Source organism: Acomys minous (assembly GCF_964271855.1).
Source record: "Acomys minous genome assembly, chromosome: 2".
Classification (NCBI taxonomy): domain Eukaryota; kingdom Metazoa; phylum Chordata; class Mammalia; order Rodentia; family Muridae; genus Acomys; species Acomys minous.
In genome coordinates, this window is record NC_140484.1 from 136,077,314 (window position 1) to 136,133,445 (window position 56,132).

The following is a 56,132-nucleotide window of genomic DNA, read 5'->3' on the forward strand; positions in this document are numbered from 1 at the left end:
TAGGGACCTCTGATACTGACTCAGCACTTCCTGAGTTAGAAGGCGAAAATCTGTAGGGCTGGGAATGGGCTTCAGTTGGCACCACTACGGCCTAGCCTTGTGCAGCCCTGGTGTGGATCCTCAGCACTGTACAACACCATGTGTGCTGGCACACACATGCCGTCTGTCTTCTATTGCTGTGATGAACACCATGACTAGGGAAACATGTAAGGGGAATATTTGATATGGGGCTTACAGTTTCAAAGGGTTAGAGTTCCTGACCACCACAGTGGGGAACATGGCACCGGGCAGGCAGGCATGGTGCTGGAGCAGGAAGTGAGAAGTCACAACTTAAGACACAAACCTGACACAAACCTAAGGCCGAGAGAGATGAAGGGGTAAGAGGGTAGGAGGTTTGGCCAGAATCTATTGCAACTTCAAATCTTGCACCCACACCACACCTTCCCCAACAATGTCACATCTCCCAATCCATCCCAAACAGTCCCACTACCTGGGAACCAACGATTCAGAGATATGGGAAACATATGGGGGCCATACTTATTGAAACCAGCACTGGAATCCACTGCTTTGTGTAGGGGACGGGCTATATGGCCAATGTTCTTCCATCTTGTCAGAGCTTAGGTTCCTATTTCTCCAGCAGTCTGTCATTTACCAGAAACCAGCTGACCCTGTCGTGGTTCAGCAGTTAGATACCTGTTGTGATTTATTGTGGGGGATGGTCATTCTAAGACACCCCCCCTCCCCAGCTTATAGTAAGAGCTACTCCTTTCTGGCTATAAACTAGCTTTTCCAGTAAGACTACTGGTAAAATCAGATTAAAGGCCAGCTGGCTGCGAGCAGCAGTTCTGGGAACTTTTTCCTGACTAACCATATCTTTCACAACTTCCCTTTCTCTCTGGAATTTCTCTCTTCTGCAATTACAGCAGCTGTAAAGGTAGACACCTGCTGGAGCATTCCAGAGTTAGGTATCCATAGCAACCCTTGCTTATGCAAATACCCATGCCTCTATGCCTATAAAAACTCTGTGAAATTTTTCAATAAACGGGGTTTGATCAGAATCAAGACTTGCCCCCTTCTTCATGTCTTGTGGTCTGTCCTTATACAGGAAAATTCTCCTCCCGAGTGTTAGTCGAACCCCGGCGGACCAGGGCAGCTTTGATGTTGGCTGCAGAAGGATGAGGAGCTCAAAGGCAATCCTCTGCAACTGGTGACTTTGATGTCAGGGCAGCCTGGGAAACACATGAGAGACAGAGAGAGAGGGGGGGGGGGAGAGAGAGAGAGAGAGAGAGAGAGAGAGAGAGAGAGAGAGAGAGAGAGAGAAAGGAAGGAAGGAAGGAAGGAAGGAAGGAAGGAAGGAAGGAAAGATTGTGTAAGGGCTACAATGGAAGGCAGGAGTCACCATTACCAGTCTCATCCCCCCCCCACCCACCCCCCGTGCTCCTATGTCATTTGTCCCTTACATTCTCTGATCCACTAAAATATGATATAGTGACTGACCACAGATTGAATTTGTTTCACATACGTGTTTCTTCCCTCTTCCTTCTCTTCTTCTGAGACAGCCTCTCACAGTGTACCCTAGCCTGACTTCTGAGATCTGGCTCCCTCAGCCTCCCCAGTGCTGGGGCCATGGGCTTTTGCTGTTGTTTTAGATTGGCCTTTGCCCTTCGGGGATTGAACCCTGTGAATGCTGGACTAGTGCTCCATCCCTGGGCTACTCCCCTAGCCCAGACTTCAGAACTTGACGAGGTCATGAGCCTCTACTGTTGTTCTCGCTGTGAACACAACTGCCGACACGCAACGCTATGATGCTCCTATCCTTCTGAATTGTTAACAATTATGTAAAACCCTTTACTCTGTTTCTTCCTAAGGCTTTCTAGGAGAATCAAACTATGAAATACTCAGAAGCCATCTAGCTCTGTGTAAGTCTTTTCCACAGACAGAATTCCACTTCCATCTCTGTGCAAAGATTAGACTTTGTCCTTCAGGTCGGCCACCAACCTCTGACCTCAGTGATAGGATGAAGGTGACACAGCACTGGCCACACGGTCATTGAGCAGGGGCACAAGTGTATGTGGGTCTAACTTTGCTTAATACATACTGACATTTATTATTTCGAAAAGAGGAAAGGATTTCTCATGACACAGAATCCGGGAAGAAACATTAAACAAAGTGAACTTTTGGAGAGATATGAAATTAGAACACATTTTTTTTCATTATTGTGTTTATTTACTTTACACCTACGTAACTGCTTCCCTTCTCTCCTCTCCTCCAAGTCCCTCCTGGTCCCATCCCTTCCCCCACCACCCAATCTGTTCTTCTCTGAGAAGGACAGGTCTCCCACGGATATCAATCCGCCTTGGCATATCAAATCGCAGTAGGACTAGGTACATCTTATTCTACCAAGGCTAAACAAGTTGGGGGAAAGGGATTGAAAAGCAGGCAACAGTCAGAGACAGCCCCTGTTCCTGCTGCTGGGGGTCCCACGTGACAAACAAGCTGCACTTCTGTGACATATGTGTAGGGTGCTTAGTATTGTCCCAAGCATGCTCATTGGTTGATGGTTGAGTCTCTGTGGGTTCAGCTTAGTTGATTCTGAGGGTTTTCTTGTGATGTCGTTGATCTTTCTGGCTCCTTCAATCCTTCCTCCCTATCTTCCACAAGATTTTCCAAACCCAGACTAATGTTTGGCTGTGGGTCTCGGCATCTGTCTCCATCAGCTGCTGGGAAAAAGGCTCCCAGAGAACAGTTATGCTAGGCTCCTGTCATGAGTTGCTTTCTGGGTCTGGGTTACCTCACTCAGGACAATGGACACATAAACATAGATTTATAATTTGATGAAAGTATAAACTCCTGTGATTTTTATTGTCCAGGTATTCCGAGCCTTCACACAAAGCATGAAGACACTTTGGCCAGCTCATGATGCTAGGCTCTGGGATCCACATGCTGCCTTGTCAGTCCTCAGCACTCTTTCTACTCCTCCCATGGACAGGTGCTCTAAGGGGACTGAGTCCACAGCAGCTGCCTTTCAGGAGCCACACTAACCTAAGTGAGTTTTCCTGAAAGGGGACCCTGTCCTGGGTCAAATGGCTTCCCTGCCTCCTGACTGGAAATAAGAGATTCTGGCTGCAGGTTCCTGCTAAGACTTACCCCGTGCTAAAGTGGAAGAAGAGTCTTGCTCTTTTGTCACATGGACGCTGATGCTCTCCAGAGATCTCTCCTTTCAGTCTTCTCTGCTGCTGGGGCTTGGACTCCCCTGGGAATCCCAGCCATGCTTTGTCCTCTCTGTCTCTGCCTGTTTATGGCAATATGACTCTTCAAATAAACTCCTTATTTCCCAGTTATCCCTCACAGTGTCCTTTTGAACCACCTAGCTCATCGAAAACCCAGCACATATCTCTTTAAAAGCAAATCAAAGCAAGGTCGTCCTCTGTTACTGAGCCTGGCCTCAGATGCATAGAAATCTTCCTGTTTCTGCCTTCTGAGGATTGGGACTGCATCAAAACGATTGTGGTACGTAGGATCTGTCTGTTAAGGTCAACAATACGCTACTATGACCACATTGAAAAGGAGACAAAACTTAAGACACCACACTGGATACCACATACATGCCAGAAACAATGTTCATTCCCAGAAATGGTCTATTGTTTCCATTTCACAATACAACAGAAGCTAAGTTTACTAGTATCATTGGTGTCATCATCACTCATTGTAAAATGGAAAATCATACAATTTAACTTACTTGATAATAAATGTAAATAGGCAACCAATACCTTATCAAAAATAAATACCAAAACAAAAAAATATTTATAATGTATTAGAGTAGCCTTGATGGTGTTTCTCAGGACCTAAGAGAAAGACTTGAAGAGAGCCAACTCTTAGTTCCCTGCACTTGCACAGTGCTGCATGGAACAGGACAGCACACCTCCTCCAGTAATCAGCACAACCATCACCTACTAAGCGGGTGGTAGATATGTTATGCATACTGAACTTTTTCTCTTATTTATAATTATACAATTTGTTTTGCACTGTGCACGTGTTTTGGCCTGTGTGTCCTGCGACACGTGTGTGGAGGCAGAGGGTGGTCTATAGGAGCTGGCTGCCCCCTTCTACCATGAGGGTCTGAGTGAATGAACTCACGTCATTGCTCTTGGAGGAAAGGGTTTTTTAACGTCAGAGCCTTCTAAAGATCCCAAATTAATTTTCTTACAAGGACCTGCAGTATAGGTGTACTATTTATATAAAAATTGTAGGAAGGAAAACCAAAAGAACAACAAAAAAAAATGAACAACAACAACAACAAAAACAAAACAAAACAAAACAAAAAACAAGCAAAGAGGTTTTGGAGGATGTTATTCAGGCTTTCATTGCTATGTGGAGAGGGAAGATTAGAAGCCACGTACTGTGAACACACAGTCTTAGTAGGAACCATTTGATGTTTGCTTATGTCTTTTGATGAAGCACAAGCATTGCGGTTAGACTGACCTGCTTCTAAGGGCTCACTCCTTAGCTAGAGACTCCTACATATAATTTTCAAAACTAATAGAGAAGCTGGAGAAAACTGTCATCTTTTCTTGGTGACAGAAGAATGGGATTGTGGAGACCTGGCAAAGCTAAGGCAAGTATCTCAGTGTTGGAGCACCTCCTCAGCGTGCATGAGATCCTGGCTTCATCTCTGGCCCCACAGAAAGGAAGGTGTGTCAACCTTCATCGACCTTGGCAAATCTGTCTGAAAGACCTGGGATTTGAAGACCTTAAAGAAGGAGGCAGGCTACAGTCTCATGCTGCACACAACTTTACTTGAGTTTTAGTGAACTTTTATACATAACTATAAAAACTGAAAGCAGCAATTCAAGGAAGGTTGTTTGAGTTCAGAAAAGCATGATCAGAAAAGCACGTAAATAAATGTCACTGGGTACACACTAAATACTAACAGAGTAGCCCTTCCCCAGAGCTTTCTCATGACAGACCAGTTTAAACACAATTGCCTGGTGTGTACTATAGATTATATCTAGGAGTGTATAAAAGCTAGGACAAGGCCATATCTAGATTCAGGGTTCATTGAAAACAATGCTCAGCATATTCTTTAACCGGAATGGGTTCTATAGCTACATTTTGACATCCAACAAGAGTAAATGGGTCTTATATATTGAATGCAAATGTTTGTTGCAGGAGGCAAAAAATTCTCATCTAAGAATGATCCAGAGAACAAAACGCACTTGAGGAAAAAAAGCTTTCTGCCTCTCTTCCTGGAGCCTACCTCACAGGTCCCCCCCAAAGTATTGTTCACAACTCAACATTCTTTTTACCTTGTCTCTCCAGAGGTGAAGTTAGCAGAGCTCCTATAATGGCCATTTTCTTTGGGGATCTGGGAAATGACAAATTACTATCGCCTTGTGAACAGACAAGCAACTGGATCATGGAAATGCATCCATACTGCTTTGTATTTAGAAGTGAAGGTCATTCAGATGGAAGGACAAAGACAGAAAACTTTAAAAGATGCCAGAGAGTTCGGGCATATGAGATACATCAGGCATGGGAACACTGCACAGATATAGGTGAGGCTTTAGGAGGGTGGCCAGTGTACTATCATTGGCTCTTCAGATCCCATAGGATTAAAATATGGATAAAGTTTATCAGGGAAGGAAAGGTCATAGAATCTATAGATGAGAGCTCTATGGTTGGAAACATCATAAAATGAGAGAGTGCATGCTTCACGGTCCAGGAAAACTCCAACACGAGTGGGAGGACTAGGCAGAGGGAGGGCCAAGACACTGGGTTTGTGGGTGACAGAACACTCATCAAAGGCATTATATACATCCTTATTTTTCATCCCTATAATCCAGTAGCCACATTTAGGCTGATAACCTAAGTCTTCTATGAGAGGAACACTCTGCATGACCTTGACGTCCATTCCATTGTAGGCCGTTCTATTGTAGGCCGTTCCATTGTAGCCTGTTCCATTGTAGGCCGTTCCATTGTAGGCCATTATATTGTAGCGTGTTCCATTGTAGCCTGTTCCATTGTAGCCGGTTCCATTGTAGGCCGTTCCATTGTAGCCTGTTCCATTGTAGCCTGTTCCATTGTAGGCCGTTCCATTGTAGCCTGTTCCATTGTAGGCCGTTCCATTGTAGCCTGTTCCATTGTAGGCCATTCCATTTGATGAATGAAGAGCTTTAGGATTAACACATTGTCCATCATTTAGTCCCAGGAGCCAGGCATTACTTCTAGACACATCTACTTCCCAGTAATGTTTCCCTGACTGGATAGCTGGATATCCCAGGACACCCACGAGTTTGCTTTTAGAATGTTCGGCACTTTGTATTTGTATTTGCTCTTTGTCAGTGAAAACGTTTTCTTTGTTTTTTCGATCTAGTGTCACAGGAACTGTAGAAAAACGAGACGTACCAGTTAAGAGTCACATGAAAGGCAAGGTACATCATTATTTGCGATGGAAGGAGCAGAAGGCTAAGGAAAAAGAGAGAAGAAATGTGGCAGAGCCTTGTTTAAAGTTAAGAGGAGGCAGATTGCTGTGTATATCAGAAGGAGCAACATAAAACATGAGGCTTAACAAAGGAAAAAACTCAGAAAGATTTTGAGGAAAAAAACCCAGAGCTTATGGTGCTTTGATTTCTCCTTACCCCAGTAGCGCTGGACATCCATGAGCCCTGAAATGACAAAAATTCATAATGGTAAATGCGAGCAAAGGAATCAAACCATTCAAGTTCACCTTTTCTCCAGATTAGGGGAAGGTTTGGAAACTGTGATATGAGACAAGGTGAATGAACGATGATTTCATATTAAATACAACAACATCCCTGGGATATATTATCTGTTCTTCTGAGTCCCTCTACCCACATCCAGAAGCCGTACTCTCTCCCCTACACAGCCCCAGCCACACCTAGAGCCCTACAGTTCATCACAGAACTTAGCTGCCCTCACCTTGAAACACTTGCAGCATGCCTTTCAGCTCTGGAGCTTGGAACACTCTTCTTCTTTTTGGTATCATTTGGGGCTCTTCCAGTATCAATGTCTGACTTCTAGGGATAAAAAAAAAATTGACCTCCAAATCTCAAACCTTTTGGCCTTTGACCACCAATGACTCCCTGTCATTGTAACCACAGACGTTCCTGAACTGTCCTGAGAGTTCTGATAAGGAAGAGAGAAGAGAGACTACTAACTCTGGAGATATGAGAGACATACTCCTGGCCCTGCCTGATGACTTGCTGTGTACTAAAAAAAAAAATAATAATAATAATAATAATAATATGTGAGCCAGGCATGGTGTCAAATGTACTTAAAAGGCAGTCAGAAGGATCTCTGAGTTTATGTCCAGCCTGCTCTACAGGGTTATTTCCAGGATAGCTAGGGCTACACAGAGGAACCTCATCTGGAAAAACAAAACAAAACAACAACAAAAAAAACAAAACCAAACAACAGAAGAGAGAGAAAGGAACGAATGAAGGAAGGAAAGAAAGAAGGAAGGATTGAAGGAAGGAGGGGGTGTTTTCAAGGACATGGTGTAATAGGGTCATGGAGCATGGCAAAGCCATCTGGAGAAAGCCAAAACTTCGTCAATATGGATACTGTCAGTCAGCACCCGATTCTTTAAGTTATTTTGTTAAGATGACAACATTTGCAAGGGAAGGTACTTCTTAACTAATGCTGACATATGTTAGGGCCACGCCTGATGCTGACATTTTGGAGGGCAACACTTTATACACAAAGTTAAGGCTTTCTACCATCTTCTGAAGGCTGTGGTCCATGTTCAGCAGTTGTTTCGCCTGTGATAAGATACTGTGTTCACAGGTCCAAGTCTCTTTTCTAAAACTCTAAGGACAACCATAAAGGGACTCTGAACCTCCTCTATCCCCATGAGAAATATATAGGCACACAGGGATGTCCCCTTTATATGCAATTCTGCGAACACTGCGGGCCAGGAGGACATACCCTGCCTACCATGACTCTATGAGTAAAGCACTGGTTAACTGCTGATCCAGAGCTAGACGCCAGTACACAGCATGGACAAAATGATGGAGCCACGAGGAGTCTGACAGCTCCTGCAGCTCCATTTGCCGCAGCTCACTTCTGAGCCCAGTTCCGTCACTCTCCATAACCCAGTCCACTCAAGGAGAATCTCATCTGTTCTCAACAGTTACAGAATGCTCAGACCCTGCCTTTCCCCTCCCGCTCGTCCCTCTTACAAGAACTTCAGAATAGCATGATGTCTACATTTCCCCGAGCCCCAGAGAGATTTATTCTAGTGGATAGAATAACTCTCACCCACACAATAGGGATACCCTTCCCTATCAGCCCAGACATACCTTGTTAGGACAGAAGTCACACCCTAGGGAGAAGGGGGAAAACACAGTTAATGACAATGCTCTTTGTTCTTGCAAATCCTGGTCACACTCTCACTGGCCCTAGAAACAAAGTCAGAAGAGAATCCAACTAGTCACCCGCAGTCCTCAACAACATAATAAAAAACGCATGGCTCTTTATTTGACTTATACGCAGATTAGTAGGCTATTTTCTGTCTTATACTACTAGGAATTAGAAATCACAGATGAAGAAACAACAGTTTGAAAGCTTACATAGGTATTGCTGTGCATGCAGTTCCAAGCATATGTTGGGCTTCAGGCTCCTACAAACAGCTGAGGTGCCTTTTCAACCAAATTGGACCTGAACCCCAAATTTTCCCAGCATCCTTCAATCACTACCTGTACAGGGTGTGGTTGGCATACCCTGCTCTCTACCCTGAATTTTCCCAGCCAGGGCCAGGGGCTTCCCTTCCCCCATCATTATATAATGTAGACATCTTGGCCCCCCGCCCCCTTCTCTCTCTCTCTCCCTGTACAGCAGGTAAAAGCTCCTCCCAATGAACCTGGATCTATATACTTTAACTTTTATTGAATTAGCTCATATTGCCATATCAATAAGGCTGGTGCATGTGACCAGGGAAGTTGAGCCCTGCCTAAGCCTGCAGGCCATGCTGAACAGGTGGGGCCCTTCCTTTATATCACCTTTTCTTGTACTGGTCCCATGGATTTTGGACTCTGTGAGTCCTTACCAGTTGCTGCCTCTTCTGGGTCCTACCCTACCAATTCTCAGCTGTGACGGGGCAAGCCAGTTCTTTCTAGAACATAGACCCCATCTTTATTTCTCTTCACAGGGGAACCCTGGAAACTTGGAGACACTCTTTCTAAGGTACCCGCTTTCCCCTTGACTCCATGCTAATGCACAGGACTCTGTACGGGCAAAGGTTGGATAAACAGATATAAACCTCATTTCCCAGATGCCCCATATATCTGCTGTGAAATTTATTCAATCTACACTTGTCCAGATTTTTAATGGAACCCTTGCTCTAGTCCCTCCCTCTCCTTCACTGCAGGACAGATTTAATGGTTGAGTACACATAGCTCTGCGTACCCCCTACCCTCCACCCTACCTTTCTCCAGCCCATGTAGCAACAGCGGTAGCAAGGGTGGAGTTGATGTCTGGTTCTTTTAAATGCCCGCCATGGTCGCTTATAACACATGGTTAGTCTGCCATCTCCATTTTGGGACGTAGAAGGTGGAGCCATAGCTTCACTGTCATCTTAACTAAGGGCTGAGGATGGTCCCTCAACCCCCATACAGGAGTTGGTGAAAATGGATTTTAAAGTCTTTAACTCCTAAGAGGGGCCTGCCAAGTCTTCCCAATAGGCTTGGCTACAGCAGAAAGCTATACTCCGGACCAAGCCTTAGCAGCTGCCCTGAGGCCACAGAGGAACAAGGGAAGTAAGTCCCCGCCTGGGTCAACTCTGCCATGGACCTGTTTCAAATTCAGGCAGGAAAGTCACTGGTCCTACAGCTGCCACAATCATCGGCAGCCTACCAAGCCATGTCCTGCCTGATGGAACCTTGACCACTGGAATTCAGAATGCCCCCCATGTGGGCTTTTCTTCTATGCCAAGCCATGGAGGCCCAGTCTCACAAGCACAGGAACTGCAGAACCTTTCAGCCTTCAAGATCCTTAGCCTGGTGGAGGACTAATGCCTGTCAGACTGAGCGAACTCCACCACTCATACCAAGCCCAGGGTAATGCTGCAGATCTGGTTCTGGTCCCATGGTACCATCACCAACTTCTGTCGTGGGAGAAGACGGAAACCTCTGCTCTTCCTCTAGGACCCTGCTTTATGTCTCAGGCCTCTGATGGGTTTGAAGATAGACTGGTGAAAGAAGTAACTTTTTATTTGTTACCTAAAAGGAACCCACTTTACTGTTCTCAGTAACCAACCACCTGTGTCTCCTGGTGAATAATTATTTAGGAAAAATGTAAAGTTTATGTAAGTTATGAAGATCTATGAAAGCACACGTTATGAGGAAAGAAGAAAATGTTTGAAAGCCTAAGAAGGTGCTTTAAGGTTGGAAATGCAAGTGATGAATGTTAGAAGAGTTATGAGGGTGTAAGAAAATGTTTGAGGGTCTAAGAAAGTAATTTAAGGTATATAAAAGAAGTGAAAAATGCTTCATATTTCTTCTTACTATGCTACTATGGTATTAAGATTGTTCAGAGCTTTAACATTAATCAGATTTTAAATTGTTTCCCCAGCCAATCTGTCTCTTTTTGTAAACATTACAAAGAATCTTGAAAGCTTCAGAGAATCCACTTCTCATAGAACAAATGGACTCCAGACAAGTACTGTCAACCAATAGCCTGTTTGGCAAAGGGTGGGATCTATTTCCAATTCCCTCATCCTGGGACCATCCCTCTCCACCTACCAAGACCAAGGACCTAAAAGTTTCAAACACACACCCAAGGAAACATTTTTGTCTCCCTGAACTCCCTAACTTTATCTTCTGCCCCTAACATATACCTGCTCCAGCATCCTGCGAGGTCCAGGTGTTTCCTCAAGCGCTGCACCCAGAACACAGGCGCTCCAGGCTAATCTCACAGACTGCTTCGACTGGGTTTGTACTTCCTTAGTCACAGATGACCTCACAGGCAGCAAGTAGGACAGCGTGTTCTTCTCGGACTTGGCCAACATTCCAGCTTTTGGATACCCTCCCTCTAATAACAGCACCCAGCATAAGCAGGAAGCAGTCATAGACAAATACTCCACCCTTTATTCATTTATTATTAACAAAGGCAGGATGTTGGCTTCTCCCTACCTGTTACAGGATATGGCTGGTGCACCCTGCCCTTGCCCCTGAACTTTCCAGTCCGTGGGCAGGGGTTTCCCGTCCCCCTTCACTATATAATCCAGACATCTTGGTTCCCTTCTCTCTCTTTCTGTGTCTTTCTTCTTTCTCTCCTCTCCCCACCTATCCCACCCTCCTTCTCCCTCCCCCCGCCCTCTTTCTCCCCCCCTCCCTTCTCTCTGTGCATGACTTTCTCTCAGCTCCTCCCCCTGCATAGCAGCTGAGCGCTGCTCCCAATAACACTGTGTTTATATACTTTAAATTGTCTTGAATTACTTCGTATCACCGAGTCAATAAAGCTCATCAACATAAGCCTATGACTCTTCTTGTGATACATGTTAGCTATCCATTACCTTACATGCAACTCACATATCTCAGAAGCTAATGCTAAAGCTATTCTAGACATTTAAACATGATCTAATATATTAGTAACGAGGAAGGCAAAAGGACCAGAAGCTTTGGAAGTCTGACACTTAAGATAGACTAACCAGATCTCTCATCTTATCCTCCTCCTTTCCCTCCTCTGACTTCTCCCCATGTCTCTCAATTTCACTAACAAACTGTAGAAACAATGACCCCAAAGAAGTGGGAATTTCTCCAGACTCTCACATTGGGAGAAGGAAATTGCTCTAGCCAAAGGAAGAGCTGTTCTCTTCAAAAATATTTCAAACAGGTGTAATTACTTGCCAGACGACCTTAAAGTATGACACACAGTAACCCAGATCCTGATGGACAATGATGGACAGGACCACACCTCGACCTGGACTATGCACATGCACATATCCTTGGGTCACTATTTAAACTTTGATCTCACTCAAGGTATCTGAGGATGGACAGAGGGTTTTATTGAACCCTTTTGTCCCACTTCCAAATGCGTCCACATTAAACACTTCTTTTTATGCTTTCCAATACTAATTTGGCTCTGTTATATGGGCTTATTGAGGACAGATATCAAGACCTTACCCACCAGGCTTACTTTGATAGTCTGATAGGTACCTGAGTTAACCATTTGTCCTGGAATAGAGGAATTCTTGGATGTTTGAGTTCCACTGGATATTGGTAGATATACATAAAGTTGGATTCTTTTTTTTTTTTTTTTTCTTTTTTTTGGTTTTTTGAGACAGGGTTTCTCTGTGTAGCCTTGTCTGTCCTGGACTCACTTTGTAGAGCAGGCTGGCCTTGAACTCACAGCGATCTGCCTGCCTCTGCCTCCCGAGTGCTGGGATTAAAGGCGTGCTCCACCACACCCAGCATAAAGTTGGATTCTTAAGGAACTGTGTGACCCCCCTTTCTCCCAGCAGCTAACAATTACCAGTAGCTCCTTGAGTGTGGGTGAGCTTCCTAACCAAGTCTACTTTCCATACTGGAATGTGGTGGTTTAGGCTTGCACAGGTCTTGGGTTCAGTGTGACAACCAATGGCAGTTTCTACATGCTGCTGCTAAGTTATGTCCAGAATTTCCTTGCAGTCTTCCACCACATCTGTCTCTTCCACTCTTTCTGCCTCTTCTTCTGCAGTGATCTCTGGACCTTTGAATTCAGGGTGCAGTATATATGCTCCATTTAGAGTTGGACATTCTGGAGTCTCACTCTCCCAACTTGGCCAGTTATGGGTCTCACTATATAATGCTGCAACTGACTACATAGATCAGGCTGGCCTGGATCCCACTTAGGCTTCATATTCTTCTGCATCCCAACTGATGGGAAGGACTGAGCCAGCATACCTGGATTAAGGTTAAGAAGTCTCTATTTTCTTTTGGTTGTTGTGTGCATCTCATATTTTTGTCTCTGTCTATGAGAATCTGTTAAGTCTAGGGCTCACAGGTACCACACGTGGCTTTATTTACTATAACATAAATCAACACAAGTAGATCCCATAGTAAAAAGAATTCTGTGAGACAACTAATTATTCTAGTTATAGATGAATTCTGATGCACAAATTTGTCCTTATAAAGAGCTCAGTATATGCCAGGTGGTGGTGGTGCACACCTTTAATCCCATCACTGAGGAGGCAGAGTCAAGCAGATCACTGTGAGTTTGAGGCCAGTCTGGTCTACAAAGGGAGTCTAAGACAGCCAAAGCTACACAGAGAAACTCTGTCTCGAAAATAAAAAAAAAAAAAAGAAAGAAAGAAAGAGAAAGAGAACTCAGTATGCTCATGTCTACTGAATCATTATAAAACTAATTGGACAGCTAATAAGCAGATGAATGGATAGAATGTTATGATAGGTATACATATTAATATATTAAAGGTTTAAAAGCAAGCATATTGTCATTTGTGGAAACTTTATAAGAGAATTTAGATTATACTAAACTAGCTGTGCAAAGGAAAAAACACTAACTGATATTATTTAACTATGTGTCATGAACACACATTTGGTCAACACAAGTAAAGGTTAGAACGGGAGGTCACCAGGGGCTGGAGGCAGAGGAATATGGGCAGATGCATTAGTCACGAAATAAAGTTTCAGGATTGTGACGTGTGGAGGCTGTAGTTAGTGTCTATGTGAACTAGATAATTTTGGGCAAAGTGCATAATTCTAATATGAGTGTTTTAATTATAATTTAAGTAACACAATGAGAGTGAAGAAATTAAAAGAGGAAAAAGAGTTCCTAGAGCCACCAAGGTCTATAAGGTTGACAAGTTGGATGAAAGAAACAAATTCCCAAAGAGATATTCATCGCCAGAATATGACTTTTGTATAAAATATTTAAAAATGCAAAAGAGATCCAAATACACTAAAACTTTATGCTTATATAGATAAAAAGACACCTTTCATCTCACCCACTGGGAAAGAGAGGCAGGGAGAGCTCTCTGAGTTCCTGGACCATACACCTAACAGAAGCCCTGTTCCTCTCCCTGCACGCCCCGCCCTCGCTGGAATCAGAGGAAGAAACAAGCTCTACTAATCGCAATTCTGGTGAAGTGACTAACTTGACAGTTGAAATGTGCTTCACACATGCTCAGCACTACAGTGGGGATAAGAGCTACCCCTACCCAATACATCTTCTCTCCTAGGTTCAGCGTCTGTACAGTACTTCATAAACTATTACGAGGCAAAGTCCATTCATGCATGCACTAGTTCCTCCTGCCTCTGAAACTGAGTCTGGAAGGAGGGCAGAAAAAGATGCCCCCTGCCCACCACCAGGAAGGTTACCACAGCAGCAGAGAGGGAAGGCGCTGGCTTCTATGTCTCCTGACTCTCAGACACTGGGACCTCACCTCCTGCAGTCTTACCTGCAGCATTTCCATGGCTGAGCCCTGCAACTGATGCTCCACCTCTGAGATGAGGTCTCTCACTGACTCCCTCTGCTTTGACAGCTTATTTTCAGACTCTTCCAGGCTTTTCATGATATCTTCCTTCTCTTTCTTCAGCTTCATCAGCTCCTCTTCCTCCTTGGAGTCCAGGAAGTCTCTCAGTTCTTTAAACTCCATCTGAACATTTTCTACATCACTCTGTATTTGGTTCTTCAGGGGGTAAGAAAAGGGAGAGGAATTCAGTCTGTCCAAACGGGACTGGGAGACAGAAAAACACTGTTCTGGCCGGGGTTGCATTCACAGGGAAAAGGAAGGGAGTCTTAGGGAAGCACGTGTCCCCGTTTAGCGTGTGTTCAGGACATTCCGAAACAAAGATCTTAAGTCACATTTACCAAGGCCACCTGACCCAAAGTGGCAATGCCTGGGTGTGGCTTAGTCTCCACCCAGCTGCCCAAGCCCACTGTTCCTCACTCCACCTCTGAACCACTGAGAGAAGCTAAACCTGAAGACTAGAACTGTGACCTGTTTCAGAGCATCTTCCCCAACGCCTACAGCTTCAAAAGGCAGCCCAGCAGTGACACTCAGGGGCCTTTCTCACCAAGCACACCCTCCAAGCTGTCAGCTCCTCACAGAGGCAGGATCAGTTGTGACGCACTCACTCTGCAGCTCCAGCTCCAGGGGAACCCAAGGGAGAACCAATCAAGGCCTCTTGGCCTCATCAACCACCAGGGAACAGAGAGTCAGCGAGCTTCATGCCCAGGTCCCTCCCGGGCATCAGGCTATAACTCCCTTAGCAAGAGCCCCACTTGCCTCCCAGGAAGCTCTCTCCTTTTGAAGGTCATTTTGCCACTCATCGCACATTTTTTCATTTTTCATCAGCTTCTGCAGATCTGCTTGCAGCTTCTCCTGTGAGAAAAGAATTGCAGCAGGGCCAAGCTGTGGGCTTAGTAGGACTGCTGCTCCAAAGCAAAGGCCAAGAAACCCTCTGGAAACACAGGAAACCTAAGGTTTGAAGCAACGTGTGTATCTATCTATCTATCTATCTATCTATCTATCTATCTATCTATGTATTAAATCTCAAATCAGTTCTTGTATTTATACATACACAACCCCATATAGACAAAGACAAAGAAATCTCTCTTAGTCACCCACCATGTTTAAGCCTGTTACTGGATCCAGCGTCAGAGAAAAGGGGCCGCGTTGTCAGTTTTCTGATCTTTCATATATTTGGGCTCAAAACCAAATAACATCAGAAAACAAAGTTCCCACACAGAACTTGCCCCTGTGTATCTCAGTATGGAGATCCTTTCCTCTGTGCCCAGATGCTCCCAACTGGCACACGCACATTCTTTCCACTGCTGTATGTCATTTCTTTACTAAGCCAATTGTCAAAAGTCACTAAATTGTATTTTAGGTCCTGTGATTGAATTTGACATTAACATTGAAAGGAGATAAATATACAATAAACTAGCAGCTGTTTTCTGCTCTTGACTTTTCTCGACATCACCTCAATGTCGAAGAAGCAGTTCCAAAATATGTGTTTTTTTCTGTCATAGTGTTTGTCGTCCACGCAGACTCTATTATGATTAAATGGAATACATCATGTCTCTTTAGGACTCAAAATGCACAAAAGGATGAAATGGCGTATTAAGCTCGAAGTCTATGACACCTAGGTAAGTAAGCTGTCACGCAAAGTGTGACTGTTACTGTTTCCTGCTCTGTTTCCCACACCCTCTCCCTCCTTACCGTGTACTCATGGGCCACCTCATCAAGGAGAGCTGTTTGGTGACCGCGGTGCTCCTGAGATCGTTCACAGAGCCAGCAGATAGCCACCATGTCTTCCTTACAGAAGAGCTGCAGCTTCTCTCCGTGTTGCGCACAGACAATCACCTTCTGCTCCTCTGAGTTGCACTGGAACCCACTGAGCCTCTCCACTATGTTGGCCACATGGCGATTAGGCCTCAGCTTCCCAAATTCGTAGCTAACTCTGCACACAGGGCAGCTGCTTTCCCCTTCTCTGTCTTTGCTGGACTCATAGTTGAGTGTGATGCAGGCTCGGCAGAAGCTGTGGTCACAGGCTGCACTCACGGGCTCTTTCAGGAGCTCCAGGCAGATAGGACAGGTTACCTCGTCTTTTATCATCACCAGGATGGAGGAGGCCATGGTTGCTCTGATCCGGTCTGACTCCTCAGGTGCCTGCGTGACTGCGAAGATGAAAAGGATCAGAGTGAATAGATGCAGAGATCAAGGAAGGGCCACAGTGAGAAGGGGAAAGAGCAAAGGCAGCAATATGGAAAGAGCTTTGGTGACAAAGCAAAAGTAGCACTTTGTCATACTTTTCAAGCGCTGTACTCTTAATTCATCCAAATGACAAATTTCAGACACATGAATGTGAGCAGAAAGAAAGCGGTTCCTTTCAACAGCCTCGTGCGACTTTCTATCCTTCCCAGGCCACCGTCTTCAGTGTTAAAGGCAACGAACGACTCACATCGCTGCCGCTGTCCTTCCCCTTCTATCAGCACGAGTCAGTGTGACTCGTTCTGATCCTCTCCTTACAGAAAGGGCTGGTGCTGACCCGGAGTTTTCACCGTCCCTTCTCTCGATGCACACAAGCAATGATTTCTCTGGTTGCCATCTAATAAATGACGACGCAGGTGTTTGTTCGTGTGGGTAAGGTAGTCTCTGCACTGACTGTGCAGAGGGGTATTTGTCTTCAGTACACTGAAATGGGATGGAAATTATCCCTGTGAAGCCTTCTTTCCCAGGGACCTGCTCTAACCCATAGAGGTCACCAAAGAAGAAAGAGGTGGCGACCAGGACACAATTGCTTTACAGAAGAATGAGTTTGGAATTATGCCCTCGGCGTCTAGGGCTTCTGAGGGATCTTGTGTCTGTAAAAGTGGAGAATTTTTTTTTTCTTGGTTTAGACATTGATGAGAGACTCCAGGCATATATGCCAGCAAGACACTAGGTTCAAGACTATATGGAGAATGAAACTCAAAAGTTCATAGAATCTTTGCCCAATAATATGTAATATTAACTCAGCATGAAGAACCAAAGGACAAGCCACACCACATTAGCAAAACAAACAAATAAAAATAAATAAATAAATAACTCCTGTGGACCAGGGTGTGATAGTGGTGCATGCCTTTATGGCAGGCAGATCTCTGCCAGAGTTCAAGTACAGCCTGGTCTACGGAGTGGCTTCCAGGATACCTAGGTCCACAGAGAGAAACCTTGTATCACTGCCCCCTCAAAGAAATCTTGTCATTCTTTGCATGAGAAGTATTTGACAACATACCTATTTTTTTTCAGGATTAAATTTTTTTTAAAAAAAGTCTAGGAAAAGACATACATTTTCTTATTGTAAAGCTATACATGAAAAGTACATTGCTAACCTCATAACAAATTTAGGGCAATGAAAAAACCTTTTTTAAAAAAAAAGAAAAAAAAAAAAGAAAAACCTTTTCCTTCACATCATGCATAAAAGAAGGATGCTTAGTTTTGCCACCTCTACTTATTACAGTAGAGGAAGTAGCTGTAATAAATGCAGAATAAAAAAATAAGATAAAAGCCATGCAACTAAGAATTGTCTTACACAGGAAAGAGAAGCCAATGAGCTCAGTAAAGATACGATATATAATATTCAGTATAGACAAGTCACAAATACTGGGAACTTGAACAGGAAAAAAACAAACAAACAAACAAACAAAAAAACCAGAGTTGGTCCTGGTGATACAGGACTCTACACAGAGTTTCTTGGGAGGCTGAGGGCAGAGGAGGTCGAGTACAAGGCTATTATGTCTATAGCAAAACAGTGCTGCATTTGAAACACAAAGAAAGAGCTGGAGGGTATCAGTGAGGGGTTAAGAGCACTGCCTACTCTTGCAGAGAACCTTGGCTCCACTTCTAGACCTCACAGCCACCTGGAATCTCAGGTCCAGTGGATCTGATACCCTCTTCTGGCCCCAGTAGTCAGGACATACACACGGTGTACAGATGTGCATGCAGGCAAACACCCATGCACATAGGATGACAATAAATGAATAAGTAACTTTAGTCAAAGAAAGAAGAGATATTAATGAGTGAGTTAACCCAGAAGCAGAAAGAGTCACTTATATCTGGACACTAGCCCAAGGGATACGTCCCATGAAAGTCTTTACTTACCAGGAAGGTGGGTCAGAGGGGAGGATATCCTATTGGGACTCTAGGTGAGAGAAGCATGGGAGAATGGGGAAATAGAAGGATCCCGAGGGTCCTAGGAACCTACAAGAAGGTTATGATGGGCAGATCTGGGCCCAGGGTCCTGCTCAAACTATGGCACCAGCCAAGGACTATACATGCAGTCTACTTTGAACTCCTACCCAGATCTACCCAATGGACAGGACATTCTCCACAGTTGAGTGGAGAGTGGGGTCTGACTTTCACACGAACTCTGGTGCCCCATATTTGACCATGTCCCCTGGATGCGGAGGCCTGGTGGCACTCAGAGGAAGGATAGCAGGCTACCAAGAAGAGACTTGATACCCTATGAGTATATACAGGGGAAGGAGGTCCCCCTCAGTTACAGTCATAGGGGAGGGGAGTAAGGGGAAAGTGGGAGGGAGGGAGGAATGGGAGGATACAAGAGATGAGATAATAATTGAGATATAATATGAATAAATTAATAAAAATATTTTTTAAAAGTGAAAAAAGGAGAAGAGATATTATTATTAATTAGTAGTATTAGTATCATTGTTATTTTTTTGAGACAGTGTTTCTCTGTGCGGCCTTGGCAGTCCTGGACTCACTTTGTAGATCAGGCTGGCCTCGAACTTACAGAGCTCTGCCTGGCTCTGCTTCCAAGAGTGCTAGGATTAAAGGTATGTGCTACCACTGCAGGCAGAGAATTATATTTTTTAAACTATCAAAACCAAGAATGAGCAGATTAAGAAAAATAATTACTATAAGATGAAATATCTGCACACAAACTATAAACGTATTGAAGGAAATCAGAGATATCTTATGAGATTATATATAAGGATACCTGTACTCGTGGATTTGAATATTGTTAAAATCTCCTTATAAGGGGATAGACAGATGGTTCATGGGCTTAGGGCATTGGTTGCTCTCACAGAGGACCTTGATTCTGTTGCCAGCACTTGCAAGTTGAGTCACAACTGTCTGTAACTCCAATCCCAGGGTACCTGACACCCTCTTCTGGCACGCATGGGCACAGGGCATTCAAGTGGTGAACAGACACATATCCAGGTAAGACATTGATACACACAAAATAACACTAAAACACTACAAATTCACAAATCAGGAAAATGCCCATACTAATGCTGCCTAGGGCTGGAGAGAGGGCTCAGTGGTTAGCGCTCACTGTTCTTGCAGAACTTGCAAGTTCAGTTCTAGCATCCATGGGAAGGAGCTCACAGTTGCCCTCTGACTCCAGCTTCAGCGAATCTAGCACCTCTGACCACCACAGCCTCTCCTTTCCCTCAAATGTGTATGCACACAAATACACAGCTCGAAACAAAATCCGCCTACCCCTCCGTTTCAGACTGAGAGTGTTTGGTTTTTACCATAGGTCTCTGGGCTATCTATTCTCCGGTTCTTGGTTACCCAAGCATTGTCAGGCATGGGTTCCCTCTCCTAGAGTGGGCCTTAAGTCAAATCAGACAGTGGTTGGTTACTCCCACAAGTTCTGTGCCGCCAACGCCCTAGCATATTTTTCCAGACATGATAAATTGTAGGTAAAGGTTTTGAGGCTGGTTTGGGGTTTATGATTCTCTTTTGGTATCCAGCAGAGTAACTTGCTGCACCAAAGAAACTAGAAGGTAGGGGTGAAGTCTCCCTGTGGGCACCAGCTTGAATCTCCGTGTTCAGTGAAAATCCTGAAACTCAGCTGTACACAGGAAGGCCTGGCCTGTGTCTTCTGGTACCTACATCAGCTTGGGTGAAGCTGGGATTCCCTGTTCCAAGTCCTTTCTCTCATGGTTTTCAAGCTTGCATATTACCAGACATCTTCCAGTCTTTCATAATCACTAAAATCAACTAGGAGCTTATGGTTTTTTTGTTGAAAGGGAGAAGAGTCCAGGTGCAGCAATGCTCACCTGTAATCCCAGCAGCTGGGGAGGCTGACACAGGACAGTTCCATGAGGGAGGCCTGGCCTCTACAGGAGTATCAGGTCTGAAAGGAATAGAGAGAGCCTGGCACTCAGGAGAGTGTGCTCCTCCAGGGTTTTCACTCTTCTTTCACTCTTTCTCTCTTTGCCCTTTACCGCCTCTACTGTTTCTTTCCTTGGCATTGAATCCTGGGCCTAGCGCAAATTTGCAGGTGCCACCCCCACCTCTGTAGGCTTTGAGCTTTTTCCACCCAACCTACTTTATTTTGTGTTCTTTAATGCTTATACCCCCCTTCCAACCCACCTATCCTCCACAGGAGAGAAAAGAGGTTAATGGCACCAGGAGAAGTAGACCGTCTTAAACTCAGTTCCTTGGAGCGATGCCACTCTTTGCAGTCAGGATTTCATCAGACCCATTAAACAGCAAACCAGCAATTTGCAAAAGTGAGTGCAACCACAGCAGCTGAAAACCAGAACCTAGAAGTGTTCTCTGGAGCGTTTCTCTCTAAGAGCTTCTCCAAGTGGAGCAAAGAACAGCCAAATAATAGGAAACAAGGCCAGGATCCCAAAAGCCCAATCCCTTTGTTTGGATATATATATATATATATATATATATTTGGATACACACACACACACACACACACACACACACACACATATACCTCCTCTCAGAGTCCAACCTAGGTTGTTTATCAGTTGGCAAAGACCACGCCCCCATAAGAGGTAGCTCCTCTTCTAGTGAATAAACATCACCTGTTCTCTCACAAGTCTGTTTCCCCTGCCACACTTGGGATCAAAACAAAAACATGACCACACCCACTACAGCTCACCCTCTCCTGGTGCTGTTTATCACCTACGGGCAAACTAAAGGCAGTTTCACCTTCCACACTTGGGATTAAAACAACAACAACAAAAATTTACTTCCACTACACACCCCAATAACTACACACTCCAATAAGCTGCACCCCCTGCCTACTTTCTTCTTTAGCCATGGTCTTACTAGGTCCTGAGGCAGGCTTTGGAGTTTGTATCTTCCTCCTGCTTCAGCTTTCTTTGTGGCTGGAATTACTACTCTGGGCTGATACTGATTTAGGAATTGCAGACACGGCCCAGGGAGAAGGACAGGTAAGGGTAATGCCTTTAAAGAAACCTTAGGAATCCCCTACAGACTTGAGGCCTTTTCATAGTATAAGTAAATGGATAGGAGGCTGCACAAAGCTGGGGACTTCTAACCACTTCTAACCACAGAGGCAGAAGCAAAGGGAATAAGCCCGTGGAGTCACGGTAAGTACACTATTACACAGAGAATCCTTAAACTTTTCTTTTCTTTTCTTTCTTTCTTTTTTTTTTTTTAAGATTTATTTATTTTTCTGTGCATTGGCATTCTGCCTGCAAGTCTGTTTGAGGGTGCCTGATCATCTGGAACTGGAGTCACAGACAACTGTGAGCTGCCATGTGGGTGTTGGGAATTGTACCAGGGTCCTCCGGAAGAGCAGTCAGTGCTCTCAACCACTGAGCCACCTCTCCAGCCCCTAAGCTTTTGTTTTCACACACCACTTTGGCTTTGCTCTTTCTATGAAGCAAGAGCAGTGTCTGTCTTGAAGCAGGAGATTCCCCCCCCCCCTTTTTTTTGGTGCAACTAAGTATTAAAGAACACACAGAGGAAGCCAAGAGTACCCCATCCCCCAACCTCCTCTCCGTACCCTTTTCAGATTCAAATTCAACTTACCAGAGCAAAGGAGATGTTATCTTCTAAATTCCGCCGAAGTGCACTCTAAAATTGCTCTCCCGCCTTCAGGTACCAACCAGGAGATCCAGAATCTGTGGAGAGAAGCAAACACGGGACGGGGTATGTGTCCTAAGAAATCAGGCAGCAAGTGTGACGTTTGGTGAGGCAGGAGTGAAAGGAGAAAGGAAAGCAAAGACTTTGAGGGCTGGATCCGAGAAACAGAAACTACAGAACTATCAACCAATGGGGTGCCACCACATCAGTACCGGGTTTCTATCACCAGAGGAAGTCAGTTGCTTCCTGTCAGCTCTGCCTTCCAGGAGTTGGGGACGTTTTTTCAGGGGCACAGGAACTTGTTCTGTCACTTGTTTTGGCTCATGTCAAATCACCCCAAAAGATCCTGACCCTCTAGAAAGCTGCCCCCGATGGAAAAAAAAACCTTCCCAGTCAAATCACTTCACAAGATACTGACACTCCAGAAAGTTGCCCCCGATTGGCAGGGGGGGGGGGGAACCAAACAAACGAAAACAAAAGCAACAACAAATCTTCCCAAGGGCTTCTCCTGCACCTGAGCTCCTGCCTGGGTTTTGCCTGAGCGGTAGGTGTGGTCCAAAGGCCAGCAAACACAAGGTGAGGGACAGAAAACCGCAGTGTTTCTCTGAAGCAGGAGCTGGACTCTCACAGGTTGAGAACAGAAAGGAAGTTGCAGTTCAGGGCTGCTGCCCCACAAGCAAGGTTTCCCACCCACAGGGACAGAGCAGGGAGGAGTCAGCTGCAGAGCCATGCACAAACACTGCACCACACTCACAGCAGTCACACTAGTGAGCTGCACAGGGCTCCAGCTGCCTCACTGTCTCCTCCAGATGATAGATTCTGTTGCTGAACGGACCCAGCCCCTGTCACAGTGCTGATCTGATCCTTCCACTGCCTGCCCTTCCAGGAGTCCCTCACCATAACTTTTCAGGAGGGCCCATTTGATTTAGGACTTGTGTTAGGGACCTTTGATACTGACTCAGCACTTCCGGAATTAGAAGGGGAAACCTGTAGTTCTGGGAATGGGCTTCTGTTGTCACAGGTAAAAGCCAGCACCATGGAGCCCTGGTCCTCTGTCCTGTACAAATCTATCTGTGCTGGCACACACCTGTCATCTCTCTTAGTTACTCTTCTGTTGCTGTGTGTCTTAGTTAATGTTTCTACTGCTGTGAAGAGACAGCATGACCATGGCCCCTCTTATATAGGAAGGCATTTAGTTAGGGCTAGCTTACAGGTCAGAGCTTTAGCCCATTATCACCATGCAAGGAAGCATGGTGACATGTGGGCAGAGATGCCACGGGGAGGCAGCTGATACCTCTCCAGCTGGATCAGCAGGCAGCAGCAAGAGAGTAAGCCACTGGACCTGGTTCCAGCTTCTGTAGCTCCAAAGCTGCCCCCAGCCCCCACCACTGACACACTAGCTCCAAGAAGGCCACAGCTACTCAAACAAAGTCACACCTCCTAATAGTGCTGTTCCATAGGAGCCACTTGGGCCATTTTCCTTCTAACAGCCCTACTGTGGTAAACACCAGGACTGAGGCACCTTATAAGGAAAGTGTTTGCTTTGTGGCTCTCAGTTTCCAGGGTTAGAGGTTGTGGCCACCACAGTGGGGAGCATGGCAGCAGGCAGGGAGTCTTGCTGCCCATGGTGGCTGTTCTTTGTTGTCAACTTGAGCGCAGCATTTGGAATGAACTAAAATCTGAAGGGCTGGGCACACCTGTGTCCTGTCCCATGGGACAATTTCAAACCAGCCTTCACCTGGAAAGAGGGAGTGCAGATGGGGGAAGAACAGAGAACAGGGTGACAGGAAGGGCAGGTCGAGGGTCTCCAACTGTGGCCTCTGTTTATTATAAAGCACAAGGCAAGGTTTATCTAGATATCAGACACCCGCCTGCACACTCCATCCCACTTTGCCCTCAGGGCAGGCTGTAAAGGAAGCATTCTCCTGCTAAGCTCTGCTGTCACAGGAACTTGTTAAAAGTCCTCAGTAAGTGCTGGGAAGAGGGCAGGGCCTGGAGAGACTCTCTGACCAAGTTCTTTGGCTTTTCTCAGCAGGAGGTAGTTCACACATTCAGGTGTAGCAGCTTTGGCAGCAACACAGAGGATTATCTTAACACAAAGCATCCTCCCAGCAGGTTCAAGTGACTCTAAGGCTAGCAGAAGGCTGCCTTTGCATTCACTGAGTCACAGTCCAGAAACATGGCTCCCAACACACCTGTGATAGATTTTTAATTAAATCACTTGAAGTGGGACTCCACCTGGACTATTGTTTTTCTAATTGACCCTCAATGGGAGAAGGAGGCTGCTCTTCGCAGCACGTGAGACAGGCACTTGTGGTTCAGAAGGAGGATCAGCGAACAGGCCAGACCAACACGCAGGCCAGAGACACCTAGGGACCCGTCCCGTGGAACGGAGAGCGGAAGGGAAAAGTTTTTTCCCTTTAACATTTTTCTCCTCTTGTGTAAGCTAGTTGGGTTATATAATAAATTTTCTTTGTTAAAACACAGCCTACACAGTTATATATCAGCTATGAAAATAATTGCATGGTTGAGGGCCACCACAACTTTAGGAAAAACATTGACATGCACTGCTCTAGAGAACACTGAATAATAAAGTGCTGAAGTAGAAGGCGAGCGATCACACCTTGAGACACAATCATGAAGTAGGGCGACAGTTGTGGGGGGGGGGAGATGGGGTGGGGGGAAAGGACACATTAGGGATGGCCACAATCTATTGAAAATTCAAAGCCTGCTCCCAGTGACATGCCTTCAACAAAGCAACACCTTCTCATTTGTTCCTTATATTCTGGGATGTACTAAAAGGTGACACAATGTGTGACAGTTAAACAGATACATCACTAAAATTTATTTAGCATACTCGATTTTCTTCTGTCCCCTCTTCTTTTGAGATAGAGTCTCACAGTGTATCCCAGCCTGACCTCTGAGCTCTTCCTCCTTCAGCCTTCCTAGTGTTGAGATCATGGGCTCTTGCTATTGTTTGAGATTGGACCTTGTGCTTTTAAGGATTGAACCCAGGGCCTTGTGAATGCTGGGCTAGTGCTCCATCCCTGCGCTACACCCCAGGCCAGATTTCACAACTTGAGGTCCTGAACCCCTGCTGTTGTTCTCACTGTGGACACAATTGCTGATACGCGATGCTATGATGTTCCTATCTTTCTGAACTGTTAATCATTATGTAAAACCCTTTTACAATTTTTGTTTGGTTTTATTTTTGAGGCAAGGTTTCACTCTATATCCCAGACTAATCTGGAACTCACTACCTCTCCAACTCCTAGCAATACCTGTACCTCAAACTCCCAAGTACTGGGGTTACAGGCATGAGGAACTAGGTCTTCATCTTTAACAGATTTTAACCAATGCCTTCTCTGCTCTCTTCCTAAAGCCTTCCTGGGTTAGTGATGAGTCTGGTTCTACCTCTGTACTCTAACTGCATTAACTATTTTAGAAAACTATACAGTTTTCTAAAAAGTGGAGCCATGACCATGATCTTCAAGCAAAGTATTTAGGGGCTGTGGAAGAAACACAGAGTCTTGAGGGGAAATTGTTTTCCCCATGATTCTGCACTAAGAAAGTGAACCTTGCCAACATGCTCAGCCCAGTGATAATTTGTGCATGGTTTGAGCATGGTGTATCCCAGTCTCCTGTTGGTCCTTTGTCAGAAACCTCGATCTTGACTAGTTTATCTCATTATAATTCTGATAATACATTTCACATGAGATATATGTTCCAAATATGCAGTCAGTTCAGAATGTCAAAGGAGGGGAAGAATAAAAGGATGAATATGAGGTGGGTGGAAATTCTAGTAAAGTAAGGCAAGAAGTATTGAGCAGTAAGTCTTAAATGAAGTGGTTCATTCACCCTGAGCATCATGGTTGACATTTGAATCCCATGCATGGCTCTTAACAGGAACATGTTCACTGACTGAATCCTTTACTTCCCAGTACACATCAACAGCTCTATAAATCCAAGCATAAGTCTATGCCCCCAGGGAACCCCTGTTCATCAGGGCCCCTCATGGCTGTACAGTTAATCAGCTTTAAATATATATGGAAAAAATATGAAAAGCATTTTCTCATTTTAAAAATGTTTTCCCTTTAAACTTATGTTTTGTGCAAGGGTATTTTGCCTGTAGCGGCCAGAAGAGGGTATTCACTTCTTTGGAATTAGGGTTACTGATGGCTGTGAGCTTCCATGTGGGTGCTGGGAATTGAACCCAACACTTGCCTCACCTTCTGCTGCATGTTGGTAGTCAGGTTGGATAGCATTGCCCTGTCATCCCAGCACTTAGCAGATTGAGGCAGGAGGAATGTGAGCTGCAGATCATGGCAGGCTTCATAACAAGGCATATTTTCAAGAAATATCTAAAGCTATTGGATACAAGTAATTGCAAAGTCTTCAAAGATGGCTATAAGACTGTAGACTCAGGAAGGGATAAATCGTATGACTTGGGATGCTAAGCAGGATAGAAACCTCAAGACTACAATGTGCTAGAAAATGAGACTTTTTGTCTCAGAAAATCTATATAGCAATGAATTTTTTTATTTTTTTTTATTTTTTTATTTTATTTTATTTTATTTTTTTTTGTTTTTTTGGGGGGGGTTTTGGTTTTTTTTTTTTTTTTTTTTTTTGTTTTTTGAGACAAGGTCTCTCTGTGTTAGCCTTGTAGACCAGGCTGGCCTCGAACTCACAGCGATCCACCTGCCTCTGCCTCCCGAGTGCTGGGATTACAGGCATGCGCCACCACGCCCGGCCCAGCAATAAAATTTTTAAAGGTTTTTCAAGACAGGGTTTCTCTGTGTAGCCTGCAATTAATTTTTACAAGGTTACTGCAATCACACTGTCAGGTGTGAAGGTCCAGGCCTTTAATGCCTAAACTCTGGAGGGTTATGCAAGAACATCTCTGTCAGTTCAAAGTCAGCCTGCAAATTGAATTTCAAGCCAGTTTGGGTCCTACAGTGAGACCCTGTGGGAAAGATTAAGCTTTGTCTCAGGTGGAAGCAGTCTTGGCGGGCTTTACCCTTGGGGCACACCATGAATACCTTGTGAGAGACTGTTTGGAGCCTTCCTGGGCTTGGAATTCAGGAAGCCTACCTAGGAACCCCACCGTGGCTATTGTTTTCCTAATTGACCCTCGAAGGGAGAAGGGACCGCCCTTTGCATATGACTGGGAAGGTGGGGGAGAGAAAAAAACAAGAGGTAGAAGGAGAGAAGGAGGAGGCGCGGAGAGAGAGGAAGGGACTGGACCAGCTCGTGGGACAGAGACACCTAAGGACCCGTCCTGCCGAAGGATTCCAGGAGGTTTATTCTTCTATCCCTTTAACCTTTTTTTCCTTCTTGTGTGTGTTAGTTGGGTTGTATAATAAAGTTTAATTGTTAATAAACTGAGCCAACAAGACCCTTTTGCCAAAAAGCAAAACAAAAAACCAAAACGAAGCAAACGAACAAACAAACAAAACCTCCAAAATGAATATACAAACAAACAAAACAAAACACAAAGCTAATGCAATTATAAAATGTCTGGGAAAGTCCGAAGGCTGGAGCTGCAGGTAAATCTTCAGTAAAGTTAATGCAGCTGCTCAGCATTTAGAGGCAACGTTATAAGTAAAATTGTTCTTCGAGTCCCTTGGCTTCATTTCCCTTGCCCTGTTCCTTCCATTCCTAACCCCGTCTCTCCCCTCTCCTCTCCACTTTCTTCTTCCACTACATCTTCTCTTCTTTCTAGATGAGCTCTGTGTTTTCCGGGCCCCAGCTCCTTCGCTCAAGCAGCTGCAGCATCAGGCAAATGGTCCCAGCTATTTCTCCTCAAGTGGCCTCCAGCTACCTTCTGAAAGGTCACCTATTTCCCTGAATGCTTTCTGGCTGAAATGTTAATTTCACTTTAAACTGTCTTTCTTTCTTTTTTTGGGGGGGGGGTGTAATAAACATGTCAGGGCTTGTTTCAAAGCCCAGTGTAGGACATGTCAGGGCTTGTTTCAAAGCCCAGCGTAGAAAATAGCTGACAGTCCAAGAAGCTGATGTGTGACCAGATGTGTGAGTGATAGATAAAACCTTAGTAGTAAGTTCTGACCTAGGAGCAGCCACGACTGCAAGTTGGTGATAAGAGTGACGCAGAAAGCTAGATGTGTGAATTAGAGAGGATAAAGTTAAGTTAGTATAAAAACCCTGAGAAGAAGCAGCCAGCTCGCTCTCTCTCTCTCTCTCTCTCTCTCTCTCTCTCTCTCTCTCTCTCTCTCTCTCTCTCTGCCACCATGATCACTTGAAATGCTGCCAGCCAACGGGGCGCTACCCCCCCCCCCCCCCCCGACAGAGCGGACAGACATGTTGTCAGATAACAACCCGAGAACTGATTCAAGTCGCAGCAGCAAACCTGTTCGGCAGAACTTCGCGATATCAGGTCGTATACCCTAATGGCATAAGCTCCCAGAACATTGATATTATAAGATGCTGAATGCTACTCCTATTAGAATTAAGATAGTTTTAAGAGTATAACGGAATGGTATTGGTGGCTTGGCCTTGGAGCCTTAGCCACTGCCTTTTGTTGTAGTTGCCTTTGTATTGCTAATAAACCTCTCTTGTTAATCGTACCACTTGCTCTTGGCCTGCCTCTTTTGTTCCGGATTCTGAGTGTAAACTCTCTGCTCGCGACAGGGGGGTTTCGAGACAGGGTCTCTCTGTGTAGCCTTGGCTGTCCTGGACTCACTTTGTAGACCAGGCTGGCCTCGAACTCACAGCGATCCGCCTGCCTCTGCCTCCTGAGTGCTGGGATTAAATAAACTGTCTTTCTATCCACACTTAATCAGCCATTATTGATTGTTTGATACTTTTAGTTCTTCCTGAGAATACTGGATACCTGAATTATAAAGATCATGACATTTCCCTGTTATGGAGAAAAATTCACCCATTTTACATGAATAAATATTAATCATTCCATTTTTAAGCATGCAGTGAAATCCCATGGTTAATTTTGTTCCCTGTGTTTGCTTTGATATTGTTGCTGCCAGATAGGGTTTATGCAGCCGTGAACTTCTGGCTACTCTACCTCTGCCTCCCAAGTGCTGTGATCACAGGCATGTGCCACTGTGTCCAGGCCAAGTGGTGATGTCATAGAAAGTCACGTAATTTCAGAGTTGTATTTGATGTGAGACACGAGGCAGTTCTGGTGTTTAGTGTGTTCTAGCGAAGCTCCAGCACAGTGAGGATTTGGTCAGAGTGACCTCTGTGGCTTAACAGGCATTTTTAAAAGCCTCGGGTGTTCATTCAACAATTCACTACTCCTTCCTGACAGATGACCGAACACTCCAGCTGCGGGGAGTGCCAGGTCCCTGCCCCAAGCTCAGCCTCCAGCTGCCCTTCTCTGGAGCTGGAAGCAGAGGCTAGCAGCGGGTGGTCCTCTGCAGAGCCTGGCCAGGAGGTTCAGGGACTTCTTCAATCAATACTTGGCTCTCCACCTACATCTTGTGCTCATGATAAAGTAAGGAGCTCAGGACACTGGGAGAGTCTCCTTTAAGAACGGCCTCTTTAAAACAATGGAAGATGTAGACTGAAGAATAATGGGCTGAAGGTTGATTTTGAACTCTGGCTCAAGTATCAGGAAAACATAAATTTCTGTTGTTTCAATGACTGCTGTGCACAGTGGGGTGGTAGTGCATGCTTTTAATCCCAGCAGAGGCAGAAACAAAGCAGAGGCAGGAGCAGGAGCAAAGGTCAGGGGCCAGCAGGCAGAAGGCAGAAGGCAGAAGGCAGAGGCAGAGGCCAACCTGGTCTACAGAGTGAGTTTCAGGACAGCTAGGGCTATAAGTTTTTATTGCATTTTAAATTCATTGTTATTTAAATTTTTAGTCTGCATTTTTATTAAATATTTTTATATATACATTTATAGTATTACACATATATACAATAAACTACCTATAGCAAGAAGAACCATGAAACAATCAGGAATTATATAAATATTACATTCTTAGTGTTTTGGCTATTTGTATTTGGCAGCCTTGAAGAAAACAACCTTCCTATCTTGGTGTATCAAGAATTCTGAATGTAAGTCAATATCTATCATATCTCATCATTATCAACTTAAAACATCTATCTAGGCCTAAAACCATCTTAACCTCTAAACAATTAAGCTTAATTGTAAAACTGAACTGTATGTTATTCAACTCTATCAGAGACTTGAGAAAGAATAAAATTAATTACTTGAGTATACAAGGGGTTCAAGTTAGCAGCTTCCCAAATGAGAAGATGACAGAGACAGTTTGCTACCTGAGCAGCCACCCAAAACGCTCTATAATGTTGGAGCATCATCTTTAGCCTTCTGGCCCAATATATCTGACAGACATTTGTAAGGCAGGAACTATTGTGGACTTGCTTACCCTGTCTTGACAGAGTTTGGCTATCAACTCTGCCTGCATCCAAATATGGTTGAATTTGTAATAGTAATAACTTTTGCATGGGCAAAGTGGCTATTTTATATATTTACTTAATGAACTGTTGTTTAAGATATTTCTCATTTTTTAAACCAGTTTGTCTTGTCTAAGTTTTATTATGGAATTGAGAATTTCTTTATAGATTTTGTATATACATCCTCCATCAAATATATCCCTCCATCAGTTACATATGTAAAGAAAGATTTCTCTCTATTTTTCACTTGTCTATTACTTTTAATGGGCTGAATTTAAAATATAACTCATATAAACCAATTTAGTATGCTCTAAAATGAGGTGACCATCTTGTTCTATTGAAATTTCTTGAATGTTAAATGTGGAAAGAAAGGCAGAAGAAGAGAATCAAAGGATAATTTGACAGTGACATGAAGACAGGAGTAACTTCTAAGAGCCACAGTTCTAGGATGCTTGCTGCTAAATGTTATCCTCTGGACATGACAGGGAAAATGCATCCATGCAATTTCAACAATTCAGTTTTCTGAACAAAACTGGCATAATGACAACAGCAGTTGACAAGCCAAAAATGTAACAATAATAAAGAAGAGATCACAAACTTGGGTGTGAGCGGGGCACGGGAGGATTGGAAGGGGAGAGGGATGGACAACAGTGATAAAGACGCAGTTATGCATATGAAGCTATATACAAAAATACTCACTTAAATACCAAGAAGAGACAGAAGTAGTGTTTTTGACTTTAAAGATACAAAGGAAGCAAGATTATTCTCCTTTACAGTTTCCTAAAAGAATCCCAGATTTTTCGACATTTTGCATTTTTGCACTAAAAGTCTGGACTTCTTAATAGCAAAGCCATGTAATACATTTCTGTTGTTTTACACCATGTGGTGTGCCGTGTATTATTTATTTAAGTATTTTTATTTTATATGTACAAGTTTAGCCTGAGTATGCTCACCACATGTGTGTGGTGCTGGCAGATGCCGGAAGAGGACATCAGAACCCCTGGAGCTGAAGTTATACATAGTTGTGAGTCTCTGTGTGGGTGCTGGAATTTGAACCCAAGTCCTCTGAAAGACCATCCAGTACTCGTAGCCACGGAGCTACCTCTCCAGTCCTGTGCTGTTTTAATTTTTAAATAGTGGCTATAGAATACTTATATAATCTTCACATAAAATGTTATTTTTATTTTAAGTACATATGAATGTTATAATTTGCTATTGGGAAAATTAAAGAATCCCACCAGTGAGGAAATACATTTCTAATATTTAAAGTATTAACATTTCATAACAAGGTTTTCAGATATTTCCATATTGGTATATTGTTTACATGCAATCAATATCTCAATTATATTTTGTATATATTTGAAAACTGAAAAGCCGTCAGTTAAAAGTGCTTGAAAAAGCAAAGAAAACTTTGGAGACTAAATTGCTAAGTTTATTCTTTAATATCAAGAATCTAGAATATGTTAAAATTATTTACATAGGGTTGTTACAAGTTTATGTCAACTGACTAAAGGATACTAAAGCTACAGAAACACTCCTAGACATCTACGAATAATTCTGACTGTCTGACTTGTTTCGAGATGACTCTCCCAGGAATGCAAGGTCTATTTGTGTCCTCTGGGAAATGACGCACGGTTAGTCATGTCCCTCGTGTGAGGGTGGGAATGGGGAGGTCATTCTACCTTAATTACCTCTTGGAAATTTAGCCAGGCATAAATGTTTCACTTACCTCTCACTAGCATCTTTCCCTGCTGAAAGTGTCGTCACTTTCTTCCAAATTCTTCCCGTCACTCCTGTGCACCAAGAGAGTCCAGTCTGGTGAGTTGACAACAGCAGACGGTTAGTGAGGAGGAATTCCTCCTCTGCATCTGTGATATTGTCAAATCACAGTCTCTAGCTCATTCAGTGTCTAAGAGATTGTGCTCTGACGACCTGCCTATGGAGGAAAGGGATTTTTTGACACTAGTGATTCTTTCTGAAAAAAAATATTAAAATCACATTCATTTATTTTATTTATTTATTTTATTTTATTTTATTTTATTTATTTGTGTGTGTGTGTGTGTGTGTGCATGGGCGCACGTGGGCATTTGTGCTATAGTGCACGTTTGGAGGCCAAAGGACAACTTGTGGGAGTTGACTCTCTTCTTCCAGTGTGTAGATTCTAGGGATCTCCCTCAGATCAAAAGGCTTGGTAGCAAGTGTCTTTACCTGCTGAGCCATTTCTGTGGTCCAACCCAATGATTCTGAGATAAGGTAGTGGACTCTTGGTAGGAAGCTACTTATTTCAAGTTTGGAACAACTGATGCACTCACATAAGCATCCAGAATTTTAGTAGAGATCTTCTGGCAAAAGAAATGAGTTTAGAATAAGTTCTGACTAAAGCAAAAACAGTTGGCCCTGATGTTTTGACCCCCCCTTCCTAGTTTCACTGATAAGTAGTTATTTCTCTCCCACTTAGGTGTATTCCCAGTGACTCTTCCTTTGGATTGCAATGGAAATCTATGCTCTAATAGGCTGACCTTACACTTCTTAAATGACTGAGTATTTTGATAATGTGGGGCTTCCACAGTTTACTAGCTCCTCGGCCAACACAGATTACCTTGGCATCATTTTAAGGCAAATGCCATGGAGTGTCTGCTTTCTACATTGTGCATAAAATCTCCATGCTCCTGGCAGTTCATTCTGCACCAAGCTATGTGATGGGACTTAGAACACACATTCACAAGGGGCTGTGTTTGCCAGTGGCCACCTGCATTTCCCTTAGGTGGATGCCATGTGTTCTCTTTGGCTGGTTAAGGTAAGAGCCAGTGACAAATTAAGAAAGAGTAGCTCACTTCAGACATGTCACAAAGCCTAGGTGTCTCTAGGCTTTCTTTTCCTGGGCATAAAGTAACAGATCTACACCACAGGTGTTAAGAATTGCTTGCCAAGTCACTTCCCTGCCCTTTGCAGCTTTATTCTGGTTAATTTCTTAGGTTTTGGGTAAGCGCCAACTCTAACACTTACCTATGGATGATGGTTCATAACCTGTACATCTTCAGCAACTCGGGATTTCCTGGTGTCAATGCCCTTATTCTTTTTTTCTTTCACCTGAAAAGAATTGTCTGAAATAGATGGCAGAAACTGAGCTAGAATGCAAAGGGCATTTTCAAATGTTGATGCCATCCCGAAATATGGACTCCACTTAGTATAAAGCTAGAGATTCTCAAAGGTAGGGTATAGACACCAGCAGACCAGGAAAAAAAAACTTTTGAGGCAAAACTTCTCTACGATTCTTTTTTTTTTTCTCTAGGAAATGAGACTCAGTTGGCACTTCACCTGACAATCTCCATTGTCTGGCTGTTTTTTGGTGATGGATGCTTCCTCCATGCTAGCAGTGGAAGTATCTCCTCTGCTAACAACGGAGACAAGAGACCATTTAAAGTTTAGGACATTATCCCTGAGGTCTTAAACTTTAGGATTTTTAAAAAGGTATCCTTTGGGTTCATGGCTTTCTCCTAGAGTTGAGTCAATATTGCCTCCCTCTTCTCATGTGTCTTCAGAAAGGCGCAGGCTGTTATGTTGGGATCCTCAAAGGCCTGTAAACTGTAAAAACCACATTTTAATCACTAAAGCAAAAGCTCCCACATGACCCAGAATGAAAAGCTGCTCTTTCATCTATTCTTTCATTAGCTTTCCCCTTTGCTCACTCAAACTGTTCTGTTTATTTTTTTTTTCAAATGAATTGTCTGAAACACGGTATTTACCATGTAAAAGTCAGTTGTTCTCTTTCCTGACTGCTCATCTTCATCCAGTACATCATTAAAAATTAAATTTAGGATTTATTTTAAACTCTGTGTATATGTATGTGTCTGAATGTGTGTGTGTATATACACATGAGCTCAGGTGCCTATGGAGGCCGGAAGAGGAAGTTAGATTTCCTGGAGTTGGAGTTACAGGTGCTTGTGATTTGTCCTAAAAGGTTGTTGAGAATAGAGTTGAGGTCCTTAGGAGAAGCAGTACTCTGTCTTAACCTCTGAGCCATTTCTCTAGCCCCTAGTATAGCATTTTTAATAGTTGTATCTTTTTCTTTTCCCTTTCTTTTCTCCTTCCCCACCTTACACTTGGCATTTTCTCTCTTTTAAACATTTGCTTATTTTAAAGAGTCTTAGGCATACGCAGTTTTTGACTTACTTTAATGACATTTGATATTGTTTGCTAATTGATATAAATGTATTCCAAATGAAATGAAGCCATTGGCAAATAGAAAGGGCAATAAGTGATCAGTCTACAGGGATTTCTTCATCTTGGAAATAGGAGGTGCTTCCACACAGGAATGCTGACTTGTCACCAATATTCTGCACCAGAGAGGAACATTTGCCTTTCATAAATGATTCTGAAAGAAATTCTATCCTCAGGCTCAACAACCAGCAGATACCACAGAGGCCATGTACAACCTGAGCTGTTACAACCCCACATCCTTCATCCTTGTTGGAATACCCGGCTTGGAAAAGTTCCACATTTGGATCGGGATTCCCTTTTGCGTCATCTATCTTGTGGCTATTGTAGGCAACTGTATCCTCCTTTACCTGATTGCCGTGGAACGGAGCCTCCATGAGCCCATGTTTATATTCTTGTCCATGCTGGCCAGCACAGACCTCATCTTGTCCACAGCCACAGTGCCCAAACTGCTCAGTAACCTTTGGTTTGGGTCCCAAGAAATAACCTTCTCTGGTTGTCTCACCCAGATGTTTTTCCTCCACTTCAGCTTTGTAGTTGACTCGGCTATCCTGCTAGGCATGGCGTTTGATCGCTATGTGGCTATCTGCTTGCCCTTGAGGTACAGCACCATTCTGACTCCACAGGTGATTGGCAAGATTATGGCGAGCATCATTGTGAGGAGCTTCTCAGTCATTCTGCCAGATGTTTTCCTGCTGAAGCGCTTGCCGTTTTGCAAGACACGGGTCATTCCTCACACATACTGTGAGCATATAGGCGTTGCCAGGCTTTCCTCTGCGGACATCTCTATCAACATCTGGTACGGGTTTTCTGTTCCCCTTATGACTGTCATCTCAGACGTCATCCTGATCGCTGTATCCTATATCTTCATCCTGCGGGCAGTTTTTCTGCTCTCTTCCCAGGGTGCCCGCCAAAAGGCCTTGAGCACGTGTGGTTCCCATGTCTGTGTCATCCTCATGTTCTACACACCTGCCTTCTTTTCCATCCTTGCTCATCGCTTTGGGCACAGTGTCCCTCGGAATGTGCTTATCTTATTTGCCAACCTCTATGTGACCGTCCCTCCTGCTCTAAACCCAGTTGTTTATGGAGTGAAGACCAAGCAGATCCAGGACAAATTCCTTCTTTTCTTCTCTGTGGGAAAGGCACAGTGAGAGGGGACTGAAAGCTAAAGTTAGGCACCACTGGTTTGGTGAAACTTTTGTTTCCTGTTGATTTGAAATGCGGTCCTTCTCCCCATGCGCAAGGTACAGGGAAGAGACCCTACCAATCCTCTGGAAACGTCAAGGTTGCATTTGCTTTCGTTGTCATACTTTGGTGGATAGAGCTGATAGATCTCAGTGCTAATGAACACCACCACAGCTGAGGTTTGCATGACTTGCTGATAGATATTTGAAACAACGACATTTCCTAACATCCTTGTGTCCCACGACTTCTGAATTAGGGACGGTACTTTTTCTTGTCCAGCACTTTGCGATCCTAATGCTTCCTGCTATAATTTCTAAATTGTTTGCCTACAGTTTTTCAGACAATTGTTCTTTCTGTTTCTTTTACCTGCTTTAAAGAAAATAAGCAAAACAAACATCTCTCTTTAATCTCTCTTTCCCCTGCCCTCATTGGATTAAATAGTGTTGTTCCTTTTTTGTTTCTATTTTTCATAATTGCATGCTTGAAGAAAAAAAATAAAGACATTTGGTGACATATTGTGTGTTTTTTGCAGTATTACATTTAATTAAATGATTTTGAAAGAGTAATGCCAGTTAATTTAGTTTACAGATGAGAAGAAAGTGTTGTAAAGATTGTAGAATATATTAACATGACATATTAATAACATGTAATTTAATGTATTAGTTAATAATATATCTACTAATATCAATATAGCATAAAATATAACTAGTAGTTAATGTTAATTTATAATACACAATACAATATATTAATATATAGAATATTGTAATAATACAATAAGGATATAACTACATAAGAAAGAATATAGAATTATATAATATATCAATATAATTAATATAGAAATAGTAATAACATAGTATGCATACAGGGATTTGTGTGGTTCTGAACTATGAACAACATATCTAATAATCTTGTGAAGTCACACACACACATACACATACAAAAATGAATTATAAATCCTTCAACATTCATTTTTTTCAAAACCAATTTAGAAACTCAGAACCAGTCTTTATGTAAGTACTATATACTGACAGAGCAAGCCACCAGAGCTCCAGGACCTCCCTTTATAAAGAGTGTGTTGCCCCTGTTTTCCTTTATGGTAAATGGCATCATCCAGAACATGGATGGTAAAGCAGAAACTGATTACATGTGCTCTGTTCCTTCATACTTCCCTATAGCAAAATTGGCTTAACATTTGAATCGAACATTTTAGTTTGAGGTGCTCATAAATCATTCTGGTGTGAGTGTGTGTGTGTGTGTGTGTTGCGTTTTCACCTGTGATCTGGCATCAGGCTTCACTATGCTCCAACCTATTATTTCTCTCTCCATGAATATTTCAAGGTCTTTTTGGAAGAAGTTGCAACCTTGCTGAATAATTGGCTCCATCTAAAAACAAGAGTTAGCATTTTACAATTGTCACTTTTTTTTTTATCTTCAGTGATTCCATTTTCCTAGGATCATGCGTACATGTCCTTCCTCATAAACTCCCAAGTCTTACTTCTTATTTACATTGATTCATACCTAATTTATTTTCAGCTCATCTGTACTTCCCTGATTTTTGTAGCAAGCAGCCTGAGAAGCGATGTTCTACTTTGTGCTCTCGTACTTTGTGTCCTGTTATTTTGTATGAAACAAGACACAAGACCTAGCATGGTGTTTGTAGCACGGACAGTGATCTCTGTTAGTCATGCTTTGAATGAGTGAGCTTATTAAGTATATAATAAGCAAAGCAAAAGAAAAGAAAAGCAAATGATCAACACACAGACAGATAACAGTGTCCAATCAGATGCTGAAAACATCCAGCCAACTTTGACTGAGGAAGCCCATCTGAACCAGTCAGCTGGAGTTCTAGACACAGTGTCCTGGAGATAACATATTGTTATCCCCAATGAGGTTTTCCAAAGGAAAAACAACAGGGGAAGGTAACATCACCAAACCTGGCGCTTGCAAACATCATGCAGAAACTGACTAGGGAAGCTGAGAGTCAGTGGAAGTTCCGAGCTTCCCATGGTTGAGTTTGCTTTTCTTCCACACCATAGGCACATCTATACTAAGGTGTAAACAACAGCAACCTCTATTGAAAATGCTTTCTAGCGATTCTCAAGGGCACATTATTTTTTGTTTTTTATTATTTGTGACATAATGTTTTTATTGATTATTTGGAAATTTCACATATTGCACCCTGATCACATTCACTTGCCGGTCCTCCTAGGTCCACACCCTACCTTTGTGATCTCCTTGGAAACAAAAGAAGAAAAAAAAAAGGGAGGGGGGAGTCCAATTTGTATGGTCAAATTCCCAGTGAACAAGCCCCTTGAAGAAAACTGAGTCCTTCCCAGCCCCACTCCATCAACTATGAAGAGCTATACTCCAACATCCTAATCACAGTTTTAATGTGTGATTAATGGCTTCTTGTCTAGACAGTTTCCTTTTTTTTTTTTTAAAGGGGGATTGTCACAGAAGCTTTCTATGTCTCTTGTTCTCAATTGGGAGTCTTCCTGCCGTCATCAATACCACTGAAAAAGAAGCTTCCTTGAAGGACACATTATTTTTCTCTTGGGCTGTATAACTGTTGTCCTTTATTCCTGTCTGAGTTAGAGAGGTCTTAGAGGTCACTGAGGCAAATAGGCTTGTGTGTAAAATGGGAGGTGGGGCATCCCTACTTTCAGAACCAGGTTCTCAGTGAACTCAAACACCATAAGACAATTTACCAAAACAATGTACATCACACATGGGTTGGTACATGTTGGGTGGAAGCTATGCATAAACCCATTTTTAAATAAAAATCTTCCAGGTTTGCTGGCACATGCCACTACTCGGAAGGCAGCGGCAGGCAGACCGTTCTGAGTTTGAGGCCAGCCTGGTCTACAGAGTGAATTTCAGGACAACCAGGGCTGTTACACAGAGAAACCTCATTTCAAAAAGACCAACCAACCAACCACCCATCCAACTAACCAACAAATAAGAAAAGATTTGAGGATACAACCAAAAATCTGCAGGGTGAATAGTTATTCATATTTAGCCATGATGAACACATCAAGTCCCTTGAGAGTCAATGGTAGAGAGTGACTCTGGAATAACATTAGACCTGGAGTGTATATGTAATTGTTCTTGTTTTGTCCAATATCCTTTAGGCAGCTCACAAGAGAGTCTGGTGGTGGCTGCTTTATTAGACTGCCATTAAAATTACAAAATTTGGGCTAGAGAGATGGTTCAGCAGTTCTCTGATTGGTACTCAACACCAAGCCTGAGAACCACATGGTGGAAAGAGAATGGTCTTCTGATACCCAGATGATCATGTGTGATACATTGCACTTAACTAATTGTTGACATTTTCTTTCTTTTTCCACCTGCTTAATCCCACAGCATATTATTTAATCCACCTTGTTGTTTATTCCCTAAACTCACCTTTCATTCATTCATAATCAGTTAAAAATATTCCTAGACTTTTAAAGCCTTTTTCTCTAGTTTTAATTAATTGATAATAGCATTACTCTGCCTCTGGGGTTATTTTCAGCAATTTCCAAAAAACTAGAGAGAAAGGTTACATCCATAATATTTATCCTTCCCCTTTCTCTCCATATTTTTTGCCTGGACACTCCTACTTAGGCTTCCTCATGTTTGTTTTCTCTAATATTCCTACTGGCCTACATTCTGTGCCCTGGATCAGTGTATCTTTTAGGAATTCTCATGGCACCTGCGTTTGACATTTAGGACTTATTACAACTTCAGAGAGATGATTATGAGCGCATTGAGTTTTTAACACTGAGAACAAGTTAGTCAGGCCTACTTCTTTATACTATTCACCCCATCACTGCAACATTCCTGGTATGCAGCAAATAGTAAGTATCTGCCTTATAAGTACACTGATGAAATGAACATTAGTTAATGAGTAAAATCCATATTTTTCATGAGAATAGTCTGCCTGGTCTCACTATTAGCCAGACTACACAGTCATAAAAGCTGGAAAATCATACACAAACTATTTCCCTCATAGAATGTTGATAATTGTTATTGCATATTAATACCCAGAACTTCTCTTTATTTTTAATATTCTTTTATTTATTGAGTGCAGTATTTGAGACCAAGTCTTGTCATGTAGCTCAGACTAGCCTTGAACTTCTTAAAAAGCTTGGGCTAGTCTTGAACTCACAATCTTCCTGTCTCAGGCTCCCCTGCTGGGATAACAGGCGTGTGCCACATGTCTGCCTCTGGAACTTGTCTTTAAACATTTTCAAATTTCTCTTATACGTTTACATATGTGAGAACTGATTACTGTAGTGCCCACCCATTGCCTTGCGGCACTGAGGAAGAACTGAATCCTAGCTTTGGACTTCAAATGCAGATTTCCTTGGATTGATGAGTTATGCGAAAGACTTCCCTGCTGGGAGAGCTAAACTGATCACTGGGGCTGGATATCTTTGGTTCTTGAACCTGAATTATATTTGTACTAGAGATTTGCTCCACCGAAATAGGTTACTCCCTATACTCTTGACTAATGGGCTCAGCCAAAGTTAGTGTTGACTCACCACGGGGAAGATGGGAGAACTACCAAGGGAGACTGGGTGCTGAGGTCTGGAAATACAGACTGCCTTGAGCCTGCAAAATGGCAGCCAATGCCTGAGACAAGGTTAAGGAATTCTGTATTGAAACAGAGGCTTACTAATTCTCTTACTCTATGGACCCTTTAGATCAAACACTCTGTTGGTGCTCAGACATGATTTCTCCAAACTGCGGCTCCTTGGCATGCAACTACTTTGAACTGAATAAATTGAGAAAGGCTTCAGGAAATGAAATATTCCTTCTGACTTCCTCCCTTTCTTATTCTTTCTCCCTGCCCCATGTAGGTCTCAGAAGCATGATGTGGGAGATAGAATTTTTCTTTAAAGAAGACCATGGAAACTAGAATTCTGTCCCAAAGCAAGAAATAAAATCTACAGAGATCATGCTGTACTGTGCCTGACAACATATTAGAAAAGGCGCATTCTGCAAGTGTGGTACCTGCTATTGGAGGAAAAATAATACTGCACAGAGAGGCCAACAAGAATCTGTGCCCAGCAGGCTTTGTTAAGTTATCTAATTTAGTACCAGTAATGCCTGACTATATCCCCCAAAAATCTAAGCTTAAAAACACATAATAATTCCAGATTTTTTGGGTCTTCCTTTTTGAATTCTTCCTCATGATGTGAACAATTAAATAAGTATTTCATGATTTTCTTTGCTTAATTCAACCCTTATTATAGGAGTGCTGGCCACAGATCTTGGAAAGAAAAAAGAAAAGGTATTCTACCTTTTCAATGTACACTCTTCTAAGATTCTCAAACATCCACTAACATAAGCAGAAGGATGGCTTCTTAAGCTGTCTAGGTCTTAATGTGACTGTACATTTGCTCATGCCCTATGCTATCTTGGGAGAAATGGTACCTAAGTCTCCCAGGGTTTATGATCCCTGGAGAAGAAAAGGAGTGTTTATTAACACTTCACAGGATAGGCTCTTCGTTGGCTCATCCCTGCTGTGAGCATGGTCCCCTGCATGCTGCCTTTGCTCCTCTGTCTGTCTGTCCTGACTTTGAGACTGCTTCTCCTGTTCTTTCACCTGTCTTTTCCTTACTGTGCTTTTGCACTCTTCGGTCTTAACTCTGCTTTTGCAAAAAAGAACAAAATTCCAAGGTATAAACTGGTGGGAAGCAGGCTAGAGCTCCTAGAGGAAGTCAAACTGCTGGATGTGGAGAGAAATGGGGCTGGTGGTGTGAAGAGGAGCTGTGGCAAAGGTGGGCTCTATGAAATAGTCACTTTAGAACTTTGACTGTGTTTGTACAGCATGCCTTCACATAAGACAACGGGGAAAAAGAAGAGCATCTATCAGCTTAAATCTGACTGCATCGCAATGGGCTCTTCACAGCATTTCTAGTCCTTCTGGGAAGGCAAATGCTCTAACCCTAAGAAAATGTGAACTTTTAATGACAATATGTGTTTATAATATATTCTTGCCTGGTCGTATCGAACTGCAGCCAGCCATCTGGAGACTGGAGTCCGGAAGACGGCCTCGGAGCCTTACAGGTTATTTCATATAAGCAAGCAGAGGTTTGTATTTGTGTTGGGGGCAAGTACTAAGACACCTACCTTCTCTGAACATCAAAGAGCAGCATTATGTACTTAATACAAAGTTGATTTCTGGAATGGGCCTTAAGACCTTAGGACTTTGAAGGTGACTGGAGAAGGTGCTAATACCCCTATTTAGATGAATCTCTTGGGAGATTATCCTATAGTGAGGTGGAGTGGTTCTGTTGGGTTCCTTGTGGGACTCTTACTCCAGTTCAGGAGTATTTAGATGTGTGGAGCTAATGTTCATGCCCTTCCGGATCTTGTAAGTTAGGAGCATATTGTTTCTATTATGGTGGGATGTTATGATATGAGGTTGACAGGGAGAGATGGGTGAATCTTGTGGTTGGGAACAATAATAAACTAAACTTTCATCCATAACAAATTGATAATTATTGATTCATGAAATTATTTACTGTGTCAAGAAGCCCTCTTTCTCTCATTTGTGCTATATGCACCCGATGAAACTGAAGGAGATAACAAAGACCACTCATTCTTTTTTCTGGCTTCTTAAGGTTTACAGCTTCTTAATAAGAAAGCCCCCCCCCCCAAAAGCAGAATAAGATAGTGTGGGAAAAGCAGAATAAGACACGGTGGGAAAAAAATTTGGTGGGGATAGTGGATAAGTACAAGACTCAGCAAAAGAAAGACGTTTGAGAAGATGAAGCAAAGGTGGAGGGTTTTCGATTGGGATGACACTGTGATGTGGAGAAGGGCCATGTGAACTTTCCGTGCTGAGAATCTCACCTAGTACTGTTGTTGCTTAGTGTCATACTTTGTCTGGGCAAAGGGACTCATTGGCAGGCTGTAGTGTGCCTTCTAGAAGCCACAGATCTACCTGGGCCTGCCTGGTAAGGTAGAGAACCAGGAGATTTCAAAATTCTTTACTCTGTATTGCAGAGGTGATGCTCACAAGAGTGCTAAGAATTAAGAATGTGGGAAGGATTTATACACTCAAGAAATGTGTTTTCAAGTTAGCATGAACTTGCTGGCCTTGGTAGATAGTAAAGAAGTGGGCCTGTTTTTTTTAATAACTCCTGAAATTACTTTCTAATGCTAAAATGTTAAGAGGGACCTAGAAACAAGAAATATGATGGACAGTAAAAACCTGGCTTGGGGTTCATGACCAAGCCATGAAGGGAACTCAGGTGGTCAGGCTCAGAGGAAAGCAAGCCCATGTAATTGCAGGACCATCTCAGTGGCCTTTATTTTCATTCTGACTTAGGTGTATCCTTTCATTTATTGTATAGTAATTTCTTTTTACTTATTGTATAGACCAGACTGGCATGGAATTCATATACCTGCCTCTCCTTCTCAAGTGCTGGGATTAGAGGCATGAGACACCATGCCAGAAAAAGTTTATTTTTTAAAAACAAAGTACATAAATATGTCACCGAGACATACACACACACACACACACACACACACACACACACACACACACATATATATGCATATAAAAGCTAAAAGTTAAAAATGTCTCCCCCACTTAACTTTAAAAAGTGATGTCACCATCAATGTAGTCTTAGAACAGCTGACTTGTTTTATAGAATTTTGATGTAAGTGCAGAGACTATCGACCAGTGCTAATAACATATAGCAGCAGTGTGCCCCAGTTGGTCTTTAACAAAAGTTCTTTGGTGGTTTTGACTCTCATGCATATAGCTTTGCCTCATTCTTTGTAAAGTCTGCATACTCTTTCATTACATTGTAAATTGGCACACGATATATTTTCAGTTGAAGTGTAAATGTGTGTCACCTGAACAATGTTCATTTTCTACTTTATAATTTCATTTGAATTCATACTGTAATTGCTGTCACTATATTCTTGGCTTTGCATTTGTATAACCACTTCTTCAGGGACATTTTTTATATTTGTAGCCACTGGCAGATTTCACTTTTAGGATACCTACAACTAAGTTAATCTTCAGGAATTCTTGACAGTAAATTCTTTACAAAATAGCTATACCAGCTACTTATTTCACCGGGCACATCACAGAACTGGGTATCATCAGCTTTTTTAAAGTCTTTATTAACCAAATAGCTAGTACCACTTACCTATTTTACAACAAATTTAATGAAAAGATGAAATTTTCTTTTCGTATTTTATATGACTTAATTATTCATATCCATCACCAAACTTTCTTTGGATTCAATGGGCTTTACCTTTGTAATCTGTAAGAATACTTTGAATATTAATGGAATCGTATATCTTCATTTGAAGTCATCTTTGGTTACCGTACATTAGTCATGGGATCTGTTATCTCCTTTTCTGTAAAACAGTTTATCCTTCCCATTACTTTTCTTTTCTATCCATATAGCCAGGCTGTCCTTAAATTGATGATCTTTGGCCCCAGTCTCCCAGGGGTTGTAGGAGTGCACTACGACATCTAGGTTTCTCAAGATTTTTTTCTATAGACATTATCTAGGTTGTATATGTGGTAGATGTGTGACATGTGGGGAAAGCAGTTTATACAGAACTTTGGAATATCCAACAGGGAATCCTTGTACTTTTGTCCGAACCCTTGTTGTAGCATTTTTGAAGATCAAATTCTACAGCTGGATCTTCTGGTTATGGAGAGGTTGCCTAGAGTTGAGTATAAATAGTAATTATTGTTGATATCAGCCTTGTTGTATCTCTCTTTCTGGGAATGATTGGATTCCAGCCTTCTTCTTATGGTCTTTATTCTGTGGTTGGGACATATAGATCTTAGGTCATATCTTTTCTTTAGAAACGTAAGCCCCTACTTCCACAGTCAGTCTTGATGACAGGTAAACTACAGGGAGTAAATTGGGACATATTTTTAAAATATGTTTTGCATTTTTGCCAATAATTTCTGGATATTTTCTACACTTTTAATTGCAAATGAAAAGCGTATACATTTACATTAGGAGACAGAGATCTTGGCGATAGTGGGTGTTATGTAGGACAGATGAATCTGTGTAAGGTTGCATAGATACTCAGCGTGAACACTTGCAGTACGATAACCACTTTGAGATGAGGAAGGTTCCTTTGTGTGAGGGAGATATGATTGAAAGAGTTTGAAGAGATAAAAGAACTGATAGTGTTGAACAGTCTTTGGCTTGGAAGCCATCGTACCAGAAATGGGGTTGGGACAATAGAAAGGCCAGGAAGGTAGTCTGAATGAAGAGCACGGGCACAAGATGCGTAATCCCAGAACTAAGGAGGGGCAGCTGTACTTACAATCAGAAACTTCAGAAAGTTCACCATAGGGGCCCAGTTAATGTCACATTATTAATGGAGATCACTTAGATGCAGTTTGCATAGCAAGAAAACAATAGATAAGAGCATAACACTGTAGGATTCTAATATTCCCAAGAGAAAAAATATATATAAATAATAAAAAATGAGGGATATTGGGGTTGGAATAGAAGAGTTGTATATCAGATGACAAAGTGTGATAGTTTTAAAAGATTCGTCATTTCAATAAAGTCATACAAGCACGAGCCATTAAAGAGACAAGGACAAGAGTGCTATTGTGTAGAGTTGTCAGGAACCTTAGAGTCTCTTGCTGGGATTCACCTTCATTGTGGGTGAGACCTGAACTTTGCTTTCCTTCATCAAAACTCATGTAGTCACTTATCAGATTCTTCCTTTTCTTGAACAGCCTCCAGCCTAGGAATGGACGAAGGGCAGCATGAGCCACTGACACCCAAAGTTTGATGGAGGAAGCTTAGCACAGGCCTCTCTTTTAAATCTGAACCTTCTATAGCAGTGATGAGAGGCAGAACAGATGCAGAGGGTATGGTATAGTTGAGTATGGAGAAACAGGAAAGAACAAGAGACCATGGCTTGCTTAGGTTTCAGACACTGAGCCTATTTTTGTGATGCCCCAACTAACAGTTGAATAATTAAATGGATCTCTGACTAATATCTAACATTTTAAAAACATTTTTTTTGTATTTATGGGGATTGAACATAGGATCTTGCACATGCTAGGCAAATGCTCTACCTACCTAGTTCGTTCTTTGTGTGGTATTATTTTATGTGAGAATTTTCCAAGGAAGCTTCACTGGGTTGCTCTCAGTACTCAGGACTGGATTCAGTCATATGACTTAAGTTTTTGAGAAAACATTTCACAGGTGCATGTTAAATGAATGAAAGCTTGGCAAAGGGTTATGAATAAGGAGAAGACACAAGGGATAAATTGATGATTTCTTAAGGGGAACGGTACTGGGAAAGTTTGTGTAGATCACCGTAACTGTCATACCATTTCGTTTTCAGTTTATGAGAGTCATTTAACCCACGCCCATAATGGCGACATTCAACCTCAGCAGCTTCAATCCAGGCTTTTTCATCCTCCTGGGAATCCCAGGTCTGGAGCAGTTCCACGTGTGGATTGGAATTCCCTTCTTTCTTATCTACCTCGTGGCTTTTGCCGGCAACAGCCTCCTACTCTACCTCATTTTTATGGAGCGCAGCCTGCATGAGCCTATGTTCTTTTTCCTCTCCATGTTGGCTGCTACAGATCTCATCTTGTGTAATACATGTGTTCCCAAAGCGTCCAGCATCTTCTGGCTGGGTCCTCAGCCCATCACTTTTCCTGGATGTCTTACTCAGATGTTTTTCCTGCACTTCAGCTTCGCCGTGGATTCGGCTATCCTGCTGGCCATGGCATTTGATCGCTATGTTGCTATCTGCTTCCCCCTAAGATACGCCACCATCCTCACCCGTCAGATTGTAACTAAGATTGTGGTGGCGATTATCAGCAGGAGCGTCTGTATCATCTTCCCGTGCGTCTTCCTGTTAAAGCGACTGCCTTTCTGCCGAGCGCTCCTCGTTCCCCACACGTACTGCGAGCACATAGGCATTGCTCGTCTGGCCTGTGCGGACATCTCCATCAATATCTGGTATGGCCTTGCGGTTCCTGTAATGACTGTGATGTCAGACCTGATCCTGATTGGCATCTCTTACACTCTTATCCTTCGTGCCGTCTTTAACCTTCCCTCCCGGGATGCACGCCAGAAAGCCCTTAGCACGTGTGGCTCCCACGTCTGTGTCATTCTTATGTTCTACACACCAGCCATTTTCTCTGTACTTGCGCATCGTTTTGGTCACAATATCCCCCACTCCTTCCATATACTGTTTGCCAACCTCTACATAGTCGTCCCTGCTGCCATCAACCCACTCATCTACGGGGTAAGGACCAAGCAGATCAGGGACAAAATCAAGCTCCTGTTTATTCCCCGAGTAAACCACTGACACAGCATCAGATGCTCGGGAAAGAAAAGACGCAGTGATAGCAGTCTAGGGGTATTTCATGTCTGCTAAAGCTGGAGTACTCACAGGGCTGACTTAAATTTATATAAAGTTGTAAGAAAGTCTATTCCGGGTGACAGAAATTGTGGGAGATGGGCCCATGTTTAGAAAAACAAACAAGAACTGAACAAGACATCTTTGCATGACAAGATAGAGAAGAGGGAGGTTTAGTTTTCATTTGTAAATAAGATTTTTAAGCACCTCTTGGCCTTTGGGTTGAGATCAAGTGTCGTATCAAACAAGATTTCCAAGATGCATGGGACAGCATGTTTAACACATAGGATGCCGACAGGTTTAACTATAGCCGAGTTAGAGTGGATTGATAAAAACTTCACAGCGTGGTATATTTCTGTAGGGTGCGTTTCAGGTAAGAGCTGGAATCAGCAAATAGTAACTCTGTTAAAAGAACACTCTGTGAAAATGAATCCTCTAAGACAGTGGTTTTGTGAGTCATTCTGGATATCAGGATTTGACAAAATTTAAACTTCAGGCTAACTCTTATTCAAATTAACCTCTGCAACCTGTAATGATTCTTTAGGAGATTCTGATACCCAATAAATCTTTGCTACTTCCAGATTAAAAAAGTCACAGTGTTTTGTCAAATTCCATAGAGTTGTTTGTGTGTGTGTGTATGTATGTGTGTGATTTTCTGGGTTAATGGTAGCATTGCTCTTTAAATTTTTTAAAAAATTAATTAATTAACTTTTCATTAAAAAAAAATAGATCTTACACCTGTTGTTTTTAAAGATTCATTTATTTGTTATTATGTATATAGTGCTCCGCCTGCATGTACACCCACAGGCCAGAAGAGGGCATCACATCACATTACAGATGGTTGCGAACCACCATGTGGTTGCTGGGAATTGAACTCAGGACCTCTGGAAGAGCAGGTGGTGTTCTTAAGCACTGAGCCATCTCTCCAGCCCTTAATTAACTTTATATCCCTACTGTAGTCCCCTTCATCCTCTCTTCCAGGTCCCACCCTCCCTTCCTCTTCCTCCTCCATCTCCCTTATTCCTCAGAAAAGGGGAGCCCCCACCCAAGCTCCTCTGGTCAAGGTAGCATTGTTCTTTATGTCCCACATAACTGCTACTTAATTACCATTATCATTTATCCTAAAACTTCCCACCCTTAAGCCTCACAGTCAAATATACTATTAACTGTCTCTACTTACTGTAGCTTCCCCCTTAGCCTGTGCCTTTTTCCTCTTGAAGATATTTTGACTTTTGTATAATATTATTTTTTAACATAACAACAACCACAAAAATATACTGTTGCTATGTTATTGGAAATCTACATAGACGATCCTTTAATTACTCAATGTGGCAGATTTTATTTTCCCAAGATAGTCATAACAATATCTTACAATCTCCATACTTACTTGTATTATGAACTTCTTGTCATCTCCATGACAATATTTACAGTCTAATCACCTTCTTGTATATAGGTTGAACTGCAGCATTTATTGACAAATAATGTTCAGTAGAAATGACCTTTGAGGGCTTCTACTATTATATCATAAAAAAAATTCTTTGCAGTCTCCATCTGGGTCTCTTAATGAGATTAATTTTACTAGATTCCCTTTGGACCCTAACACTATGACATGTGCATCTCAAGCAACATGTGAAGCCATTTCTAAATGTTCTAGAGAATACTCCCGGTTTCAATTCTGATAGCCAGTAACAGTTGCAATCTGTATTAGTGGCTGGCGTCCAAGTTGAGTCATTTCTGATGCCTTTGAGTCCATAACCACCATGGCATGAGAGGATTAAGCTGCCTGCAGATGCTGACAATCTTAGCACGGCTTCTGGTTATCAGCCAGCATCTGCTGCACTAATTCTGATTGAGGCTGGTCATGATTATAACTTCATCCAATATGTGACTGAAGACCCCTAAAGAGGAAAACCTAAGTAAGACATTCCCGGCTGGTCTCAGTGAGGTTACATATGAGATAGTAAATTATTTTTAAACCACACATTTACCATTCGATGCATATAGATTACTGAGGCAGCTCCAATCTCAATACTTTCACCTCTCTTTCAAAGCCCAAACACATGCATCTCTGCTATTTCAGCCATTGGAAATGCCTTGAAATTGGAATTCGTATTTTTTTTTCCTCTTTAAATTTTTTTTCAAAACAGGGTTTCGCTGTGTTATTTTGGCTGCCCTGGACTTGTTTTGTAGACCAGACTGGCTTTGAACTCACAGCGATCCTCCTGCCTCTGCCTCCCAAGTGCTAGGATTACAAGCATGTGCCACCACGCCCGGCTCGGCACAGCATTTCTTACTTTGCAGAGCCCATTCTTTTTAATCCCAGCTCAACACTCTTTGTTTTCAATGACACCAATTGATCTCACTGACTTTTCACTCTCAATTTTCTCATTTCTTTTTTAAAAAATTATTTATTTATTACCATGTACACTGTGTTCTGTCCACATGTACACGGGCAGGCCAGAAGAGAGCAACAGATCACATTATAGATGTTTATGAGCCACAATGTGGTTTCTGGGAATTGAACTCAGGACCTCTGGAAGAATAGTCTGTGCTCTTAACCTTTGAGCCATCTCTCCAGCCCCAATTTCTTCATTTCTTAAGTGTTCTTTTCGCCAAGATCAATTTTACAGTCAATTCTTAGAATTCATTTTGAGCATGAATTTTTCTTCCTTATTTAACACTTTCTCTTCTTCCCCCTTTTCACCTAAAACATACATTTTAAGGTTATTAAAGCAGCACAGCTAATGAGGCAATGTTATAAGAATCTTTACAGCTTTCTCTTTAATGCATTTAAACATTTATATTTCGGATGCTTTTGAGTCCATAACCACCATGGCATGAGAATATTAAGCCACATGCAGATGCTGACAATCTTAGCACGGCTTCTGGTTATCAGCCAGCACCTGCGGCACTAATTCTGATCAAGGCTGGTCCTGATGATAACTTCTGCAGCCACAAGCCCATTGATCCGCTCATCATTCTTGAGGAACCATTTATTCATTCTGTGGATTTCTTTTTTTTTTTAAAGACATATTTATTTATTATGTATACAATGCTCTGCCTGCATGTACACCTGCAGGCCAGAAGAGGGCATCAGATCACATCATAGATGGTTGTGAGCCACCATGTGGTTGCTGGGAATTGAACTCATGACCTCTGGAAGAGCAGTCAGTGCTCTTAACCGCTGAGCCATCTCTGTGGATTTCTATTCCCTGCCAGTACACACGCTTATTAATATTCCTCTTCCCTGGATATTTCTTTCTTTCTTTCTTTTTTTTAGACTTTGAGTTAATTAACTTTAGGTAACAATAATTTAAACGGTATGGTGGGGTCTCATATTACAGAAATAATATGTAAAATCATACAATAAAGAAAACTGATCAGGGGCCAAACAGCAGTTACAATAGCAGTTTACAAGAAGGCTAGAGACCAGTGAATTACTCCTGGTAACACACTTGCTTTTGTTGTTTTGGTTAAGACAGTCCCACTTACGTACTCCCAACTGCCCTCAACCCACTGGGTGAATTCTGGTTTTTATTCCCTTCTCTAAACACACAAACAGATTAATGTACATAAAAGCAGATTAATCTGAACTAGCTGTTAGCTGTTCCTACTGATTTATATTTCAGTTCGAAAGGAATCTGAAAGGCACACACATTATCAACTCATAAGTACTACGTTCCTGGTGTTTGGGAATTCACCGCATAAATCCAGGTGTGAGTATGGTGGCAAACCTTAATCCCAGTAATTGGGAGATATTGACAAGTTTGAGGCTAACCTGGTTTACATAGCAAGTTCCAGGCCAAGCCAGAGATACATAGTTAAGATCCTGTCTTTAAAACAAACAAACAAACAACCCCCCCAAAAAAAAAACCAAAAAGCCACTCACATTTAGACAAATGTCAGAATTTACAGTACTATCTTAGCATTTGCCAACTTCAAGATAATACTGAGCATTAAGAGAGAAAAAAAAAAGCACAAACAGGTAAAACCTAATAAGACAAGTACTTTAAAAAAAATCTTTAATTTAAAATAAGTGGATCGAGTTTCCATGGTACCTGCTCACACAATCATAATGAGAACAATGCAACGTTTAGTAGCAGATTTCAGCCCTGACTTTACCACTGACAGGAGACTGCGCATCACTATGAAAGTTCTACAAAGCTCTCAAGATTCCATACTAACTAGAAATGGGGCAAAGCACAACCTGGCTGGGGCGGGGGTGGGGGGTGGGGGTGTGGACGGTACTGCTTTTCACATAAATAAAGATGGGGCCACCAGTAAGTGTCCCAAATCATGAGTTAGTTTGCAGCGACTCAAAGTTGGAAGTTCTCTACACGGAAATGTGCTTACGAAGGGGAGGATGCGCTGACCTACGGGTAACACACGCCCTGTGTCTAACCGGCACCAGCAGGCTAATGCTTAGATCGCACAGGGCTGGCTTCAAAGCTGACTGAGAAACATTTCAACTCACTAAAGAACAAAGCCTGGAAATGACGTGCTCATCCAACACTTAGTCCCTTAGACTTTGAAGGGACTGCTGTCGGTGGTAAATGGAACACTTCCCTAGAAACCAAATAAGCCAGGCTTCCCCTCCCCCCCCCCGCCCCCGCCCCCTTGATGCTACTTACTATGTGTGCAAAGTGCCAGTTTTATTCATAAACTTGTTAAGTAAACTCTCTGCCTGCAGGAAGCAGTGAGTGAAGTTGACATCTTTAAGCAGCCTTGTGGTATCTAAACGTCTCATCCTGCTTGTTTAAGGGTCACCTCTCAAAAAGCCGGGACCAATGCTGTTAGCGCTTTGGCAAGGGCAAAGGGGACCACACTACTTGTAAAAGACAAGGGCAGGATCTCCCCCTAAGAATTCAAATACCCTCTGTTTCAAGCACCCTTTCATCTACTGACAAGTCTAACGTAAACAGGGCTGATTGAGGTAGCTACACAATTCTTACACACCTGCTAACAAACTAATGACAATTAGTGGTGTAGCCAGTAGGTTGATTTTGCTGATTTTAATGATAAGAGGAGAAAAGTCAGCAACGAGCACATGATCAGTTTACTTAGAAGTGAGCATCCAAGGTAAAAAGAATTCTCTGTTGAATTCTCCCATCCTCTGATACCTGCCTACTCACTTCTTTGAAGGGAAGTTTGTCTTCTTTCCTAGTGAAATATTTTCCATAAAGTCAAATGGATTTTCTACTCTGAAAATCTTGTTAAAACCCAGTTCCAGCATAAGCCTGTCGGCCACGAATTCATTGTATTGCTTCGTCAAAGTGCAATTCAAGCGGATGAGCTTCACAGGCAACGCCTCCCTGAGGAACTCCTGCTCTATCCACAACCGCGTTGGTAATTATTTCTTTCACCCTCTGCTCAGATGGCTTGTGTACCAAGTGCTTGAACATCAGGCAAGCAAAATCGTAGGGTAAACCCCCATCTCTGCTATTAAGCTCATTGGAAAGTTTTTCCTTAACGTTGGGGTTAGTGGGTACTTTACCTTCCTGCTCTGCGGGGTCCTGGAAGATTCTCCTTGCAGCCTTGCTGGCCAGACGGGGTCCCGCTGAAGGGGTAGAGGTGGGGGGTGAGGTGGGAGGCCGAGGGGTGGGGGTGGGGGGTGGAGGGCTGGGGGATAAGAGGTGGGGCGCGTTCTCCTCCTCAGCCTGCCGGGGCGCTTGCTACAGTGGCTACACCTGCTGCTGGTTAGCAGTAATGGTGAGCGGGGCGAGCAGGAGCGGCAGGGAGACAGACGGTGAGAGGCCAGTGGAGCACCTGGAATCTGGTGCACCCGATATTCATTTTTTTAAACCTCAGTTCCCCCGCCCCCCCCCCCCCCAGATATTGTCCTGCCTCTGTACCTGCTGCCTAGACCCGCTGTTTCCCACTCTTCTCCCTGCATTCTCCTCAACTACCTCACAAGTACGTTGCATCTCTTTATTTTTCTATTGTTAAAACCACAATTTTTTTTAACCACAATGGTTTTTATTGAACCTTTTTGACAATTTAATATAGCGAGTTTTTTTTGACAATTTTGTGCATGTATGTAATGCATTTTGGCAAGATTAACCTCCATTAGTCTGTCTCGTGACCCTTCCTCTCCCGTCGTCGAACGTTTTCTTTCTATCTAGAGCGTTTCAATCAAGGATAATAACCACTAACTGCCTCCGTTGTGAACTGCAGGTCCTTCTAGTCCTTGACTGACCCGTGATATTTGACATTCTTATGTATTATTTTATGCACACATCCTCACTTTATTTGTGTGTATGCATGGTATATGTGTGTGCCACGTCTGCATATGTAGAGTTTGGAGATCAATACTGAGTGTCTTCTTCAGGAGCTCTCCACCTTACTTTTTAAGGCAGGGTCTTTTGCTGAACCTGACATCACTGATTAGCTGGACTAGCTGGCAGTGTTCTAGAAATCCACCTGTCCCTTGCTCCCCAGCACAGGGGTCACAGCCGTGCCAGTTAACACTTGCTTTTATGTGGAGCTGGAAGTCTGACCTCAAGTTATTGTGCTTATCCAAGAAGCATTTTACCAACTGAGCCAGCTCCAGAGCTCTGCATCCTCTTAAATTGTCCTCCCTGGTTGGTTTCGGTGGCCTTTTTTTTTTTTTTTGTACCTTTTGTACACTCCTTCTGTGTTTCCTTCACTGATTCTTCTCTTCTGGTAAACATTAGGGCTAATATTTGGTACTCTTTATACACAGCCTTTGCTATTTGATCTCACTTAACAGCATAGCTTTAAGTTGCTCTCATTACAATAATGACTGAAAATGCACATCCTTGTTTATAGCACCCATTTCAAGCCTCAGGGAACAGTGTAGAGGAGGAGAAGAAAGATGTAAGAACCAGAAGATAAATTACAATGCTATAAAATTTAGTCTTCTTGATATATTGAGGTAATTATAATCAACAAATCAGCTGCGACCACCTGTAGAAAACTTGCTCCCAGGCACCGGAAGATAGGAAAGTAGGATCGTGGTTAGTTGCAAGGAAGAAAGAGTTAAACAGAAGTGGGGGGGGAGGGGGATGAAAGGAGGCAATGGGGGGGTAGTATAATCAGAATATACTGTGTACATATATCAAAGGGTCGAGAACAATAAAAATGTGCCTGCCGTCAATTTGGATCTTTTCTCTGAAGTCCTTCCTTATATGTCAATATATCCTAGCCCATCTTCCTCCAAATTGCAACATTCACTCTAAATTAAAGCACTTGCTCCAGAAAGGAGCTCATGAGCCTCAGTAGATAAACAAAAGGTCCTATGTTGAGAATGACAGGAACTTTGGAAGACTTTTGAGGACCCAACCCACATCAGAAGAGTAAATAAACAGTATCTGGGAGTGGGAATTCTGACCAACCAAGTGGTGAAAAGAGACATTAAGTTTGTAGAGCTTCCTGTATGCTGCAGAGAGAGCTCCAGGCTTGTAATTTTTAGGAGTCTACACCTGTGATGGAGTGGGCTTTATGGTGAAGTAGCTGCTTTTGAGTCATCTCGGCTCATGGTCTCTCCTTACTTGTACTCCTGTTGATAATCCCAATAAAAAGCTCGTTGGTGCACCAAATTTAATATTGGTATATTCATTATTTTGGGCAATTGTGGGTTTCCATTTTGCGTTGAGTGGATATATTGGTGTTGCTGTGTGTATGTGTGTGTGTGTGTGTGTGTGTGTGTGTGTGTGTGTGTGTGTGTGTATGCACTCACACAATGCTGTTGTATCTCCCTATGAAAAGGAGATGTCACACAACATAATAACACCCAAATTATAAGTTCCTTAGTAGATTTTGGGGAAAATCTACACTTCACTGTGAGGGTTTTTCCAGAACAAAGGCATCTTGGCAATCAGGAGCCAAGACATACCACAGTGTCACACCACGCAACGAAGCTTACGCAATAGGTTTATTAAAGAGAAAAACAGAATGGCAGCTGCTTCTGAATGGGAGGAGGGATAACAGAGGGTTGTGCAGAGGGGCGGGCTTTTATAAGGTCTTTGGAACTTGCCCAGTGGTTCCATAGTGGAAAAACATAGCCTGGCCTGGAAATATTTCTTGGCCTGAACTCTGAGACCTTTTTTGCCCATTAATGCTGAGGCATGGGGATGGGGTTTCCAAGTCTAGGAGCTCTGGGTCAAGTACGTGGCAGGGTGTTCTTCCGGTGTTCCTGGTCTTGGGTTTGCGACTAAGTCAGAAACGGTGGCAAGACACTGGCTCTAGCCAGCTTGAAGAAGGCAAGCATGGCTCTAGAGGCCTTGCCTGTCCCCCTTGCCTCTCCCTTGTAAACTACAGATTACAACCCTACAGCTAGCCTCCGAGGCTGACTACCAATCACAAGCTTCCTTTCGTTCACCTGATTAACATGCCCAATCAAATCATACCGTTGCCTCCCAGCTCATTATAACGCCGATCTCCCCTCATGGCCCTTAAAAATTAACACCTGCAAGGTCATTTGCTGCTGTCCTTCTCCCAGAGTCAGAAAGCAGCCACTTGAACTTTCTTCCCCTTTTAACGAAGGGTCTTTCTGTGAAAGCAGGTGCTTGGGTGCGGTTGGTGCCTAATCTGGGGTCCCCTTCAGACAGGGTGTTCTTTTCTTGGCCCCCTTTCCCTATATTCCTCCCCCCTCTTTTGTTGTTGTTGTTGT

The 56,132-nt window shown here is 42.9% G+C and overlaps 3 protein-coding genes across 4 annotated transcripts; 2 read left to right on the forward strand and 1 right to left on the reverse strand.

Annotated features, from left to right (window-relative positions):
* Nucleotides 1–4,776: 4,776 nt before the first annotated feature.
* LOC311580642 (tripartite motif-containing protein 30A-like) lies at nt 4,777–22,517 on the reverse strand. 2 transcript variants are annotated; one of them, XM_084752325.1, is made up of 8 exons: nt 22,277–22,517; nt 16,184–16,641; nt 15,248–15,343; nt 14,417–14,647; nt 8,322–8,344; nt 6,940–7,037; nt 6,639–6,665; nt 4,777–6,384 (listed from the first exon to the last, which is right to left on the reverse strand). In XM_084752325.1, the coding sequence occupies exons 2-8, from the start codon at nt 16,598–16,600 to the stop codon at nt 5,564–5,566; spliced, it is 1,713 nt and encodes a 570-aa protein (XP_084608451.1). In that variant the 5' UTR covers nt 16,601–16,641; nt 22,277–22,517; the 3' UTR covers nt 4,777–5,563. The 2 variants fall into 2 exon arrangements, with proteins under 2 accessions (XP_084608451.1, XP_084608452.1); XM_084752326.1 differs by lacking the exon at nt 22,277–22,517 and adding an exon at nt 20,536–20,620.
* Nucleotides 22,518–35,151: 12,634 nt separating this feature from the next.
* Nucleotides 35,152–36,093, forward strand: LOC311581304 (olfactory receptor 52H1-like; the record flags this gene model as incomplete). The annotated part of the gene is made up of 1 exon (XM_084753414.1): nt 35,152–36,093. The coding sequence occupies one exon, from the start codon at nt 35,152–35,154 to the stop codon at nt 36,091–36,093; it is 942 nt and encodes a 313-aa protein (XP_084609540.1).
* A 10,408-nt stretch (nt 36,094–46,501) lies between these two features.
* LOC311581141 (olfactory receptor 52H1-like) lies at nt 46,502–47,449 on the forward strand (the record flags this gene model as incomplete). Its single annotated transcript, XM_084753175.1, has 1 exon — nt 46,502–47,449. One exon carries the CDS (start codon nt 46,502–46,504, stop codon nt 47,447–47,449), a length of 948 nt encoding a protein of 315 aa, XP_084609301.1.
* Between the last annotated feature and the right edge of the window lie 8,683 nt (nt 47,450–56,132).

Excerpts from the sequence above, each read along its gene's own strand:
- LOC311580642 (XM_084752325.1), bottom strand. The coding sequence starts at position 16,600 with ATGGCCTCCTCCATCCTGGTGATGATAAAAGACGAGGTAACCTGTCCT. Across the intron at positions 8,345-14,416 it reads CAGCCATGGAAATGCTGCAG|GGTGTGACTTCTGTCCTAAC; the intron begins GTAAGACTGCAG and ends CCTTCTCCCTAG. Across the intron at positions 7,038-8,321 it reads GTGACTTCTGTCCTAACAAG|AAGTCAGACATTGATACTGG; the intron begins GTATGTCTGGGC and ends TTTTATCCCTAG.